This window comes from Odontesthes bonariensis, chromosome 13 (genome assembly GCF_027942865.1).
Source record: "Odontesthes bonariensis isolate fOdoBon6 chromosome 13, fOdoBon6.hap1, whole genome shotgun sequence".
Classification (NCBI taxonomy): domain Eukaryota; kingdom Metazoa; phylum Chordata; class Actinopteri; order Atheriniformes; family Atherinopsidae; genus Odontesthes; species Odontesthes bonariensis.
The window spans coordinates 14850553-14920744 of NC_134518.1; the positions used below are offsets into that span (position 1 = coordinate 14850553).

Below are 70192 nucleotides of genomic sequence, written 5' to 3' on the forward strand. Positions count from 1 at the left end.
AATCAACAGCACAGTGAAATTGTTAGTTGGCTCTAAAGTAAAAAAGTGTCATGTGTTTCTGTTGTTTGAGTCTTATCACAGTTCCTGCAGTCTCATTTCACTTTGCTTGGGCTCACTGACATTTCCCGCTGTATTCCTTTGATTAAGAGCACATCTGACTCCCATTTAAACTTCCACTTGCACATCCAGGGCTGCTTTGGAGCTCGATGGAAAAGTTTTTTTTGTTTTTTTTCCCTTTTTCTCTTTTTTCATCCAGCCAACTTAAGCGTTAGGTACAGAGAGCAGAAACCTCTTGTGAAAGTTTAAGGTACTGAAGGAAAAGTGTCTGGGAAATGGTTTCTCACGGACATATTTCAGTTTTACTGACACACAAGGCTTTTATTACTAAAAGCTCATCTTACCATCATATAAACAAGCACATGCTTCTTTTGTGGTTTAACCAACACCATACATGGTTTTGACAGATTGCTGGATAAGAGCTTTCAGCCTTTGGCCACATCATAAAGTCCAGCGCCAAATGCCATTCAAGGGCTGGGAATTATGTCAAAATTGATGACAGTTCCAATGTTCTTGAATTTCACAACTAGCTTAATGGGGATGGGTAAAGATAGGAAGTGTTCTTCACAGTAAGCGCCGACTGTGGTGCAACTAGCAATGCAAGTATCCGGGAACAAAAATAAGCTGCTCCGGCCAAGGCGGCCACTCCTGGGCAAGGACAATGGGAAGTGATATGAGTAGTTCACAGTTTCAGAGAGGAAATTACACTGTGGAAAGCCTCAATGGTCTTAAATCCCAGAGAACATCGAGTGATGTTAAGAACTCTCCTGAAGGAGAGGAAGTTCGTTCGACAATCTGGGCATAATTCTGATGCCTTTGTAATTGTCCCTGTGGTGAGACTTTAATGGCAGTGTTGTGTGCAATGTGAGATGGGATGAATTGTGATGGACTGGGGGAGATAAAGGCAACACATTATGTTGTTGACACAGCTCCTTGAGCTGCAACAATTCCAGTGTTTGCTTACATCAGAAGCAAGCGATGACTGTCAGTCAGGCCACCACTTTTGCACATTGGAGTTCATTTCTTGCTGAACACTTTGCTTCGTGAGGGCAGAGGTCTATCACTATGTTTGCAGTCCATAATCCTAAACTGGTCTTGTTAGGCATAGATGTCCAGATTAAAGTCAGACAAATGATAAAAGAAAATAATGAATTAACAAAAGATTCACAATCCACCATCATAACTTTATTCCTCGCAATCCAAGGAGGTTTTGAAATCAACATGTTCTCATTGCTATATAAATGCACAGATTCTTGATTTGACTACATTTTGACTACAACTTTAGCAATCTAATCTCGCAACAGAAAGAAATAGTTACACTGGTCCACAGAAGAAAACCTTACAGCTTCACAACAAAGAACCAAAAGTTTTGCATTTCTTTTCTCCATTCCCGACACATATGAAGCTTAAGCTTGAATTTGTCAGCATGTTAGCATTCTACATGTGTTTCTACACAATGATGTCACCTGTGGATGGTTAAGTACATGGTTAGGGTTAGTTTTAATGTTAAGTCTACATGTTACAAAAGTAAATTGTTACACAGTGAACAAAATGTTTAGAGATTTCACATTTTGCTATTCTTAGATCATGATTCCCGTCAACTGCCTAGAGATATGTCGCCATCTCACTATCTACAACCATGGATTGTGAAAGTCCCAGTGAGCACTAGACTTGATTCTAAAAGTGTCTATTTGTAGCCTTCATTTATCTGTGGATATCCCTGACCTTAGACCACCGTTTGTCCTAATTACTTGATTTATATGTGATACAAACAGCTTTAAACATGTAAGATGTACAACAAAAAATTTAAAGACCGAGAAAATGTGAACTGGGATTTCAGTTTTGAGATTATTTATGAACTAATTCACTCCCTGTCCGAATGCATTAGAAGTTTTTCACCCTTTTTTCTGCAGCGATAAATGAGTTTAGAATATCAGTGTTTTAAAAACACACAATCATTTCACCACATGAGCTGAGGGAGAGAATATAGTGGTTAATGTGGAGATTTACTGTTTAATTTCTCAGATACAATTTTGTATGCTGTATGCTGCCAAAAAAACACTCTGGGACATTGCAATGGGGGGGGGGGGGCTGAATGATTAAATGCAGCAATTATGAGTAAATATGAATGAGAAAAGTGGGCAATAGTCCCTATTACCATCATTTGGTGGGATGGGCAAATATTTCAATGCACATTGTAGTCGCATATGCTTCAGTAGAAACCTGCCTAAAATGTACTCCATGAAACCATGGCCACATGCTCTTTATTGGTAATGTCACTGTCCCAAGACGTGTCATGAACATATTTTGCAGGATGAATTGGTGTAACAGTGGGTTAACCTTGTAAAAGGATATGATAAAGCCCAAACCATGATGTTTTCCTAAATCTAGCCAAGCATGTTTGGTGTCTAAGCATAACAAAAAAGCAACTGGGAACAGAAATGAAGCATAGCAATGCAAAGCATAACGATGACAGACATCTGAAGTCTCTTATTTCACCACCCTTCACTTCCAAATATGGAGATTTAAGTGATATGTTGGTTGCAAGCGAGAATCACTACCATGCACTTTGAAAAATGGCACCAAAAGGGTACTCATTGCGTTAAAATGAGAAACCCAGGGGCTCTTGACCAAGTGTTAATTTGTGACAAGTTCTGGTGGGAATCAGTATATCCAATTTTTCAACAGCCAACTGTTTTGGGCGACTGCTTAAAACTTCCAAGGGACCAGTGTTTTGTAAAATCACGTCTAAAGACCTGGCCTCTTTATTTGTTTTGCATTCATCGCATATGCTCGGTTGAATTTGAGTTTCTTTTTTCATTTCCAATATAAACAGTTTGTTTGATAAATCCAAACAGAAGTCTTGAAACATTGTGATCCCTCTCCAGACTGATCTGGACGTTGAACATATTATGGGACATATTCCCAGTCATGCCCTGCTTCATATTGGCTTCCAGGCTTTTGATATAACAGCAGATTCATGGCACTGACAGGCCAGCTATTTCAGGTCATGCACTAGTGCCACAACCCAAGCAAGTTGTAATTTGAGCCTGTCGCCAGGAATTAATTGCCTGCGATTTTGCCAAAAGACATAAATCGGTTGTCTGCATCCTTTCAGTGTCAGCTCCCTTCTGCACAGCGAGAGGCGGATGAGCTTGTGCACTCCTGACAACGATAAGACTGGGGTGGGCCATCACCAACCAGGAAATCAGTTGCTCGGGATTCTGACAGCAGATACCAGTGGGGCTGAAGTGCAGTTCAAGACCCTCTGTCTCTTTGGAGGAAGCAAAATAAAATAGGAGGAGATGGGAAATAGCAATCTGTTGATTACATCTCTTGCCGGTGTACTCAAAATGAATACAAGATAGCTGATAACACCCGGACACATAATCAGTAGTTGCATATTCCTAATGAATGAGTTCAGGATAATAATAATAATAATGCTGGACTGGTTGCTTGTTTTCATAAGTCCCCATTTCCTGCATGTCTGGCTCTTTTCTAGAATTAGCTAAGTGTTTGCAAGGTCCAACTAAAACAAAAATGACGCTGGTAGCTCGAGAACTGCCCTAAACCACCATCCGATCTATCTGCTGATCTCAGCCCAGATCCTGTCCAGACAATACCCTGCTTCCCCCGGCTGCACCAATAAAAACACATGGCATTACATAGCAGCCGAGTGAGAGGCACGGAGATGAAAAACAAGGCGAGAGGAGAGGAAAGGTGACAGAAAGAAAAACGGTGGCGAGGGAAGGATAATGACTATCTTGACCAGTAGTCTATGTCCACCTTTGTTTAGTCTTTTGTTGGGTTTTTCATAACCATGAATGACTCTGCTGACTGTATTGACTCCACTCTCCAGTGCTCTCAAAGAAAGAGAAAAAAAAGACCTTGACTATAATGTGGTGCAGTTCTGATGAACTGAAGGGACTGGAACTGCTGGTTGGGGGGCAGAGAACTCAGTCCTCCTCTGCCGCTTTCTAACAGAGCCTCTAATCCATTTAAGTTGAGTCTTGGCACAGAATCTGAGGTCTGACAAAGCCCAACTCTGTCTCTGTGATCCAGCCCACTGAGTTTTAAGCTTTTACAGATGTGTGGAGAAAATGGGCAAGGAGCTTGTCCAGGCAGGGACGGCTGACTAACTGAATGCAGGGTGCTAAATCTGCCTTTCATTAACAGCTTTTTGTGAATCCTTCGCATCAGCTTCCCATCTCGGACTCTTACCCGGCACACAGACTCAGACAGCCTGGACCTGTTAGGTTGTTCCAAAAGTGACATGGCAATATTTGCACTTAGGAGAATATCCGAGCCATATGTGTTTTTGTTGTGCGCTGGGCAGGAAGTCAAGCTTCTTATCAGCCCCGATGTTGTCTTTTTTGGTTTCCGTCCCAATGCTCTCCAGAAGGAGAGGAGGGTCTGATGAAGAATGTAATTTCTTATGACTCAGATTTCCACCAAAGAGAATGCAGTTGCAACTGTCACGCTTTTGCCATCAAACAAAACAACCGGAGAAGTTGGAAAAATGGCTCAGATCGGACAAATCTTAGCAGTCATTGTGCCAAAACTGATATGGAGTACATCAAAGCCTTACAAGCTAAGATGGCTTTGATGATGGGCAGTACATCTAAATGATGTTATGGCAGATGAATACAAAAAGATTTATTCAGCATGTTTTTGAAACAGATGTCAGCAGTATGCCTTGCCATGTGAATGCCCCTTTGTTTCCTCTTTCTAGCCCTTGAGAATATGTTATATTGCAGTCATGGTGAATCACCCATCAAACAACAAAACAACTAACTCTACTGTACTACTGTATAATCATGCTGAACATAGAAACGTGAGCTGGAGATGAGCAAAACTATGATTGTTTTTTTTTCTTTAAAAGCTACCCCCACGAGCAAAGATAAACTCCTTCTATAATGACAGGATTCTGTGAGACAGCAGGCAAGGGGTGAGTTGAGGTGAGGCTTTAAAGTTTGGCTCACACTTGACTTGGGCAGGATGAGCAGATGACAGACAGTAGGTGGGTGTGTGTGCTTGTATAGAGTGACAACTGGCTGACTAAAAGAGGGGTGTGCTCGGTGTGACAGCGGTACCTTCCTTGTGTCATTTCCTGACCACTTGTTGGCCAGCTAGCATGAATAGGAAGGTAACATGCTTTTCTTTGCGTCTCCCAGAACACCCTCCTCCTCATCCTCTATGCTCAGAGAAGTTTAGCAAAGACTAGAATTTATTCTAGAAAAACAATAACCCACACCAGTCTTTTGGTCAAACGTTTCTTCTAAAATGGGGCAAAACTTGAGTGATTTGTGGTCTATTTATTTATGTACATATGTATTTATCTGTCTTTTCTTTCACTTTTGCCTCAGCCCAGTTTGTGTCATAGCTGAATGAGTTGAATTACATAAATGAATTTCATTTTGAGCATTAAGTTTTATAGGTTGAAAAAGAAAACGTTTTCTCTAATTCCTGCATCGCTGTATGTCACTTTTTGTCTGAAACGTTGTGTTTTAGCTCCTGTCTCTTTAAAGGGGAACTCCGGTATTTTCAACATTAACCCTCTTTTATGAGTCGTCTGCAATGTTTTAGAACCCCCCTCACCGCTTTTTTGATGTTTACTGCTGTCTCCGGTATTTGCCTAATTTTGATTCTTCTCAACCTGCTTCAGAATGGCAAGTCATGCGCATGTCTACAAAGGTCCGTAAAAGCACAATAAACGTCCGTTTTCAAAATCATCAACTCACCGGAGTGGTTACTGGTGTGCACTGGTAATCCATATCAAATTTCGTGGCGAAAAGTTGCTTCTGTCGTGTTTTATTTGGCAGCTCGTTCATGCTCGCACTATTTTCTTAGCGGTGGCGGAGTAATATCAACGAACATCCAGTACAAAATGTCAAATAAAACACGACAGAAGCAACTTTTCGCAACGAAATTTAATATGGATTACCAGTGCACACCAGTAACCACTCCGGTGAGTTGATTATTTTGAAAACGGACGTTTATGGTGCTTTTACGGACCTTTTTGTACATGCACAATACTTGCCATTCTGAAGCAGGTTGAGAAGAATCAAAATTAGGCAAATACCAGAGACAGCAGTAAACATCAAAAAAGCGGTGAGGGGGGTTCTAAAACATTGCAGACGACTCAGAAAAGAGGCTTAATGTTGAAAATACCGCAGTTATCCTTTAAGCTGATCCCTACACGCCCCAGCCTCAGTCTGCTCTGATTGGTTAGCTGATTCTTTATTTGTGGCATGCCAAGCCACTTATGGTTCAATGGAAGGGACTAAATTATGACTATAGAGGATATATACTTATAGCAAAAAACTATATCGCTGATCTGACCAAAGGGTGACCGGTGGTGGCATATGAGAAGGCAAACTCGTGTAATTCACAGTTCTTTTTTTTGTTTGTTTGTTTCAACGCCTTTTTTTTTACTAGATTAGCTAGATTACTAGATTCCACAGTAACTGGCGATAAAGTACCTCACAATCTACTGCGAAATAGAAAAGAAGATAACGAGCCAACTCGGGAGCTAATCCAATGCTCAATAGTCTTAATTTAGGTCCTTCCACTTTTGCATAGCCATTGGGCAAGTATTACAGTAGGTACAAGTGTTACATGAAGATTTGATTCAGTGAAATAAGACTTTTAAGCAGTTCAGGGCCAGTGTATCAGTGGGAGAAAATAATTCCCTCTGGTGTGAACTTTTAGTTTTGTAACTTTTTAGAGCTAACTTTCAAGTTATTTGGCTTTTACTTTATATCAATTGCAAAAAGAAAAGAACAAAAGTATTAAAAAGTCAGTAGAATCACACAAAGGGTTGGATCTCTTGTCTGCGATTAAAACCTGAACAACATTCTGCTTCCTGAGTCTCTACTAGTTTTTCCAGTGGCATCTCTTATTACTGGCTGCAGTCTGGGTTAAGGTGTGTAGGTTCTAACATAATTCTCCTCACATGTCCTCAATAGCTCCAAGCTAAAACAGCCAAAACAACTAAGGAAAATGTACTTGAAAAATAAAATCTCTTTGAGGTGAAACCTTAGATGTCCTGTGGGTATCGAACATTTCCATAAAGCAAGGAGCTCAGATCAGAGTAGCAGTCTGCTAACTAAAAATGGTATCTTTAGCAGTACAAGAATCTGCACAAAAATCTTCGTCTTTTCTTCATGGGCTCATTTGGGAGATTGATGGCAGGTAAAATGTTCATCACACCCAAAGGAAAAATCCCCCATGCTTTTTGTTTTTATGAGAAACGTTGTTGGTTTTTAACATTCCCTAAAAAGACAAAACCCAAAAATATTATTTTGTCTATCAAGGAATTCCTGTAAAGAGTAAAGCAACCTTCAAAATAAATGGGAAAATCACCTAGAAATGTCTTTTGCAATGCAGTGCTATGTGTAAACTCATCAGGTACTGATATAACATCCATGTAAGTTATGAAAGTATCCCTGGAGACCCCACCAAATATAAACAGCCTGAAATGTGCGCCTGTCAATCTATCTAGGGGCGGTCATCTGGGCCTATCCACTTACAGTGCTGAATAAGAAAATGAGAAAATAAACAGCTGGCGTCACGAAGTTCCTGTTCAGACTGACTCAAGAAAACCCCAGTCTTCTGTTCCAGCCCGTAGGTGATCAAGTCAACACAAAAAGCTTGCTAACGAATTCAGCAGCGCATTCCCAGAGGTGTCTGGGATTTGATGGTCATAATTAAGGGCATGTTTGACCTTCTAGCTGGATTTTCGGTTTGGGCCTGGAGCTCTCTGCCTCCGGAGGGCCGTTTAAACACTCATAAGCCGCACTGGGCCTCACTTCCATGACTCATCTAAAGGCTACATGCTGGCAAATGTGCCAAAAAGCTTTTTCTCAAATGACGGTCTAAATGTCACCAGCTTAATTTGGAACTGAACGGGAGGTGTCGGGGGGACATTGAGGATACAATCAGATAAAAAGTCAAAGAAAAATTTAAGCAATCGGGAAGGAGAATTGAGCAACAGTTGTAGTTGATTTTCATTCTTTGCAGAAGAAGGAATGTCTTGTTGAGCTTTTCACGGGGTCATGTTATAATAACCCTCAGCATGAAAAATATTTATGAGCTCAGCGAAGTGAGGACAAAAAAGGACTTTAATAACAGACCGTGTTGGAAGTTGCCGGCATAAGCTAACAGTATTGTGCAATCTACAACAGAAACATGAAGTCACAGGAGTCTTGATGCTAACACCCACATGTTGTTCTGCTCCTACTCTGCATTCTAAAACACTATCTGAAGAGCAACATAAAATTCTCCATGTGACTTGAATCTGTACGAAGCTACACCTCAGCGGTGGTCCCTCTTTCAACATTCAGCCAGCAGAAAGGAGTTATTCAACACTGAACAGAGTGGATCATGATCTGGTAGGGAATGTGTTGCTGTTCCTTCAGAGTGAATGAGGTCAAGCGATGAAGGGTCAAGCTCATCCATCCTCCAGAAAATGGAAAGATGTCGCCCACAGCTACAGATCCTCCCATTTCTGCAGCTGTGGATGAGCTGCTGTGTGTAGCAGTGAGCCGAGACTTTCCACTTTGTCGCCCTGCTAATGGTGACATTAATGTGCATTGAATGTTGCACTATTAGTGCTTGGTCTGAACACAAGTGACAGCTTACAGTCGAAAACACATGTGGCTGAGAGCCTTTGAGGAGACCCCGTGGCTAAGTCTCAAATATTGTCAACGTGACACAGGAAAGGAGTGACAGATGCTTCAGATTGGTCCCAGACCAAAATATTCCCCTTTACTTTGAAGGCATATTTTCTTCCCTCATGACCTCTCACTCTCCACATCGTCAGTCTCCATTATGCTTTCTCTTTGCCCTTTTTCACTCAGTTCTGCAGCACCACACACTTTACTGTGCATTGTCTGAAATGGGGAAAAAAAACGAACCTTTATGAAGTTGGTCGTTTGAAATGATAAAGTGTTATATTTAGTGTGTTTTAACACAGCATTACTACACAGTCTCACAACGATCTTTTAACACTAATTTTGATGATTGACAACAAATGTGAAAATCCAGTGAGGTCTTAACTCCAACAGTGAAGCTGCTGGTGCTGACAGCCTGTGTGATTCAGCTGGTGGAGAGTCTCAAGACGAAGTCCTTGTAGCTGAATAAAGTCAAAATCTCCCTCATAAAGTCAGGAGATCGACAAGATTATCCGTCCCACACAGGCAGGGAATCACATCCCTGAGCCTGATCAACAGGAAATTAAAGAGAACAACAAGCTTTAGACAAAAGCCAACAGACCTCCAACTTCGCAGATCCTCCCAGCAACAGCAGCAGCAGCATCAAGCAGTGACAATCCCCGGCAAATATGAGACTGGAGTCTGTAGGAAAATAAACTACAGACACCTCCAAAGTTCATACTTTAAACTCTAGGAAATGTAGCTCCCATCCTCTTATTGGGCTTATATCAGGCCTCTTTTCAATTACTCATTTGTGTTGCTTTTGAAAACACGCGAGCCAGACAGCCTCTTAGTCTACCCTGTTCACACAAACTGTATATCATCATGACCTCATGATAAATTCCTTGCTTTATTGTTTTTGAGGTGGTGGCAAAAAATATCCTGTCTCAGATTCCGTGGTCATGACTAATATTTGTAGATTACCCCTCGATGCTCTTTGGGATCACGAGGCCGTCTGTGTTTCCACAGCTGAGCTTTAATACCTATGAAACTCTTTTACAGATGACATTCTTATTCATCCAGGCTCGGGCACAGGTTCTGGGTCGTATGCAGCAGTTAGTATTCAATATTTCGGACTAAATCAAAGTTGTCCAATAAAAATATATGCAATTGGATTCATTACAAAAAGCACGACAAAAATCAGCATCAAAGAAAGGTCCATATTAAATCCCATGTAACGTTTCTAACACTATTTACTATTTAATCCAGTAAACACACCCAAACATGAGGGCCGACAGAGAATCTGCAGTGACTTCACAGTCCTCTTCACCCTTTAAATGTCTGTACCACTGATAGAGTTGCAAATCCCCATTTGCAGTTTGACATTTCATATTACTGCACTATAAATCTAGTGACGCCCTCATCGATTCCATATATTGATTTAACTTTACCTCTCATGGGTGAAATACAGCATTGCTTGCCACCAGGAGCTTGTGTGTGCACTTCTATCTGTGTGGATGTGGACACACAGTGTGTCACGTTGAGCTGGACCTCTCACCGTGGGTTTGGCTCCACGTCTTTGGGAGGCTGCACAGTTGAAACCCGGCCGCCTCAACCTCTTACATCTATCTGCACACACTCGCAGCTGCCAGCATACTTTTATCAAGACCTAATGGGGTTTAGCTGCCCAAGAAGCCGGCAGCAACACCGACCACACTGTGAGACAACAATAGGGCCTCTGCTACAAGTGTTGTCCTAATTGGATTCATCTATTCACTTTGCAATGCATCATTGCTGGCGTGTAGCTGAGCCCTCTGCAAGGCAATTCATTTAATTAGCAAACCTTGTTTGGTGGATAATAGACCCCGGATTTCTTGCGCTTGTTGTTGTTGTTGAGCTCAAAGCAAGGCAGGTGCCTAAAACTCAAGTTTTAATCTGTTTGGCCATTCAGTTAAGCAAGTTTGATATGTGTTGCAAGACATGTAATGTGACATTGCAAGCATGACCGTTTATCAGAGTGGCATATTGAGCACTGTGTTTGCTTAGTCATTTCAAATGAGTGGCCAAGAGAGTGACTCAGCAAACATTTATCCCCCCTTCATGAAGCCTTTTTTTTTTCTACCTATCGCCTAAAGTTTGCATCAAACATATGCAGATCATGGAGTGAAAAAAAAAACGCCAGTTGTTTAACTCTTCCACCAACAATGTGACTTCCTGTGCTGACAGCAGCGGCCTTCTTTCTCTGATTAGATTTTTGTTTTTTTACATCAAATTTCAGCTGAGTAGAAACAAACTGCGGAATTTGGGGCCACCCTGTGGAAGTTTTTCTGTGCCATTAGTTTGAATACGAATTTCTAATATTGAATTTTTACAGCATCAAAATCAGACTTTGAATTTGAAAAACCAACAGTGAAAAAAAATAAAAAATCAATTTCTAAAAACAAAAATCAGTGTAAAAAAATTCAACATCTATAAATTCACCTTCAAAAAATTCAGTGGAAAAAGAACCAGACTCAACATCCATTGAATTTTTTTTCCACTGATTTTTGTTTTTAGAAATTGATTTTTTTTTTTACACTGTTGGTTTTTCAAATTCAAAGTCTGATTTTGATGCTGTAAAAATTCCATATTAGAAATTCGTATTCAAACTGATGGCACAGAAAAACTTCCATACCAGCCCCTCTGTGGCGCTGGCCTCAGTTTGGGGTGCTGCTGACACACTCCTGCTGTATGCCCTTACAACAAGTTACATAGGAGTAAGTTATAAGTGAAAAGTTATAAATGAAAACCCAGACCGCAGCGGCGTCTCTGTCAGTTAGGGCGGACAGAGTTTCAGAAAGAGAGTCGGGGGGTCAGCTGCTTTCTCAGAGCGATCCTTTTCAACCGTGCGTCCAAAGTCAACATTCCAACCAACCTATAGCCATCACAATTCAGAGAGAAGGGGCGAAAGTCTGAATGACTGGATCAGTGAAGAATAGCTTAGGTTTCACAGGTTTGGATCGCCCAGCTCTGGAAGCCCAAATGCCTGCAGTTATTAATCTGGGCAGACATCATCAATTACCGCTAATTAACCAGATGATGGTCTGGTGAGCAGAAAATGAAGGAGGCGATTAATCACCCAGAGCACCTTCAAGCCCGCAACTCACCCTCAAAGAGGGGTTTGTGAATAAAAAGAGCTCCGAGGTTTCTTTTGCCATACAGAAACAGGACGTATCCAAACCACTGTGGTAGACAGGCAGGAGAAAACAGAGACTCTCTGAGGATTACATTAGCAATAATCATCCACCTGTCAGATCTAATGGAGAAAACACACCTTTATCCTTCAGCTTGCACAGTACCAGCTGTCTATGGGGGATCGTGCACGGAGAAATGATAGTCAGATCTTTTTTTTTTTTTATTAGACGTAGGGAATTTCCTGTCCCTGCTGAGGTGCTGCTTTTCTCTTTCCTTTTGCTCGCGTGTGTCACGCCTCCTCCGTGGGTGCGTTTTACTGGCGGTTTGGGGGGATGATGTAATTGCGGAAAGGTCCCGGGTGTAGTCAAACTAGTAATTCAGTGAGGAATTTCTCATCTGGTCAAGGCTGGCTGTCTTTATAAATAAAGATGTTAGTCTTCAAAAGAGGCCAAAGAAAGAAAGAAAAAAAAAAGAGGGAGAGGAGTTACCATACGCAATCATTCACTGTACGCAGCTTGAAAAGCCTGATATTAATTTCTAATCCCCATAACATGGTCGAAGATCAGATTTCTGTGCTGTTTACAATGTGGACTTCTGTCAATATGCGCATGCTGATTGCTTTGCGTGAAACACCTCAAGTCTTGATCCAGGAAAATATTATCCTGACTCTGGAGGAATCCAGGAATTTGTCATCCGGGTGGGAATTTTTTGGGGGGGATTTTTCAAGGTCTGCTCATGAGTCAGATATAAGGTTACTGCACAAATCGCCACGCGCCAAAAGCAATCCAGTTATTTCTCATCAGTCCTCTCTGTTGAGCTAAACTAAATTATGGCCATGGCTCTGAATGCAAATGTGCCAAGTAAAGCATAGCCTCTTCTTAAATAAAATATTACATTCCCAGCAGCAGAGCAGCAGAGCAGAAAGTCATGTTTAGTGCGCCACTGCTGCGCACTGTGAGTCAGCTACCGCTATCATCTGCTGCATTTGATGAGGGAGTTTGGGTTGTTTCAGTGGCATGGACTCACCCCGTGTGTGCTTTATTACCTCATATTCAGTGGTGATTTATGGCTCTCACACAGGCCGCTTTTCTGGGGCTTCTTATATCAGCCGAAGATAAAAGAAAAATCATGGCTTTATTACCCAGATGGAGTGGGTGTGTTTACACAGCAGAGAGCCTCACCGGGGAGCTGCAACATACCTGCATCTGATCTGCCTTTTCTTACAGGCACCACGCTACATGTGTGCAAAAACAGCCCTGAACAGGACTGATAATGTAGGATGAGAAATTATATCCGCTGGAACACAAATTCCGTTGCCGTCTGCTCCTAATGTTGACAAGTAGACGTTCCATCCTCATGACTCATGTAATGAAGAAAAAGCACACAGCTTTCCTGGCATTATCATGCGACGTGTGTTTAGGAAAGACATCCTTGTGCTGTCACTCATGCGTGTTATCGCTCCAGTTATCAGCTATGTTTCAGCAGGCAGGGTAATTCAGAATAATAATCAAAGGCTGGGTGTCTTCTCAAAGCTCCATTCAGTGGCACTGCCGTCTAAAATATGTTTGCCAGTGGCTCCGTCCTGTGGAGAAAATAAGTAAGAGGAAAAATATTTTTTTGACCTACTGCAGACAATAACTGAAAAGAAGCTATTCATATTTTTTATTTTTTTATCTGAACATATGGCAGTGTGAAAGAGATTCGTTTACAGAGAGTTATCCCCCCAGTCCTCTGTATTATAATGGGCTTTAGCTCTCTGTTCTTTCCATGTGTGTGCTCGGTGAAGATAACCCTCCCCGAGTGGCCAAAAAGAAAATGAACTGCCTTAAAATTCCCATCTGCTCACAACAAAATAAAGGCCAAGAGGTCTTTTACAGTACTGAATTATTTTATTAGCCAGTCCTGGAGACTAATTGTGACATACAGCTGTTCAACCTAATGAAGTGAGCCCACTGCAGAGGTGGGAGAATTGACAGCTTACAGTATACACCGACAGGTAAGTCAATGAAGTCCATAAACCAAAAATGGAACTTTTACAATCGAACAATAGTGTCTCAGTTCAAACACATGATGGGCTGTTTGTACTTGCATGTGATATACAAAGCGGTTTATACATCTCCTTCTTAGTGCCTAAAACAATTACTGTACAATGTCAGACAATAGCACAGAGTTGGCCAAAGACCGGCTGCGAAACAAGGACAGTGAATAGAGAATCTGCTCCTCTGGTTTGTGAACTGCTGCCGGATATATGCTCCACGCCCACGGATGGCAACCTGTGCGTAGGGTTAAGCGATCTGTGAGTGCAGTTTAGCAATCCTTTACAGCCCACCCTGGGCCAGCAGAGGAAAAAGAAATAAGATACAAATGTGAATCTGCCCTCTTGGTTTAAAAACCATCCTCTTCAAGTAATAATCTATGCACACAACTCGGTTTTGATCTTGGTGGTTAGCAAGCTGTTGAATGCATTATGAAATCCTTGTGCATGAGGATAAACAATAAGAACTAATTGACTTGTGACTGAATTTTTTTCCCCTTAGCACAGCAGAGCTGGGCTATCATAAAATTATAGGCACGCATCTTCTCCTAACCAAGACCAAACGTTCCTTAGAGTGGTACAAAAATCAGTAAATATGACGACACTGTCCAACAAGTGGAGTAGTTCCTATTGTATGAGCATGCAAGTTAATACTATTGTCTGCAGGAAAGAATGTTAAGGGTAAATAAACTAGAAGCACAGTGTGTGCTGCAACGAAAAGGACTTTGTCAGATTGTTCTCCGTTCTGATTTCTGATTCAGCTCACCGACAGCTTCTACAGTCAGACTGCCGTCATTTTAATCGATAACCTCCCACTCACATTCTAACATAAGCTGCTATTTTCAACAAAACAGGAAAGGCAAGTAAATCAAACAAGACTTCACATATAATGAACCGAATGAGACAAAATACGCATTAGTAGTGGGAACAGAGGCTGAGAAGAAAATAACTGCATGTACCACAGTGATAGCAACCTGGCAACAGCAAATATGAGACGTTTGTTCAATACTTCACACTTTCAATAAGTAACCATACGTGTGTGTGGGTATATATATATATATATATAAATATAAGTGGATGCATTTGCTGTAAGTAAACGCACTCTAAAACTGTGTTCTAGTGATAGTTGGCATAGTGTTTAGGCACAGACGAAGGATGCCGTTGTGAAATATGGTATGTCGTCACATATCAGTTACTTCTGCAGTCTGCAGTAAGCTGTGGTTTTACAGGTTTTTATCCACTGGAAAGCAAAACAAAGCAAGCGTGCAATCACTGCATTTTTACACAATCTGTTGATAGAGCTTTACCTAAAAAAAAAAATAAAAAAAAAAAACACATCTGAGAGCATCAATGCGCTGAATCAAAAATCAGTTTTCCTTGAAATTAAGCTCATTTAAAAAAAAAAAAAGAAAAAAAAAAAAAAGAAACTAGTTCAAAGAGCCCAACACTAGTGTTTGTTTTCAGGGGGCGAGTGGTCCCAGCCTCAGCTCCACATGGTGCGTGAGCCAAATGGCTTCGGTGGTGGTGTCAGATCCCTCCTCGTTCGGTCGGACGGGAGCTGCGAGGTTACGGAAGTCGTGTCGGATCTTAAATGAAACGGTGACATCCGCGTCCTCTTCCTTCTGAGGGATCACTTTGATGAAGAAGCCAATCTTGTTGGATTTCCTGAAGGCAACAATGCTGTGGAGAGTGAAGAGAGATGAGGTCTAAAGCTACCTTGCACTGTTACTTCTGCCTGCGAGTGCCTGCGGTTGTGCATTTACTTACTCTGGATCATCTTGGAAGTCCTGAGGTTCAGCCAGTTCATCATACTCAGCAGCAGCATCCTTTCCTGCCAACACCAGTTCCTTACTGGGCACGATAACCTAATAAACAATTTGAATATTCTGGGACTTTTGTATGACAGCAAGCAAGATTTTAAATGTGCCTTTTCCATTTCAACAAATTAGAACACTGGAAAAAGAAAAGCAGGGGGGGATTCATGTCACTCATAGCCAGCTATTGTTGTATACAATGCATTCTGGGAAGGGATGTCAACTAGCTGAAAAGGCCCATCCTCTGGACATGACTTCTCTTCGGCCGTTACAGTTTTAACCCGGAGAGTAACAAAGCGGTGACGACAACACTACGAGCGTTAGTTCTAAAGGACACCAAAGAAGACGATTGCTGAGGGTGAAAGTGGAGCAAAGTCGCTGGTGTCTATGTGGCGGCTGGGGACGGCTGATGCAATTGCAATGGTGGCTGAGAGTTCTGTGGAAAATCTTTCCAGGTTTTCTGCCCTTCGTCTATACGCAAACACAAATCTCCGCCCATTAAAAATGAATACTCTTGAAAACTTCCGCCAGGGTGAATTTTTATTTTTTTTAAACTCTGGCTACATTGTTGTCATGTGGACAGGGTGACGGGAGTTTTTTGCTTTCCACAGTAGATTGTGCACCGCTCTCTTCTTTCCTTTTGTCATCATGGCAACAGGGTGCCAACCTTAAGAAAAGGCCTTTTTACACGTTTCTACATAAATGTGCGATTACTCACCAACTACGTTTAGGAAAGGATGCAATCGGAAAGCGCTATAATGGTCACCGCCAGTGTCGTTGGTTTTGGATGAGACTGACTTCTTGTTATGCGACTGTTTCTATAGAATGACAACATAACTTTCTCTGTAGTCTTTGAATTAGCCGCTTCGCCCACACCTTGAAAGGAAGATAACTCAACTATAAGGAGATGACCTGTCACAAAAGTTGCTGAACAAAGAACTACTGAGGGACAGTATTGGGCCAACACATTCGGATTGTCAGGATGAGCGATTTGGACGATGGCAAGGCAAGCATGTACCACTTCTACTCTTCGTGCAATTAGCCGTCAATGAGGAACATGTGTCCTGTTTGGGTTTCTTCATGGAGAGCGTATCTTTTCTTTTTTTTCCGCAAATGGGAGCTGTTTGAGAAACGAGCGAGGGACTGGTAAACACTCGTGCTTGTGTGCACGTCCAAAGTCAGTGTTTGTAATTCCGGGTGTATCTAAAGGACAGAAGACTTACTTACGCTTCTGAATTTAGATGTAGGCGAGTGCTCGGCAATGCCATTATTGATAGCTTCTTGTTTGGATGCCTTACTTTGTTGATACTTATGTGCTCTTGTTATTTTTTTATTCATTTTTAAATGTAGACTCAACTTACTATCTGGCAATTAGAAATAATGCGGGAGAAAATAGTTGGAACGGAATCAGATTTTAGTAACGAACAGCACCCACAAGTTGTTTAAGTTGACTAAATGTATGAAACGCACAGGGGATAAGTCTCCTTGTCAAAATGTTGACATGTCATGCCTGCCGACATGTCAACAGAAAACTGCAACCAAAAGCAGCACAATATGGCACCGGATCAAAGTTTTGTTTAGTGCTGGACTGAAAAAGTTCCAACATAGATTTAAAGTTTTTCAAACAGATTGTGGCTGCTTATCAAGCCCAATAAGTCTTATTCGTCAGGCTTCCTTTTAAGGCATCTTAAGGCCGGCGCACACCTTTACGATGTCATCGTTGCATCGTTTGTCGGGTGATCGGCATAACAATTCGGACCGTATTTGACACGCTCGCATGTCCACCGCACACACTTGCGAAGCTACAATTTTTTTCACCGAATGTTATCACATGACCGAAATAGGAAGCCACAAATCACGTGACTTTCAAACTGGAGGCAGCCATGTTTGTGTCGTAGTCGTCCAACGTGACTAAGTGCGCTATTCCCATTGGCTGTTTAAATAATCCTGCGCGATGACATCGGAACAGAGACCGCACACACATACGATTGTATTCGGCACAAGGAAAATCCGCACGGAACATGTTTGATTTGATCCGATGAAACGACAAAATCTTTTGTCGGCTGCTACCGCACACCTTTACGATTGATTCCCATGCGAAGTCATCGGGCCGACAAAATCGTACACGAATCGTAAAGGTGTGCGCCGGCCTTTAACGAATCAAAAATCCAAATATAAATTGAATAGTTAGAAATAAACATTTGCGTTGGAAAGTCTGGCTGTGTAGCTTATTCATCGCCCCATATATAAATGCTCTAACTTGTGTGCTTGCACCGACTGCAGAAAGGGGCGTTTTAAAAAGAAATCACTGTCATGCTGGTTAAATGAATGAGCTGCCAACAGAACTTACAGATGTAATATATTATATATATGTAACAGGTATGTGTGGCCAGCCGCGAGTGATGGCTGCTAAAATCATCCGAGCACGCTTTCATGTGGCGCACGACCCCCTCCAGGTGTTTCAATATCCCATCAAGAGGGGGTCGGGTTCTGTGCGCTTGGTTTGGGCATTATGCGAATGGAAATGGGTAGTGAAGATGCTCCGTTTTGCCCTGGAGCTCTTTTTTACCCAGACTTACCAGTGACTTCATCATTTAAGAAGCTAAGACAGATAGCCTGTCCATACTGAGAGCCACAAAGTGGCTGCTTTCACAGGAAGCTCAGGCCATTCCTCCGCGTGAACGTGTGATGAGATGCGAAGGCTGCTCATTTCTTCGGTAAATGGTCCGTGAAGGAGGTGACAATCCGGCACAGAGGTGCACATTAACAGTCCAGACACGGCACTGACATACAGACTTACTTTCAGCCGGAATTAATATAGTCTGATGTTTACTGCAGTGGGTTTATCTGCGATTGGTTTCTGAAAAAGCTCATCAGTCTGACGCAGCTTATTAAAACAACCTAGAGACAGTGTCTTTAGTCCTGGGACGGTATTAGTAGAAACTAAAGAAAAATACCTTGGCGGTGCTGTTGATGTCATCAGGATCTTCCTCCTCACAAGCAGCCAAAGTAACGTGGGTGATGTTCTCCACTGGGTTGGTCAGGGTCAGCAGCACCTGACTTTCCTATATACACAGGATGAGGGGAAAAAAAAGAGCAGAAAAAGTTCATGTAATGTTTTTATTTATTGACCAATCGTAGTCTTATCTTTCTGTCAGTTCGGCCTTTTAATCCGTTTAGTTTTTTTTCTAATATCTTAAGAAATATTGAGATTAAGCGTATGAACAGAAAAACCGACGCACTCACTGACCTTGGTGTATCGGAGATTAGGAATAGACATGATTCTCACTTCAGGGATATAACTCCTGTGGGAGGAATAGGCAGAGGAGCAATCAATACACCAACACTAAAACATCCTGACAGTGTTCAGCACAGCATTCAGCTGCATTCATTAAAGAGTGAGAGCTGAGCACCAGACTCCTAAAAACATCACTATCAATGACAAAGTTCAATTTGATGGACTAAAACAACAGGATAACCACTTCCTCATCCAAGTTAAAAACTGGTTTCATTTCCAGAACACAGTTTTAGGATATTCTTTTGGGTCTTAAAATAAAAACACATTCAATACAAATCGTTTTCTGAACGTATGCTTCTGGCTTCAAAATAAACTTTTTGACTTTCTAATGGAAACTAAATTGGTGCTTCAGGTAGATTAATAAACGACACCCATTCTGACGCCCACTACTCACACAGCCACCAGCTGGATTTTAAACTTGATTGAAGTTGGATTGAACTCCGGCTTGCTCAGGTTGTGCTCACATTTCTGATGGGAGAAAAAAATTAGAGGAGATGGGGGGGCTGTTATATTAACACAAAAAACAAGAGCCTTTGATTAAAGCAGACCAATGAAAGCGTTTCTGACCCTGCAGCGCAGCGAGCGCTTCATCAGAAGGTGTTTGTGTCTGGGGTGGAGCTGAGACGCCCCTGCAGGCTGGAAGTCTGGCTGCAGGAGCCTCTGGCGCAGCGTGGTCACTGGGAAGACACAACAAAAGTAAGCATTTCCCTCCTCCGCCATTAAAGGGGTAATTAGCACAGTTCCTGGACAAAATGTTACCTTCTGGTAAACTGATAGGTCTGGTGTAACAGTCCTCAGGCAGGGGCTCCACTTCATCAAGGGCCTGGGCAGGCTCGATGCTGATTTCCTTCTGGTCCTCACCCTCTTTAAGGCTAATAACACGACACAAACACAGCTTGATACTTCTTAACGATGCTAGTTGAAAGTACTGGAATTAAACCACACAGTGCAAACACAGCTGTATACGACTATCGACGGCCCACAGACCCCGTGTTCACAGGACGCCCAGAAACTCTTGCTTATTAGGACACGAGTCCTAACAAAGTTACAAAAACGACTGTCCATTTAATAATTCCATTCTTGGCCACAGCACCACAACCTTTTGAAGAAAGAAATCTCCTGCATCTGACAACATCCAGCCTTCTGTCAGCCAACTGCTAAGTTCAAGACACCCTCGAGGGCTTTTTGATTAAGACACTTAGAAATGATCCCTGCTCACAGCTGTTGCAACAAGGTAGATAACTGTAACTTGAGAAAAAGAATAAGGGCGATGCACTGTTGTCGGTGATGGATTGCCAATTTATCAAAAGTACATTTTCAAGGCCCTGCTAATTGATTTTAATAAAACACCCTAAAATTAATCAAAGCGACGGCTGCTGGAAGGTGGAACATCAATTCATCTTAGTCATGTGCACGCAGTGTGTAGTTACTGAACAGAGACACACAAATCCAGCAAACTCTTTCAAATCCCTTAAAAAGAAGAGAAGGTTTGATGTGAGGAGTCAAAAGCAGCAGCATCTCAAGTTTATGGGAAAAGATGACTCACGAAAGGCCAGCCAGGCTTGATATGGGAGCTCCAGTCCTCTGCCTCTGCAGTCTTGTTCCAAGGCCATATTTTTCCTGAGTGAATTCAGGGAAACACACACACGGTCAGACAGGCCGCCAAATGAGAACCAAGCGGGGAATTTATGAATATTCCATAGCTATTCATCTACAAGACAATTCTTATTCTTGGTCTAATAAAAAAAAAATGCATCTACAACAGCTTTTGAGAACAAGAAGCAGAAATAAATTTGTATTTGACTTGCAAATAAACACTAAATAAGCAAGAAAGGGTTTTAATATGTCTTGTGGTAAGAAACAAAAAAGAGAAGTCTTTCTTCCAGAGTAGTGTGAGAAAATAAACTAGACAGGGGACTGAACTTAATTGGGAAAAATCTAGTTACGCAGACTTCAGGCTGTGTTCTATTGCTTGTCTTCATCTAACCAACATAAAAGCTCCTTTTGTGTGGATCTCAGCCTCATTTATCCAAGCAGAAATTCATGTGATCTCTGAGGTCTCTCGGTGACACATTAGACAGGAACAGACATACAGAGAAGACAGTGCTACTATGAAGAAGAAACTACCCAAGTTGTGAAAAATGCAACTCACCACCACATGAATAGTGTGTTGCTGGGGGGGTAAAAACCAAAATGTCAGAGTGCATAAGCAAAGAAAAAAAGAGAGAATACAGAACAAGGTGAAAACAAAGCGATTTAGCAAAACATTAGTGGCATTTGATGGCATGCAACAGCAACGGAAACGCATCAGTGATGGGAAAATAACTGCAGGACATCACATCTTAACTGGTCCCAACACACAACAGGAAGGACCGATTTTGCATTAACGGGCGTTAATTATTGGAAAAGCTGAATGCGGGAGATGTGAACAACGTGCCAACGAGCTAAAGAGGCATGAAGACACATTTAAAACAAGCCTATTTTCTGCTGCGATTTGGCCTTGAAGACATCGCAAGCTGGCTGTCGCTTGGACATTTTTATGGAGATGGATGATCAATTGAAAATAGCATGAAATTATAGTCAGTCACTTGCACTCAAAAGAAAAAAAAAAGAAACAGAGCAGCAGATAAATTGAAACATTCTTAGAGGTTTCTATGATGTTAGACAAAAAAAATATATATACATATTGAATTCCTGTGTCAGTCCAACTAAAACCGGATGGTTTGGAATACATGTTCATCTGACTTATATCATACAATATGGATTTTTTCTAGGTCAGACTAACACAACCTGCACAACCTTCGGGGCTCAAACTAGTCCTGAATGTCGCTCTCATTTGTAAAGTAAGGGCACAGCACGTCAATCTGTCCAATTCTCCGTCTGACATGCCAACAGTTTGCCAGCCATAAGACTGTTTGTTGTTTTTCTCTGCAACCCAAAAAGCCCGGAACAATCAAGATGAAAAGGGGCACGTCGCCTCCTTCTCACAGTGGAGTCAGACATAAGTCAACATTCAATTTCCCTCTTATGCTTGTATCCTAGAGGCTGATCTCATTTGCGTAATTTCAGCATCCTTGTCTTCTCCTGCCTGTGACCTGGAGCAAAATCTTTTCCAAGGACAACTCTAATCCTGATGTGGAACCTTAATAGAGGGGACCGAGGCAAGTGTGCCGCTGTGAACGCTGCTCAGCTCAACTCCGAGTGGAAATGTGTCACACTTTAAATTACATAACTAAGAAGGAGGTTAAAGATGTTCTGAATCTTATAACTGCACATGAACGGTGATGATCGGATATAAGAAAATGACATTTGACATGACATTAGTTTGACATTTGAAAAGGGTAAAGAGGAAAAGTGTGGTGTTTTTAGGAAGAGTGAATGAAACTATGCAGGTCAGAGAGCTCGAGGGTACCGAGAACGCCAGCGGCATGCACTGTCGTCTCCTGGCCAGCTTCTTCCTGTCCCTCTCCTGCTTCTCTCGGTGGGCCAGCTGCTGATAATACTCAATCAGCTTGTTGATCTGTTGAAAACAAAAATGGATCCACACATAAGTCAGAGGAGCTCTGTGCAAATCTGAACACAAGAATGAGTGTTTAAGATCACAACATTACTTGGTTATTTTGCACCTGTAAATGCACTTTTAAGGAAACTATGACATGATCCTTCAAAGCGGCTGGTTGACAGACCTGGTGTGAAATTATGATCACCTCCAAATGTATTTGTGGTCACTTTGTGTATAGACATGAGCATTTTGTTCGAGTTGATCATGTGAAATCCAGAAAATTAAAAATCCTGATCTTCTGCAAATATGTAATCTTTAAAACAAATAACTAACCAACCACAGGAAAATAACACAACATTACTTTAGCTCTGTTTGGCTCGGTATTACAGGATCTCTGTGATACTAAGGAAACAGTACCACTGCTCTGAGAAATACTGACCATCACTTTGATTTTACATTCAAAAGCACCACCTTGAACAGATGTAAAGTACATAGAAATACTGATAATGCTGATAATACTTCTCTGCCTGTTCACTTTCAAGTTAAAAACTAATTGTGGAGCCTCTTCTTTGACTGTATTTTATTTTTTTGCTGTGAGCAGAAGAGGTAGTTTTGGTAAAGAAAAGAACTTTGAGCCTCTCTTCTATTTAGAAAACTGCAGAACAGAAAGCAAGGCAGACCTCGTCTGCAACCTCCAAATGACTCAGACCTCCCTACTCCCTACTGTTGAGGAGCTCTAAAGCTGATCTCCTCAACAACGGTTTAGATGAGGCTTTAAACTTTTCAGATGGAGTTTGTGAAGCCGTCGTTCGTAGAATTTAGTTTACGAGAGAGGAACAAGGACCAAGGCAGTTAGAAACCCTCACCTTGTATGCAGGCGCCAAGCGTGACACAACATATAATGATAAAACTGCAACACTGTGTTGACTGAACAGTGACCATTTGTTTGTACCAAACTTGTTGCTCGAGCAACCGTGTATCTGCTTGGATTGCTTTAGCCTCGGGCCGTGAGAGTGTGGATGCAACTTATTCAGACACAACTATTCAAAAGAAAGAGCGTGATCGGGAAACATGTGAGCAACTCAAGAGTTTTTCAAATGGCCACAGGGGAAAACATACCCACTGAGCATGAGGGTTCTCTGGTTCCTGCCATCCACCACTGGCTGCAGAAAACATAGCAAAACCATAGCAAAACATCAGACTCAGGAAAGTCACATAAACTAATACAACTCATCGCATATTTATTCAGAAGATGAAATAATGAGCAGTTTTAGAGCTACTACAAAACTCTGACTAGTGTATCCAAGTAGCCCCGGTGCTGCTTATTATGCCAAATGACCTTAAAGTGTACAAATAAGTATGACGGCACTAATCCATCTACTTTATTTCAACACCTACCGACGGATTTGTCAGCCATTCCCACATCCCTGGAGGTCCAACGACAGAAGCCGCAGGCCAAATAGTAGGCTTTCTTCATGGCTGTCTTGGTTGGATCATCAGGCAAAGGAGCTGGGATGTTAGTGGCCCGAGTGGAAAGCGTGTGCATGCAACATGGGCAGTCAAAACAATTTGCACACCTACAGTAGAGCAAAAAGAAAATATTGTGAATCGATGGCAAAAATGAACACGATCAAATTGAGAGGCCAGACTGCCTACATGGGTGAAAAACTGACTAGATGTGTGACGTTACAACAACAGTCTCACCTATTCTTTTTAAGCTTAGCCTCTGCAGACGGCATATTCTCCAGACAGCTTGGACAGTAATGGGAGTCCACCTGCTCAGAGACAGAGGTACAACGGGCAGTCAGTTATCTGTGCAGGTCTATCTTCAGTGAGACTAATTTATCTAAGCAATATGGTGCGATGATGAAGAGTTGAATATTACTCTTCCAGGAGGTAAGGTTGGCGTTTTTTAATGAACTACTGGTAACACATTTTAAAAGAAAAGCAAAGACTCGCACTGTTATGTTGCTACATGAGAATATAGCTGATTCGCTCTGGGTGTGGTGGCCCTAATTGTGAACCTATTCACTCGTGCAGATTTACCAAGTTGGAGGACGTTAGCTGAATAACCCAAGTTAAAACAAGTGGGGTTTTTTTGACAACTGAACGTGCCATTCATATCTTTATTTTTGCTATCCAGATAGCTTAACAACATGCTTCAAGTATAGCTAAAGCTATCTAGCTTCATCGTTATTTCTGCTGCGTTCAACATAATGCTAACCCCAGCGGAAGTTTAACTGGATGACCAATGAGATGAGGGGAACGCTGGAAACCCCGCTGAATGACAAGGGGCTCTGCCATACAATGTGTGACATTATCAGACAAGTCCCGCCTATCTGTCAAAGCGGCTAGCACGTCTGCTAACAACAAGGAAGCTAAGTGCTATACTGTCATGACCGGGGGAGTAAAAATGGGGAGAAAAAATAAACGTACCTCGTGAGACACACATTCCAGAGATCGTAGCTCGCTACAGTAGCGACAGAAATAGAGTTGAGATAAAGAAGCTCTAATCCTTTTCTCCCCACGAACCAGATAGACAACTCTATCTGGCTGCAAAAGGGACGCCATCTCTCACCAGCGAAGCTGAGTCCGAGGGCTCAGTGCCTGCACAGCCAGTGTTGATGTCACCGGCGCCGCTGCCCACAGACATAAAGGCGCTCTTTATCGACCCCTTGTGGTCAATACTGTAACAACAGGTGGTAGGCACAAATTCATGATAGCGTCGATAACATTTTCAGTTATGTTCACGGTCTTTGTCAGGGAAGGCTACACTACTACACATCTTTCTGAAAATCTCAAACAAAACTTTGACTGTGATACAAGTGTGAAAGAACTTAAGTACAAAACTGGCCTTCCAGCTGAAACATGCGATTATGAAACAAAAATAATAATGTAAAATAACATATCAGGACGCCCTGAACTGATAAGCAGCATGTCCCAATACTATCTAATTTGGAATCAAATCAAATCCAATGGAAAATACTTTATTTATCCCAAAGGGAAATTGAATAACATGCCGGTGACATAAAATTAAAAACGAGGATACTTGATGGGAGGATAATGAGGATCAAATGATTTGAGGGTCATTGTTTTCTCGTTAGGGCCCACTTTATTTTGGACATGGGGTCATATTTCAAGCATTGTGTGTTTGTGTGACATATTTTCCGTTTGAGAATAGCCTCCCCGTCCTCGTGTCTGTGGCACTGCAGATTTGAACTGAACACCGTGTAGCCTATGATTAAGTCGTTGAAGTGCTCTGACAGGCATGCAGAGAGGCATGCCAGCCACCCACAGGGCATATAGCCAAGTACCAGCTCACCATGGCAACAACTACCGATCCCATAAAAGGGGAAATTATCCATAAATAAATGACCTGACAGCGTTCAGGAGAAAGGCACCGTCTTGCTTCAGTAAAACTGAATTGAGTTCCATTTTCCAGGCAATTTTTTTTTTCTATTCATTCATGTATTCAAGTCACTTTTCATTCCTAGTCTCACTTGGCCACTTGTCTATCGCATCTCCTGCTGCGGTAGACTCCTCATTCATTCATGAATTCATCCATTGGCCACTCTATGCTTTACGTCAGCAGATGTCGACGTCTCAGCCAGCTGTGTGCCCCTCCGCCCCCGGCGGGTACACTGGGAGAGGCTGACAGTCGCCCACAGAGAGCGGGAGAGGACGGCATGATGTGGTCCTTCTTACCGCTGATGCTGCTCGCTTTGCTGCGACCCTGCACCGCCGACGCCACGTTCACTCAGGTAGGCTACCTGTTGATAAAACACACACCCACAGAGAGCTTTCAGACATCTTTCTGTCTAATAACGCCACGTTGACACCTGCGCTGCGTAATTAGACGTAATTAAACTGTAGCAGAAGGTCGTGGAGCGGTTTACACGAGAAAAAAATTTTTTTTTGAGAATAGCTAAGAAAAAAAAAAAAAACAAGCCTTTGAATCCATGTCAAATGTTATAAACAATAGGACACATGAATAATGTCAACATTTCGCTGAAATCAATTTTTCCTGAAGGGCCTAGTTGGCGTTTTCAGAAGCCATCTGTTAACCTCTTATGGACAGTTCTATCTCATGTCTGATGTTTGGTTGTTGTTTACTTTGCACTCTGCAGTTCGCCCTTGTTTTGAAGGTGGCCATGATTTTCCTGGTGATAAATGTTCCTGGTGAACAAATAATGAGCTTTTTTGTTCTTTGGCAAAAGAAAGAAAAAAAAAAAAAAAACCTGGAAATGTAGAGCACCTTTTTAAAAGTACAGACTATGAAAAAGAAGGAGTCAAAACCCTACAGCTCTCGTTAGTCATTTCTCAGCTGCAAGATATCGGGGATATTGTCTCTCAGTGGATAGTTTGAGACCTCTGGTTGCGGTCACGAGTGTCACTTTGTTCAAGTGTCTGTGGTGCACCGAGAGGCAGGTTTTCCTGTTGACACAGGCCTTGTTTTTGTCGTGGGGCACATGGAGACCTCCAGCCCACATAACAACAGAGGTATGAGGGGAAGGCCGGTGAGACTTTTGTTGCTACCTGTTTGGTCAAATTTGGATTCATTGCTTTAAAGGTCTTGATATTGATATTAGAGACGGTACAGAAACTTCCATTTGCGATCATGTTAGGTGATTTTCCTGTTCTTGGTAAAGGTTGGACAGCCCCAAATGTTGTATTTGGACCGCTAGTCTATTCAAGCTGTTGTGCCCTCTTGTAAACTTGGCACTTGTCATTTGTTGAGGTGTGCACATTTCTATCATAACAGACCAAGCTGGCACAAGCTATCACTCTGTAAACAATTATCTGTAAAACGGTTAATCACTCATTGCTTTGGCCTTATGGACTGCGTTGGTTTTAAGCCAGTCACAACACAGATAACCTGCTCTAACCCTGTGTGTTTGTGTGTCCCCGCAGCAGTGTGACTCATCCACAGATGGCACCATCTACAAATACCACGCAAAGACTCTGAACGGTAGTCGCACAGTAAATTTCACTGCTTTCACAGGCAAGGCTGTCCTCTTCGTCAACGTTGCTACATACTGAGGATTGACCTTTCAGTATAAGGGTAAGAAACAGCACCGCGGGCCTCCTTATGTCAAGCAGCAGTATGGCAAATGCGGGCCTCACCATCTCGACCCAACTTTGTCTTTTGTCAGAACTGAATGCACTGCACGAGGAGATGAAGCATCTTGGTCTCACTGTTCTTGGCTTTCCCTGCAACCAGTTTGGGAAACAGGAACCGGGGCAAAGGCATGAAATCCTGCCGGGTTTAAAGTGAGCAATATGTGCCTTTCAATGCAAGTCAGTCACAATGAAAACACTGTTAAAAAAAAAAAAAACAAGGATTAACAGATGACATTGAACTCAAAGCTACACACCCAGGCTATCAGCTGTCTCGGCTTTTAGGGAATTCGATAGGATTTTGCTCGGGAAGCCTATAGAAAATGTGAAAACATGAGAGTTCCCTACATATGAGCCCCGAGCTTCTAATAAGCAGATATGGATCAGTTGCTGTTTCATAAGGACCTTCAAAGCTGGATGTACAGAGGACTTAGCAACATTTGATTAATCCTCTCTGTCAATATTACTCTATTTAACCAGCAACATGAGCTTCTTATAGTGGCCGCTTTAACACAAACAGAGCTAATGTTTCCAGTTCCATCAGTCATCGCAGATCCATAGCCAAGCTTTCTCAATAATGTTATGTTGTTTTACTCTGCTTGTGTTGAATCTGGGGCAGCTGCCAAACAGCAAAGTGCTAAGTGGCTGGTCCACTGATAACATGCTCTGTTTCGGGATTGTAGGCACGTGAGACCAGGCTATGGATTTGTTCCAAACTTCCTGTTGTTCGAGAAAGGTGATGTGAATGGAAAGGAGGAGCAAGAGGTTTTCACTTTCCTGAAAGTAAGTCACGACCACCTCTTAAAAAGAATGCCGTATCCCACCTGTGCACGTAGACTCCTAAATGTTTGCATATTGAACCCTGAACAATTCCTCCGGTGCCACCTTTTTCTGCTCATGGAAATGATTCACCTAAGTTCACTTACCTGTGCTCTCTGCCACGCAGAGCGCCTGCCCTCCAGTTGGGGACGACTTCGGTAACCCCGCCGGCCGATTGTTCTGGGAACCTGTAAAAGTCAGCGACGTCAAGTGGAACTTTGAGAAGTTTCTGGTGGGACCGGACGGGAAGCCAGTGATGAGGTGGCACCCGAGCGTCAGCGTATCCGCAGTCCGAGCTGATATTCGCCGTTATCTGCTCAAACTGTACACACAGGATGTTTTTAATTAGATGCGATAGACTGTAGAACATTGTCCATCAAATGAAAGCGACTGTAATCATTGGCAAAGTTTATTTTGGCTAGCATGTAAGATAGTGATAGATAGCAACAGTTTCTGTGAAATGAAGATGGCATGTAGAATGAAGGGGAGGCTTGAAAACAGGAAGTCTGTTGGGCCTTCTCGGAGTCTGGGGCTCAGGCCAGCTTTTCAGTGCATTCGGGCTGCCCTGCGATCTCACAGCACCATGCTATCTTCCCATCCCAGGACCTGTTCGCCATTACAGCATCAACATTCATTTCAATAAATGAAGGAGAAAAATGCACTATTTTGACTGTTTTCTTTTCCTAATGTGGGATTTCCATCATGTTAAGGTGAAAATGGAGTCGTGAAAGTTTGTGCCCCCCCCAAAAAAAAAAAGAAAAAAAAAGAAAATATTAATAATGAAGGTAGCGAAGTATTAAGACATTTAGAATAGATTTATTAAGCCAGTCAAATACAAAAAGTCTCACATGTGCTTTCTGCCTATAGCAAAAAAAGGAAAAAGAAGGCTACAAACCAGGAAAATACAACTTCCGATAATTACAGCATACCCTTCAAAGTGCAAGTCTACTTGTCTCTCGTGTCAGCTCTCACCCACCAGGACATTTTTCCATGTTACTTTTTAACTTGTTAAAAAAAAAAACAGGAGCATTTTCCCAAAGTCACGTCCACACATTTTGAAGCCCTTCGTCTGTCCACATGAAACACCCTTTTTCTAAAGAAACCATAACAAAGTGTTTGGGGAAAAACAGGCAAATCTGGATTTTTGGAGATCGGATCAACCCTTTTTAAAACAGTGGCGCGCAATCCGAAATGATGCTTCCTGTGTACGTTAATCGGGGCTCTTCGCTTTGCAGATTCATTTTGCATGGCGTGTGCTGCTGCTGGTTGTCGATGGAGACGGAAAGCAAAGCCAGACATCCTGGGAGAAGTTTTCTTCTGCGGGGGGCAGATGCACTGCTGTAGCATGGGGGTATATGTTCAGAAACCGTGGCAACGGTTTAACTCAGCAGGTCTGTGACATAACGGGTATGAAGAAAAAGCGTAGCCACCACCGCGGCCTCGGGATTTGGCTGCTGGAACCTCCGGTTGCTTTATGGTGGAGTTAAACTGGACGTAATGAAGTGGGAGGAGCATAAATATCAGAGAGAATGGTCAAAACCAAGTAGAAGTGTTGTTTAATGAGATTAGGTCCATTATCATGGAAGAAAAGAAAAGGTTTTGTATGTACTGTGCATTGTGTATTGTGTCTGATACAAACATACAATGTCAATAGCTACAATATATTGGGATTACACTAACAACATAGAAAGAACAGCATTACTAAAGACAATGATTTACACTTAGTCAATGCAACTATCAAAACAGCAGGATATAAATAAATTATCAGTAATCACAATCATGTTTTTGGTATGATACCATCAAAATTCATTTTCCCAAATTTTTTTTTGTATTTCAACAATCACTTTTGAACAGTTACACATATCGGACAGCTCTATAACATCGATGGCACTGTAGAAATCCTCTCAAATCAATTAACATTCACATTGTAAATTCTATGTTTCAGTGTACCTATATAATCATTCACCGTTCGAATGAGCGCGTGTCGTCTTAGTCATATCGGGGAATGGCTTCCTGTAACCCGACAAGTAGGAAACTTAAGTTTGTTACGTACTTGTGGAGAGACAATCAAATAGGTAAGATTGGAAGAAAAAAGACGAAAAAAAAAAAGAAAATTAAAATAAAGAGAGCAGTGTTAATTATTCCAACCTATTTAACAAATGACTTAAGTTCCAGATAAAAAAAAAATAATCTAAATAATATTTCATGTGTGTGTGTATATATATATATATATATATATATATATATATATATATACAGAAGAGCGAAGTGTTTCACAAATAGCCTTATAAAACGCAAGTATAAACAACATTACAATAGGATATCTACAGTTCAGTAGGAAAATTATAGATCAATCACACCTTGTCAACTCAAATTACAAATCATTTTTCATGCTACTACCCAGACTCCAGTAAGTGGGTACGGTGATGCTTTAGTGCTTTCCAGGGTCTATGTTCTGTCTCTCCCTTTTTCCAAACCCTGTCGCTGCTGCGGCTGCCGCTGCTGCTGCTGCTGCTGCTGCTGATGACTGATCTGAACACACACGTAAACAAACAATTAATCTATCTATTGATTAAAGATAAAGAAATAAAAATAAAGCAAAGAGAAAAATGACAACTGCAGTAGCGCTTTATGATTTCAGCTCTGTAAGCTCGACTCTGTTTAAATTTGCACACAAATTGTAACTTCCGAGTCATTTTTGTGAACCATGATATCTTATACGAGTATTTTTATTTGTTTAATTGTCGTTTAGTACCCAATGTTTGGGCTGCACGATATTTGCAAAAACACGATATCGCAGTATCTTTGAGATGAACGGCAGGGGTTACTCTTCGAGAAGTCTAAACTTCTCAATTTAAACTCTGCTTGAAGTCTCTATGAGTGAGGGAACAGAGAGGAAATGACGTGTATGCATTTTAAGGATAAAAAGAAAAAGAAAAACAGTTGCTGTTTAAAAAAAAAAAAAAAAAAAAAAAAACAGCCCCAGGCCATTTATGAATAGATGTGTAATTTTATGAGTCGTCCTCGTTTGTGTGAAGTCTCTCTGGCTTCTATAAAGCAATGGAGATTTCAGAATTAACAAGGTGTTTTTTTAGTACTTAAAAGTTCATCTGACAATTGAGGCTTTTCAAAAAGATGTAGATCCGTAAACAGTCCTTCGACTCTGTCCAACACTTGGTACCAACAACGATCAGCCCGTTGTGCCGTCTGTCTCGGTCGTGGTGCGCAACACAGCACCTACCGGCCACAAGCAGTCTGTGGCCCCAGGGAGCAAGTAGCACACGGCATTCCCGATGCACAGAAGAGCCTAAACTTAGCGTGCAGCTCTGGGCGGTCAGGGCCAACAACGCCCGAGTTTATACCAGTCAAACCTGTCTCAATGTGGCTTTAGTTACCAAGAAATGCAGTGAGAGTTCACTGCCTTCTGAAGAGGGGGAGAGCACACACCAAGTGTGTTCAGCACGAAGGAAATCACAGAATTTCGGGGCCTGATTTGAAATTTGCGTTTAACACAGGATGCATTTTGTAATGGTCTCGTTTTTTTTTCTCATTGAAGCAGGGTTTTGTGGACAAACTTGCTCTTCGAGAAATATAACTGCACAAAAATGTGACGCATAATAATATGTAAGGGCACAGTACTCGACTGGGTTGGCTGCTCCTTACCTGCATTCTCTGGTGGTGGTCTTGAACTCTCTCCTACTGCTCTGGCCCCCCTCGGCTGAGGGAATGACATTTGCCAAGGAAAAGCCTGACCAAAGAAAAAGCCCCATTTAAGTTATATTTCTATTATTGTATATTATCACAACCAGCATGACATTAGCATAATACTTATATTCTTGCTGTCACCTAACAATGAATATTGAATAGTGGAAACCCAACCCCAGAGGATAAAGGGGAGTGAGTACAAGTAAGAGAAAGGAGAATAAAAAGAGCTCCGTTTGCTTTATGAAGCAGAGACAGATTGGCCTTAGAGCACCCTTACCGGGGTCACAGGCTGGAAGTCTCGAGGAGGGGGTGCTGCTGCTGCTGCTGCTGCGGCGGCGGCGGCTGAGGCGGCCGTGGTGGCGCCTGCTGCATTGGGTATCCGGGGAGGAAAGTGTATGGGCCAGCCCTCAAGGCCCTGCGTTCCCACCTGCACAAAGGGACCACAGTAGGGAGGGCTCAGCGGGCCGTTCACTGAGCCTGACGTGGGGTCTGAGGTACGCCTTTCCTGCTGCTGCCCCTACGAGGGATTCACAAGTACACATGTGATCCCCAATCAGTGCACGGCTGCTTCTCTCAGCGAACTGCAGCGGCCACGTCGTAGAGTGGGCCACCGCAGACCCACAACCCTGCTGCAGCTGCCTCCCACCGAGTGTGAATGCTCCACCTGCTGATCCCCAAAGCACCGTGAGGTAGCCAGCTGGAGTGAGGCTCTTGTGCCGCTTTGTTTACCAACTTGGAAATCTCCAGATGTAAAACTGTGTGTTGTCACAAGGGGGCACTAGTCTGCCAGGCTTCCACTGCTCACATGTCTCAGCATGATACATCCCAGAGGTTTAACACAGTGAAGGCCTTGTTCCTGGTTAAATATACTGGAACCAATGGCCAAAATGACCAAAGGCTTCGCCTTACCCAGTCTGATGGCACAGTTTTATTCAGCATTTTAATGCAAGCAGAATACAATCAGCCAGTACCTGTTTGTGATGCTGCATCTGAAGTCTCTCCAGCTTGCACCTCTCTGTACGTTCTCTCTGACACTCATTCTGTGCCTGATGAAGCTGAGGAACACAAACATAATGAGAAAGCTTATATCAAAAAACAACAGTAATTAGTGCGGTTTAGATACAGGTAACCTGTGGTAGCCAAAGCTGGCCAGATCATGTCATGTACAAAAACTTCATATGCACTAAGTTTACCTGATTGGTCAAATTAGTAATCTGACCCTGGTGTCTCTCAACTTGCCGCCTCAAATCTTCTTTTTCCTCATTCATTCGCTCCCTGTCGCTCCTTTCTTTTCTAAAGTCCTCCTCAAAGATTTTCACCTGTAAAAAAAATGCATTCGACGAAAAAGCATGTAAAACCAAAGCATAACCAGGCAGGGTTTTTTTTTCCTTTTCCTTTCTTCGCATGTCTTACCTGTTCTTTTAGTACAGCAATTTGAGTGAGAAGTTCTTGTTTTTTAAAGTTATTTGCTGCATCTGCAAAGTTACCCTGGCCAGGAGGTTGTTGGGAAGCTGAAGGGGAGTGCAGGTTTAAGGCTTCCTCTAAGGCCTGAAGGAACACGAAGTAAACATTATACTGACAGAAATGTATCTCAGCCTGATGGGTTCCTTTTGCATCTCCTCCACACTCACCCTGTTGAGGCGTTGGATCTCCTTCTCCTGGTACTCTCTCTGTTTGCTGAGAGGCAGCAGCTGATCTTGAAGGTAGCGAACCTTCTGCTTCAGTTCAGCAGTCTCAGAGTTCAAACACTCTTTCTCCCCCTGAAACATACACACCCAAAACGTTGAAAGAACTCGCCGTAGACATTTTTAAAACCACGTTTCTTTCCACAATGATTTCAGAATTGTATTTATTTAGAATTTATCTGTTATTTTATTTCCTTGTGGGCTCACCTGTACATTTTCAATCTTGGACTTGGCCAGAAGTAGCTTTTTGTCATAGTCGCGCTGCCTCTGCTCTCGCTCAGCCTCCAGTTCCAGCACAGTTTTCTGGGACTCAGCCAGCCGTTGTCTGAGGTCTGTGATCTAAGGGACAAAAGTAAACCATCTGGCTGAGTTCATCGATCACAGGCGTAAAAAGGTATTATTTTCACAAACACACGCCGGAAAGAAAAAAAAAAAAAAGAAAGACAGAAAGAGCTATTCAGAGATAAACATCAGCTGGTGCGTGTGTTGAAATACAACATTAGAGATGTATGTTGTCGAATTGCAAATTGATGTCACAGAAACGAGGACGCGAACACGCAGTTGTGTTTTTGTGTAAAATATGAACAAATCTAGTGACGCAAATGGATATATCTAGGGTTCTGCGGTCAAAACCCAAGGCTGCATGGTGTCCCCGTCTCTACAAAGTGTGAATGTAGGTGCGTTCAGAATTGTGGGTGTGCATAAAAGCAGGTGTGTAAGTACGAGTACGAGAGTGTGTATATTTGTGTGTCTTTGCTGCCCTCTGACTGCACCACAGCAGGAAGTCAGCGGGTACCAGAGAGGTGAGGGGAATTCTTGCTTAAGTGTGAGAGGCCTTGTGGTAAGTATGCTCAGATAGCAAGCTATTGCAAGATTGCACCTTTTCCACTGGACAAGCACAATGAAAAAAAAAAAAAAAAAAAAGAAAGAAAAAGAGAAAAAGGACAGGCTCACAGCTGCTTCGCTGCCAACTGATGCACACAAACTCCTCAGTCCTGTGTTCCTCATCCATTTATTTTATAGCAATTACTCTGATCGTTCCAAAACTGTTTCATTACTGCATTGTTCAGTTGTGTTCCCCTTATTTTAAGCCCCAGTTTGAAAAAAAAAAAAAAGAATGCAGAAGCATCAGACTAACTCCAGCTTTTATTTCTTTAAATATTGTTGCCACTGATAACAGTAGCTTCACCAATTTGAGACAAACAAAAGTGACGAGCAAGTATGTTCAGTAATAAACAAACTCTTTAAGTTCAGGAGTTACAAAACCTCTCCAGAGGCTGACATGAGCACAGTGGAAGTCAGCTGAATTTAGCCAATTTTGAACCTGCCGAGAAATGAAGACTTTCTATTCTCAGCACATACTTTATTTCTGCTGATTAAGGATAGTTTTGGGAACAAATAATGCATGATCCGTATTAGACATGTAGCTCCATTCACATACAATCTACAGTTGTGTTTACAAGCACTGTCCTTAAATTGAAGCGCAAGAAGTCGCTGAAATTCAATACAAGAAAAAAATTCAAGAAAACTTGGCAGATTTGACTGATCGGACCCCCAATCATGACATTGAGCAACCATTTAAAAAAAAAAAAAAAAAAAAAAGAGAGAAATGAGCATTCAATTTCAGCAGATTCTGGAGTCAGCTGGTCTAAAGTCAATCAACGCACAGAGATGTCTTCCCACACCGCTCGTTATAGCCACAAAGTCATTACTGTACCTTCTGCTCAAACTGTGACTTCATGGAGTTCCACTGAATGTCCCACTGTTTGTTCACCTCCAGAACCTGCGAGCAGCGCCAGAAAGTGAAACAACAATGAACATATAGGAAACAAAATGCACAGAGACTTTCCCCTATGGCAAAAGAGGATGAGCAGCGACTAAAAAAAGTAGCCAAGTTAAGACTCACATCCTTTCTCTGCTTCTCTAAAAGCTTGATCTTCTTTTCATACACCTCTATATCACATGGTTTGGTTGGAGTTTTCTCTGCAGCTTTTCCACTCTGGTGAGGGGGGGACACACAGAAAATATTCCTTAATCCAGTTTCCAAGTTGGAAAGTCACAAATCAACTAAGAAACATTTATACGACCACATTTTTTAAAGGGGGATTTTAAAGTTAATGTAACAATGTAACATTAAACTGAGTCAGTGAGAAATTAATTTTAAAATAACAATATCTATACTGTAATTCCGTTTTAAGCTACCTTCTGCGGCGTGGTGGCCTCCATTTTAGGTCGGACAGCAGCAGATTCCTCCTTAACTGGCTCGTCTTTGGCCTCAGGAGTCTCGGTATCAGATGGCGCTGCAGTTGATGCGACTGCTGCTCCTCCCGTGACCAGCTCCTTGAGTTTCTGGTTCTCCTGCCTAAAATCGGTAAGAAAGTGAAAATGATAACATCTGTGAACAGGGCCCCTTTCCCAAAGTTGTTGACGTTTTGCTACCGCGTCAGGATGTCCTTTGGGAAGACCCTACAACACCCCGTAGCTGCACCAACAGAAAGAAAGCACTGGAATAATCCCCCATCAGAAGTGAAAGCATGGTCAACTGTCATATTCCAACTCAAAGTACAGAAAGTATTTGGTAATAAAACAGTAACACATGCTTAACTCTCACAACTTTCATAGGGTTTTAAGAAACAAAATCACAAGAATGAGACTGAGATATGTCACGGTCGGTCAACTGGACTGAAGTAATGTACAACAAATAAATTATAAGTTCTTTTTTAACCTCCCTAACAACATAAAAAGCCCTGCCAAGCAAACAGAAAGAAAAACATTACCTCAGCTGTTCCAAGTCTTGATTCCTGATATGATGGTCTTCTTCCATTTTCTTTCGAAGCTCATTGTTCTCCTGTCTGAGCTGCTCACAGAGCGTCTACAAAAACCAGAGAGAAATATAAAAAAAAACACGCCTATAATTAATCACAATATTTACCGCCAATCTGTACGAACGCACTGGCCTTTTTTCTGGCTTGAGGTAACTGCCTTTAACTGGGCAGAGCAGTGGAAAAGTCCTTCTGCAGATAAGATTATGCTGGAATTCAAAATAGAACTCATAAGGAAACGCTGGCTTTTTTTATTTTTATGGCTTTTGACTCTCTGACACACGATCACCCAGTTCACATTTTCATCTGACAAATTAACAAACTGAAATCACATTAGTACACGTGACAGGGAACATTTTAAATCATTGGAAACTACAAATTCACCCCCCTCCCAAACTCTTGAGCAGCCAAATTAACACATTGATTACAATTAAACGGCCAATAACCTTTCATTGTAAACCACTTTTGAGTTTTTTGAGAATTTAAAAACGCGCTAAAAAGTTAAAGTTAAAGTTAAATCCTTAAGGTCTCTGTACGGATATCAAGCACTGAGTAAGCAGATGACAATCTGACCAGTCAGCACCTGCAAACGCTTCCCTGGAACTCCAGTTATTTTTGTTAATGGAACAAAGTGACAACTGCTATCAACACTCACATTTTTGTTACAGTGCCCAAGCAGAATTTCTTCTTCTGACACATGTTGTGCTACCAACAAAATCTGCTGTAGAGCAATTTAGCATTTAACCCTGAACCATGCAATCACATAACATGGACAAATCTGACACTCTGGGAAACTCGTATAGCAGCATTTAATGTAAAACAGCATCTAATTGGTATCCAGTTAGTATGTTAAAAGTAAAAATGACATTAATTTAACAAATATAAATACGCATTTTTGCCTTCTGTGTGATGCTTCTTAAAATATGAAAAAAAAAGTATCTTTAAGCATCAATAAGCCATCTCAGAGACATAACTTAGATCTAAGGATTTGTCATCTTTTCCTTCTGTCACGTGTGTCCTACCTGTAGGAGGGAGGTCCTTTGCTCATTCTTTTGGACCTTAGAGGAGAGATGGTGAAACTCTACAGCCATGCGGCCGAGATGGGCTAAGAGCTGGTTTGGGTTGGACTCCTCTGCAAATATGCTGAAAGAGCTCTCTAGTCTCTTCAGCTGGCTCGCTAGCTCGTTGTTCTCCTGAGGAAGGAGGGGTATCGCTCCTGCCACTGACCCAGCCTGGAGATACCCACACAGGTAAAAAAAAAAAAAAAAAAAGGTCAGTCATCCTCTCGCACGGAGCGAGTAGGTGTGTTCACAATCATACGTGCACTCAAACCAACACAAAAGACGCTGCAAGAGCCAACATGCTGGTACCTCTATGGAAAGCAACAGCCGGCTGGATTTAAATCTAGTTATCACCGTGTAGAGTCAGCTGTGGTAACACATTTCCATAAATATTCTTTTTATGGTGTGGAAAGCGTGCCAAAAAACATTAGTTTGTCAACATGCTGTCCTGAAATTAAGGCAAGTGTCCTATTAACACATCTCCTGGGCCTGGGATGTAGTGTGCGAATGAATCAGCAGAGTAATTCTAGGCAGTAATAATCCTGGACTTTCCCCTTAGTGACTCAGGCTGGAGCTACCATTATTAAGTTTGCTTGTGAGTCAACGCACCAGCTTTGTATTCCCAAATTTGAGGAAACCTCTATAAAACAGGAAAGTTTGAGTTTGTTTTATTTTAAATAACACAAAATAATAATGTATAAAGGCCCCAAATCAAGGGCACAAAGCAACAGGCTTTATGTAACAAACAGCACACTTCATAAGAAGTTTGAACTTCTGTGGTAGTTTATTCCAAGTATTAATTTGGTACGTACAGTTAAGGCATCTGAGCTCTTTCCCTCCATATTCATCCCCTCAAACTCTGATAAGGCCTCCTATAAAGATCAAAAAGGTAAGAAGCACTGTGGCAGTAAACATTCTCAAACTACCAGATGTAGTCCCCTATAGTGTCTACATGTACAGCTACATACAATTCCACAAGAGTCCCTTCACTTACATTGGGCTTCTCAGACTGAAGTGTCTTCCCTAAACAGCTTGTTTGCTCCTCCTTCTCTACAGTGGGGTTTAAACAGGGTTTTCCTGAAACAAACAGCAAAATCAAGATTTATGCAAGTCTCAGTCAAGTAGCATAATGTGCAAAATAGTACCGAGTCTCTACATAATTCAACTCTTTGTTGCTATCCGAGTCTGTGGGACTTACCTTGCGTATCAGCCTGAATGGGCCCTCCCATACACAGACTGGCGGCAAAGTTGGAGGACTTTAAGGCTTCATTGTCTCTCACGAGTTCCTCTACTCGCTGCCGAAGCCTTGATGCCTCCGACTGAGACTCTTCCAGCAAATCACCTGCAAGTTTCAGAAAGATCTTGTCTCTGTCTAGCAGCACTTCAGTTGCAACTTAATCAACCCCCACCCCACCCCACCACCCTCCTTTCACTCCACACACACACACCAAACTATACAATCATAAGAACTATCAGCTTGAGCAGTCAATAAATAGGATATGATGTTCAGTGAGAACTGTCTTCAGTGAGTCACTAAGGAAGAGTTTAGTCCAAACACATCACTGGTATGCAAGATGATCAATGAAGATAATCAGGTTTTACTACATAAGATCCAACTTGCTGCAGGATAGTTTCATTTCTACATCTCTAAACTGATTAAAATGTCAGTTAGGTAACCCGCAATGGAAGACGTCATATAACACCTCTGAGGAATGAATGAAAGTCCTTGACACGAAGAGCCACAATGCCAAAGAGCAAGTTGCTTTATCCCCAATTCACAGCCGTCAAATAACCACACGCTCTTTTGGAACCTACCTAAGCTCTTAAGTCCCTTCATCCGCTCCCTCAGTATGCTGTTCTCCTCCAGCAGCTGTCGATAGCTGCTTCCCCCAGTGGCCTCCTCTCTGGCCTTGACTTCACTCCCACCTGGATCATAGATGCGGTACGGACCTTTCCCTTCCATTCCGCTGCTCACTTCCTACTCATGATCCTCTCAACTGTGTTAAAAGAGGGCAAAGAATATCATTTTCAACTAGATAAAAATAACAAATTCAACCTACAGGAAGCTACTCAGCAGAAAACAAAAAAGCCAGATAAAGAAGAAGTTAGGAGTAAAAGACCTTTATAAAAAAAAAAAGAAACCTGTTACTTCAATATTGAAACAGAAAAAAGTTTCTAAAAAAAATCATCATTGCTTTACAAACAGTGACATCTGAATCCTGACTAAATTGCCCTTACACCCTAGTCTTTTTGAGCTGCTGTAACGGGGAACTTTCGCCACTGTGGGATCAATAAAATGTATTTTATCTTATCTTTAAGTATACTACTGACGGAGGCAGCTCAAACGTAGAGTGTGGTAGATGTGCAACAACAAAGATCAGATGTCCAAGCAACTACTCTGAAAAGCGAGGAGAAAATACTGGATGTACGGGAATGAGCAACTTTCACGTTATCACTTGGGTTCTTGTTTTGCACCAGAAATAATTCTAAGCACATTATGAAGCCATATACCACAGTCGCTCAAATGGACAGCAAATGTCCCCGAGAGCAGATAAAACAAGTATCTCTTTCACGTATCCTGTATATTCAATACCCGGGGACGACACTCCGCTTTTTAGCTTTCGATTTCCAGCAGGTCGACTTAAAAGCTATTGATGAATCCCGGTAAAGAAAATAGGGACCATGAGGTAAAAGCTGCAACATCTCCATGATGCTCCCCTGCTTGGTTGACACATATGGTAAGAGTGTGTTAGCGTTGGAGATGGCTCAAAATGACAACTACAACGCTCAAAACCGACGAAAAAAAAAAGACTAAAGCACAGAAAACAATATTAAACGTTACGTGAATTCCACTAACACATATCTGTCCAGCAGACGAGTGTCAAATACAGCACAATCGAGCTGATGATATCAGTCTTGATTGGCTGCAGAAGGCTAATATTAGTTTTCGCTGTTGTCATGCAAATTGCTAGCAACATCTTCGTTAGCTATCGGCTAGCTGACGCTAGATGACAGTGCGAGACGGAAAGCCACTAGCGCCTCTAGATTCCCCTCAACAAAACTTCTGTCAACGCAGTAAGTAAGCCGGAATCTGCCGTTAAACGACGAAAGAAAAAACAAAGACGTCTTTTAGCTGGGTACCTTTCAGCTAGCGGTGGCCTCTCGTCTCTCTTCCCAGACAGACATCTATTGCGGAAGTGGTCTACTGAGTCTATGCCGTAACCTGGGAAATTCCACCTCACAACGTTTGATGTAAACAGCGATGATTGACACACCGGTTGAGCCAATCAGGGAGCAGCTCTATATCTGAGGGGCACGAACAGGAGCGGGCGACCGTAATGTAAACACTAGTGCAAAATGCCCCACATAATCCATTTCTAATCGAAGGAATACTTATGGCTTCTTGGAACTGCCTTTTGAATACATAATGAAATATTTAAGCATTGCAAAATTGTCTGACACGATCCATTGAAATCGGAAATGAAATAGCCTTAATGATCTTTTGAATCTAAATAATGTTAATGAAACTAAATCTCATTCTTACTCTTACGTCTTGAAAGCCACCCCTCTGAGTCCATGGATAAACCACGCGATTTTCACTGAATGACTTTTTCCCCCCTCATTGATAAATTCAGAGAAGGGGCTGGTGGGGGTTTCTGTTGTTGCATCACACATTTCCTCTTAACAAAGAAGGTAACAGAGCATATATCAAGTTGCGCTCAGTCCTCACTACAGATTAACACGAACTATTTCGCAAGAGGGCTGGGATATTCATTATAATGTAATAAAGGTTGAACAAATATATTTTTCTCTAAAAATTACCCTATGATGTATTTGATCAATCATTTCTTTTCTTCTGTATCAACATTGGAAAATCTGAAAGTAATTGAAAAAAGGCCAAACTTACATATTCAAGCCTCTTGCCAAACCTAATCACTCTAACTAATTATACAATTTACTTGATATTATACAGACAGAGGAGTAAAATGATTTACTGATGGATTGGCTGTCTCATTGGTTTTTAGCACAAACTAGTACTTTTGTATCACCTAGGATTTTGGTAATGTCAAATGATGTTATGCAGTTCATTTATCTGTGTAACTGACATTTAAGTAATGTACATACGCATAGGTTACATGTCATTTTTTTTAGTTTATTAGGGAATTCTATCTATGAATGGTGAACATAAAACCTTGCTAATCTTCTTGATGGATCTACTTGATCAGTTTTTTTCTTCTTCTCAGAACAACTAAAGATCCTAATTCTCATCTGAAGAAGAAAAACAAAAATCTCAGAAACAGACACATCATGGTCATTCCAAATTGTGTGTTCTGTTAGTTTCTCCCCAAAGACATTACATTTACATAACTGCACCTCATATGTAGCTGTGCAATATAAAGAATATGGAGATTAACACATCCATACATTGATAGAAGTACAGCATGTGCAATATCAAATTTACAGACTCAACATTTCTTGGATGTAATCATGAATGTCTGATACAGCGTGACACTGATTGTTTGTCACTTAGGCAATGGAAAGCAGTCAAAAAAAAAAGTAAAGCTCCTTTTCCTCATGACTATCTACAGACTAATATAGTTTTAGTTCTTCCAAGTCAAAACAGTAAATTAGACATGGCCTGTTCTAAAAATCATGTACTCTGTTCTGTACCTCTACAAATATATATATAGCAGAAATTGATCACAGCATCCATTTTAACTACAGTGGTTTTAAGCGGTTTCTCCTTGACTGTGAATGTGTTATGCTTGACAAGCCTTAGAAACTGAGCCGTGTTTTTGCCGGTTCAGGGACTTCAAAAAGTGAAAGGGGTTAATTGTGTAAGCTAGAGCTAAAACAGTACAATGTATGAGTTGTGTTTGACCGGAGTTTCAGAACTTTGTTGAAAGCCCCACTAACAAAGCAAAACAAAACATGAGATAAGCACTCAAAGAAATAGTAATAATCTGTGGGAATTTACAAACAGATCATCTGCGGTCAAATTTCAGTTGCATTGGCCATTTTTCTCTTAACTGGAAGCATGACGTTTATACAGTTCCTAAGGCTATAACCTGACACAATCAGACATAATTGCTCAAGTGTATAGTCCCGACTAAGTACTGTGTGTTTCCAAGGCTGCGTACTGAGTACTTCTGATCAGTGCGAACATGCCTTGCATCAATCGCAAGTAAAAAGCGGTTTGTCGTTGGAGGCCTTATCAGGAAAAATGTTGTGTCAAGTCACCCAGTTTCCAAACACCCAGTTTGCAAGTACTTCAAACTATACTTGAAATGGTTCACAATAAGCTTGTCATAATCAAACCTTTTGTTTATCTTTTCAGCAGCCACAGGTAGTGCTTCCTGTCCACCACTAATATCAGGGTAGAACTGCAGAACTGGTAGAAAAAAATATATATAAAGAAAGTCATAAAGAAACCAGTTTAGTAACAAATTTCATAAAAACGTCTCCCTCTTCAAGAATTAAATAGTTGATATTTTCACAGTGGATTTCACTACTTTAAAGACAAAGAATGACAAAACAAAAGACGGTTGTCAGACTCTAAAATGCCTTCATCAGCCACGAATCTTAAATGAAAATCCTTCATAATAGCTACAAAAATTCTTAAACTTTTCAACACAGTCACACACTTCTCACACGTCAGTCACGTACTGCACAGCAACACACACAGCTGTGTGTCCCATTGGTGAAAAAATTTGTAAATGTGTCCCCCAGAGAGCCATTCAATGGCTACAGGAAAAAGCAAACGCACAACTCATGTGGCTCACATACAAAAGATGTTTTTTCCTCTGTCCTAGGCCTGCCTCTAAACACCCTGTCAGTATTTACTAGTGCACAGCACTTCCTCAGGCTCCTGTGATGTGCTAAAACAATAAACAGGGTGATGACTCTGAGCTTGCCAGCACAGAACAAGAAACAAAAGCCTGGGGATACAGGAAATATCACCCATCATTTAATCCTGCAGGATAGCAGACTGCTCACTTTGTTTTCTCCTCATGCCAATTATATATCAAAACACATTTAAATTATGGATAAGAAGACATAAGAACATAAGATCCAGTTTAGGAGTATATCATAATTGTGGTAATTAGCTTGTCAATTGCACATAACTTAAGAGCTAACTATTATAAGATGCAAAAAAGTAAAAATATCAATCTTTTCACTGTTACTTTTTACAAACCAAGATCAACAGCACTTTTTTAAATGAACACAAGAACCACCCCTAAACATTAACATTAAAGAAATGATACAATGCCACAGATAATAAGACTAAAATATTCTGTATCCACAACTCAAATGTTAAAACAAATAAACAACAACTCACCCACACATTCAGCTTATGTCGGAGAGGCACTTTTTAAGGAAACTGGTGAATAGGGGGGAAGCAATTTCAATGCGAGACTTGGGGAATTCCCGTAACCCAAAGAAATAGCCTGATACTGCAGGCTCTGCCTGAACAGAACCTGGTGTGTGTCCAGCTGTGTAGCCTCCCCTTACTGAATAACCCAGCACATGAAAAGAGAACTACCGTATGTGCATTTGAATAATTTTCACACAGTAGCTTGCAGGCTACTGTATGTGCATGTTTAATCCATGTGTGCTACTTTCGCTGCACACATGCATGCTTGTCGAGACACCTGAATGATACAAAAGAGCCACAAGCATGCAACACATGATATTGTGAGAGCACTGCAAAAAGCACACAGATTACATGTAATAAACGTGCATATGCACAGTATGGCGGGCCTAGATGAAGTGCACGATCACATTGTGATGCCAGCACAAAAAAAAACTGTAGATGATAAAAGTAAAAGGCTAAAAGAACACCCATGACTCTCCCTGAGGACACAACAGCTTTGAAATAATTAAACTGAAATTAGTAAGAAAGTTCCCCCTGCTATCAGAAGGGAAATTCAAGAACAGAGTGCTTATTGATATATTGATTGTGCTATTAAAGTTATCTCGTAATCTCGTGTAATTATCATCAAATAGAACAATTTCAGGTTGGGTGTGCCATTAAAACCAAAGTGACTGACTGCTGCAGACTTCTATTTGTTGCCTTGGATTTTGGCGCACTGCAGGGGATTTCCTCACCACATACGTCTTTTTTCTTCTTTCCTCTTTTAACTCGAAATGGCCTCACAACAGCTGCACTCACACATACGCAACCAACTGAGACTAACAAGAGCACAGACAGCTCAATTGCACCTTCCTCTGGCATTGCCAAGCGCACAAGTGCAAATGAGAAGCATGAAGTCGAGTTGTGTGTAAATGCATAAAAGAGCACAGATTTTGTTTTGTCTCACTTACGTGTTGGTGTACTGATTCTGCTCAGTCATGCTGTACCACTGCAAGGTTGATATATATGACAAACCCAAGGGACAGAGCTACATTTATTTAAATTCATTATATTTAGCTACTTTTAGTTGCTACATAGTATTAGCTTGACTGCATAATTACTCTGTTATTATCAGCCCGTATTCATGGAGGCTAAAATAAGTGTGCAGCAATAACTTTTGAGTATTTTTGAGTACTTTAAGCAGAAGAGGCTTAGAGTGGGAGTTTCCTGATAGTTCATTTTGCTCACATCAGTGCAACTGCCAGCATCGATACATGTAAACGCTGCACTACCCTGCCAAATACAATACACCCTCAAGATATAATGTAAAGAACAAAGACATTTTTCAAAAACATAGTATAAAAAAAGAACATGGGGTTTGTTGATCTTATTCTTCATTATCAAAATGTAAGAGGAAAGAAAAAAGAGGATTTTTTTTGTCATTATATTTGTTTAATTCAGGTTTATTTGATATCTTAAAAATTATAGTACTCAATGGGAGGGCACCAAGCTGAAGGCACTGCTGGAGCGCCTACTAGGCAACGCTGTACGTGTGGAGCCACTTGGACACACAGCTTCACGTCACATTTGACACTGTAAAAAAGACAGACATCATCCTGCCGGACAAGGTGAGTAGGTGTGAGAGCAGAAAACTGGCTTGCAGGGCTGAGAGGTCATCATACAGCGGGTCACTTGGTTTGGCTGGAGAGTGGCAGCATATATAAGGACACTGGCAACACATACTGACATTAACCACCACTGTTTTGACTTTGTGAACAGGCTTGTTTGTATCGTGGTCGCTGAAGTTTGTGAACAAAGCTGAAGAGGAGCCGTTTAGCAGGTTTAATCTTCTCCTCCACAGAGCATCAGCAGGGTTTTACGGTAGTCTCCTGAGGTATCCCCCTGAATGTGGATGGAAAACACACACAGCACGAGTTGGAATTTACGGAAAATACTGTTAATGTCTGCTGACGTTTGGTCATCACCAAGCTGAGACAGGAAAGCAGGCTTTACATCCAGCTTACACAACAGCAAAACCGTAGAACAAAAGCACTACAACTTAACAAAGAAGCTGCGGAGAGTGGAAATACCCTTCATATCAGTTGACACTTGTAGATAATGATTTCTATTTTGTAGTTATAAATATGATTATGTAACATGTCAAACAATGGGAAAAAAGAGGAATAGGTTCTCATTTTGGGAATTAAGCTTATTTACTTGCTCTTTTACATGTATAGAGTAAATATTCACACGGGGCAGTAAATGTGCCTCTATTTAATGTTGCCCTTTGTTCCTTCCTTAATGTGACCGGTCGCCTAAGGACTCTCACTTTAATCTGGCCTCATTTAGAAAAACAATTACAAGAATTTCTTTGAAAATGAAAAAAATATATATAAAAATATCCTTGATAAACAAGACATCAGCTTTAGCAAGCATTTAGAAAACAGAGTTAGTATAAAGAATGAAGAGCAGAATTACCGATGGATCAAGATAAAGAAAACGTATAGCTGTTAGCCGCAGGTTGAGGGTCTTTGCTCGTGGCAGCTGTCCTTGCACGCATGCAGCACTGCTTTAAGAGCTCGTTCTACATTTACATAAAATTTATGCCTTACAATATAGACTTACAACTGTTCACATTACAATATCCTGGAAATTCCTTGATTTAACACAGCTGATATCATTCCAAATTCCAATATTTGACTTTTTTTGGTGATATGGCTTTGGAGAAGAACCTCTACCTCTATGCCCCTCTCTTGATTTCCACAGACAAGCAGTTCTCCCTAAATCTGCCACTGGAATCTTTACAGTATTAGATATTTACACTGAACCTGCTCGTAGATGAGTTGGAGTTCATTTTCGCGTGCAGCACTCGGCGGTAGTAGTTATTATGTTTTTGTTTTTTATGTAAAGCACTTTGAGCTGCATTTTATTGCAGAAGAGGTGCTATGTAAATAAATACTTACTTACTAACTATAGTTATTCCTTTAAATTTTCTTTTTTTATATTTACCAGTATGCTACATGTCTGAATATTGATTTCAATTGTCAGTTTATTAGATAAACACACAAAATTTGGCGTTTGATCCAGTGCGCAACTCGGTACCTGTTTTGCAAATGAAACTACCTAAAAGTGTTCCTTTAAACGCACGGTCTTGCTCAATGAAACGACACAATTCTGAAATTTTATTTATACAAATTATTTGATTATTTACAATCTTGAGAATTAACAGCTTATAGCAGTATATAGCTGTTGCAACAAATCCAGGGCATCCTGCCTGCTAGTCTGTATTGGTGTCACGGTGATTTAATCTGTAAGTTATAATAGAACTGCTTTCAGGAACTTCCTGTCTCAGCCAATCACACAGCAGATATAATGAGGAAGTTAGGTTAGGGAAATTCCTAAACAGATGTGCAGTAGCCACAGACCCGTAGTTCACCGCAGGAAGCTGTAGATTACCGTACCCCACCACCCCACCACAGCAGATGAAGGATGTGCAAAGGCACGCTCACACAGGGTGTGAAAAAAAAAGAAAAGAAAGAGACGTGAGACAAAAACTCCACAGACATGCATCAGACGAGAGCAAAACAAGCCAAACAAGAGTGTTAATAAGCAGAGACTCTGACTTACAATCATAGTCTCTACCTGGATGAATTCATGGAGGGTGACATCGTGCGTTTCCTTGAACTCTTTCCGAATGTTGAAAAGGTCGACCTCGCTACGGGACACCATGATGCGGATCAGCGCTCTGTCATCTGTACCAAGACCCTGCAGAGGAAATCAGATTAATTTGTTCAGTTTGACTTTGTAACAGTAGCTGCTACTGCAGGAAAGCGCCTAACGCGTCGTCACTCGATTTGTTTGGTATACAGTGTCTCAAACATATGCTGCAATACGATAGAGAAAGCACTATGAGTCAGTCAGTACCTTCATTGCTTTGTACAAACGGTCTGCAAAGTAAGAGGGCTGGTTCTTCACACTGCAAACTGAAAAGGAAAGAGAGAGAGAAAGAAAGGTCTTCGAGGGAGCCAGCAAACAACAAATTCTGCCGTCAGCAGAATCAACTAAGAAAGGTCAAAAGGTATAAAGCTTAAACACAAAGGAACCAGTACCTATTGCATAAAATGCATTTTTCACATCTCCTGACATTTCCTTCTTGATAATCTGTTCAATGTCCTTGTTGGTGTATCTGACAAACTCCTGGAACACTGTGAAAAGTACAAAACAGTGATCAGCTACTGGAAGCGAAGCCGAATCTATTTTGTTGTTGACATCAGGCAGAGATTCGCATAGATTTATACTTTAATGATCATTGTGATGGATATGTTTTTTACTTTTACCTCTCCTCAGATGGGGGAAGCTCCTGGTGCAAAGGATACTCATAAATTTCATCTCCATGTCGTCAGATTCTGCGTTGCAAGCGTCAGCAAGTTCCTGAAACGCCAGAGAAGAACAACAGGAACAAACATTTAATTCCACTCTTCCATTTTGTGTTTTTAGCACATTTAAATCTTACACTTCTGATGTCAATACTATGCTGTACACAAGCTCACCTGAGCATCAGCATTGGCTCTTTCCACATCTGCAGGGCCTTCCTCTCTTGCACCCTGATCATGGCAAAGAAAGTTGAATGTAAATATCGAGATGCACAACTCTGATCTAGTGTATCAGTGCTTAAACCCCAAACATGTGCTCTTCCATTAAAAAGTAATGTCAAGACATTCTGAGAATAAAACGTGGAGGTGATTAAATAGATATTTGTGTCTGTTCGAGTCAGCTGCAGCTGAGAACACACACCAAAGTGTAACCAGTGAGTGGGCGTGGAAATTAAACACAGTCTAAGTTCTCACGAAGATGACGGTGGTTACCTGCACCAGAGAAACAAGGATGCGACAGAAGTGGCCTGATGTCTCTGACTGAATGGCTTCCTCCAGAGACTTCTTATAGGCTGTAAAAGGACAGAATACTGGATGTGCTGGAAAAGGTCTCCATGAAAAGAAAGTGACTTCAAATCCTAATTTTTGGGTAAGAAACTCACCATCCTGATAAGCAGCGTTCATGGCTAGTATTTCCTCGTTGCTCCTGGTGACCAGGATCTCGATCAGAGAATGTTCATCTGTCCCAGCCCCCTGTTAATATAAAGAGATTTACACACAAAAAGGGGGAGATTCAAAGAAGCAGCATCAAAGTAATATATTCAGCTGAAAGAAACCAACAGCACACACTTGGGATGAGGAGTACACGTTACCTAGTCTTGCACATAAGTTCTGACAATATCCGTGTTTTGCTAATTTGATGGCCAATGGTCATCACCGTCCCAGTTCAGTGGAGTCTTTATATCTACATAACAGATTACACCTATACTTTGACAAGTTTCCTTCAAATTATTATCAAATCAGCTGCTTAAAAACATAGAAAATAGGGACATACAGTTGTCAAACATTTTCCACTTAACAACTGTCCGTTCAGAATTAAGAATGATCCCTGTGTGCAGCAAAGGGGAAAACACTAAAAATAGAGCAATTTGATTATCAAATATTTCCTGAGAAAATGTGATGGCATTCACACACCAGCTCTGTTTCATACTACAGTTCAGGCTCGGAAAAAAAATTGAGATGTCATATTATACCGTTGGCAGTCGGGGGCAGTGCCTCTGGACTGGCAGATCGGGGTGGTGGTCCCCCTCTTTAAAAAGGGGGACCGGAGGGTGTGTTCCAACTATAGGGGGATCACACTCCTCAGCCTCCCTGGTAAGGTCTTTTCGGGGGTACTGGAGAGGAGGATCCGCCGGATAGTTGAATCTCGGATTCAGGAGGTGCAGTGTGGTTTTCGTCCTGGCCGTGGAACGGTGGACCAGCTCTATACCCTCGGCAGGATCCTGGAGGGTGCATGGGAGTTCGCCCAACCGGTCTACATGTGTTTTGTGGACTTGGAGAAGGCGTTCGACCGTGTCCCTCGGGGACTCTTGTGGGGGGTGCTCCGGGAGTATGGAGTGCCGGACCCCTTGATATGGGCTGTTTGGTCTCTGTATGACCGGTGTCAGAGTTTGGTCCGCATTGCCGGCAGTAAGTCGGACATGTTTCCTGTGAGGGTTGGACTCCGTCAGGGCTGCCCTTTGTCACCGATTCTGTTCATAATTTTTATGGACAGAATTTCTAGGCGCAGCCAGGGCGTTGAGGGGGTCCAGTTTGGCGACCTCAGAATCGGGTCTCTGCTTTTTGCGGACGATGTGGTTCTATTGGCGTCGTCGGGCCGTGACCTTCAGCTCTCACTGGAGCGGTTCGCAGCCGAGTGTGAAGCGGCTGGGATGAGAATCAGCACCTCCAAATCCAAGACCATGGTCCTCAGCCGGAAAAGGGTGGAATGCTCTCTCCGGGTCGGGAATGAGATCCTTCCCCAAGTGGAGGAGTTCAAGTATCTCGGGGTCTTGTTCACGAGTGAGGGACGAATGGAGCAGGAGATTGACAGGCGGATCGGTGCGGCGTCTGCAGTGATGCGGGCTCTGCACCGGCCCGTCGTGGTGAAGGAGCTGAGCCAGAAGGTGAAGCTCTCGATTTACCGGTCAATCTATGTTCCTACCCTCACCTATGGTCACGAGCTGTGGGTAGTGACCGAAAGAACGAGATCGCGAATACAAGCGGCCGAAATGAGTTTCCTCCGCAGGGTGTCTGGGCTCTCCCTTAGATATACGGTGAGAAGCTCGGTCATCCGGTAGGGGCTCGGAGTAGAACCGCTGCTCCTCCACATCGAGAGGAGTCAGATGAGGTGGCTCGGGCATCTGGTTAGGATGCCTCCTGGACGCCTCCCCGGTGAGGTGTTCCGGGCCCGTCCCACTGGGAAGAGGCCCCGGGGAAGACCCAGGACACGTTGGAGAGACTATGTCTCTCGGCTGGCCTGGGAACGCCTCGGGGTCCCCCCAGAAGAGCTGGAGGAAGTGGCCGGGGACAGGGACGTCTGGGTCTCTTTGCTCAAGCTGCTGCCCCCGCGACCCGATCCCCGGACCAGCGGAAGATAATGGATGGATGGATGGATTATACCGTTGGCCCTCTCCTTCGGTGTATTTGGGAGCTCTTACAGGACTGAATGGCGCACAGACTGGTGTATCCAAATAACTTTGGTTATCCTTTTTCCGTTCTATCAAGCGTTAGAAGACACTACTTCTGCAATGTGTGACACACTTTCTTCGTAGTCCAGGTTTTTCTCCTGTTAGTCAAGTCAAGTCAAGTCTTTTATTGTCAGATACACAGAACAACAGAGTCGGACTGGGCACTGAAATTCTTAGGACAGGACACCGTACAGCAGCTGCCATAACAAGAAATAACATGCCGTAACATGTCATGTCATAAGTACTCTAACAAAGACAGTAACAATAAATAGGCAATGTGGATACTACAATATACATTTTTACGATAATTACAAGAGCTGTACTGAAGATATAATACACATAATAGCCTATGCTAATCTAAGACCTATACTAACCTATAACATAAGGTAAAATAAAAAATGCAATATTGTGCAATATTGCAAGTTGCAGTGCAAACAGCAGTGTTACTTCGTGATATTGGAGTGGAAATCATTAGATGTCATCTACAGGTACATTACCTCCATTGCCTTTCTCATCATTTTGGCATCAAACGCAGCAGGAGTCAGCATAAGGCCAATGATCAGCCTCTCTAAGTTCTTTGACAGTTCAGACTTCAGGTCCTTCATCAGATCCTGGCAGGTGATCAAACATAGTCAGGTATTAGGACGTTAAACTACGAAGTTCTTTATAACTTATGAGATTTCAAAATAAGTCCAGTGGAGGTTACGTATCAATTTAGCAAACAAAGCTAAGAAAATATATTCCAACTCGTATATTTGTATATGTTCATTCATCATCAAGCATTCGCTTCCCTCACCCTTCCCAGCAGGGATTTGAAGGCCTGTCTGATCTCTTGCCTCTGGGAGTTGGTTCTTTGAGCAACAATGTCAATGATTGCATCTTCGTCTGTTCCTATGGTCAAGACAGAGGAAGTAAAATTTGTAGAAATAAATTTGTAAACTTGCTAAAGCGCGGTCAATGTAGTTTAGAGGATTGCATACCGAATCCCTTCATAGCTTTCCTCAGTGCTTGTGCATCAGCAGCAGCGTCCAAATTAGGCGCAGGGCGGACCGTAGGCCTTAGCTGAGGTGGTGGAAATAACAATAATAAAGGAATGACAATCAGCACTTACACTCACATCCAAACATGACGTTAATAAGTAAAGTAAGACAATTCTTTATACACACCCAATTATTGTTGAATCAAAAACACCAAATTTGTAAGCTTAAGAGCAGAAAACACAGAGGTGTGCAGAGCATGCAAAATGGAAATTTTCCACATAACAGTTTCTTGTTCAAAGATTATTGAACTGATTTCAACTGAAACAGCACACTAAGCTTTATGATAATTATCTGTTGACATTTGAGGGGGCGGGTGCCCTCATGAAGTTAGAATTCATGACACCACCAACAATGAATAGGTTGGTAGGCTGGGAAAGTGCTCAGTTTTTTTGAAGCGTTAGTGAGAAAGCCTTTTGTTAACAACAATGCTGAGACCTTTCTGACATTCACCCTCCATCTTACAACGCTCCAAAAATGGAGGTTTGGAGAGAACATTACAACAAAAACGATTTGTATTTCGGTGAACGGCATTCTGATCGTATCCAAAGTTAACAAAGCCCTCACTGTGCAGACATGGAAACGTTATCAGCGCAAGCTTGTTGCACTGCCAGTAGCAAATCATTGTGGGGCCAAGCAGGTAACAAGGCACTGCCAAGCCAAACATGCAATGACAGATCTAAAGCGGGAGCGGATGAGATTCAAACCTGCACTTTGGTCATGGAACTTAATTCCCACATCTTGTAGGCTATCTGAGCAGCTTCAGGGAAGAACTCTCCAGCTAAGCTGTAATGATCAGTTTGACACAACACAGCACACTCAGCAAAGCATACAACCTCAAGCCTGGGTACACTTCTAGGAGGAGGAATGAGTTTTAAAACCCTCTAAACTAGTTTGCTGAGGCAATACTCAGATATCAGCTTAATTAACTAGTTTTAGTCTCTGCGACACTATCATGAAAACAAGCTTCACCTATCACAACAACAAAGTGCTGAAGCTGAAGTTCTATGACCTCAGAAAACATGTACTGCTGAGAGGTGGCGCTCTGTCGCCCCCAACTGGTTGTTAATACTGTCTGCAGCCTCACTCGAACTTACTCATCATCCCCTCCACACAACTTAAGCAGAGTCCTCTTGTAATCTCCTGATGTATCATCCTGAAATACACATAAAATATACAAATATCATATTGTAATTCATATCATTCATTTCAAAGTTGTAATGCATTTAGATCCTGGTGGTGTGTAAAGCCTGACAGCTTTTTTCCTAACCTTGATCATATTATAAAGCGACATCTCGTATCTGAGACGGAAGCACTCTCGAATGTCCAACATGTCAATTTCAGAGCGAGAAATCATGATCCGGATCAAAGTGTTGTCAGCTGTACCGAGACCCTGGAAAGGCAACAATCTTGAATAATCTTAAACAACTGCAACACAATCTGCCAAAATAACAAAAATATTAGCCACACTGTTTGTGCTGACGAGGTCTACAGATAGCATGACTACTGATGTTTACCTTCATTGACTTGTAAAGGCGCCTGGCATAGAACATAGGAACACTCCTTATGCACTGGACTGCAAGAAGACACCAGAAAGTAATGAAAGTAATGAACTACTTCGCAGATCCTATGTGGATGTAAATTGGTACTTTTGGTGTGTTTCTTACCGACAGCCAGCATCAGCCTCTCAAAGTCTCCAGACAGCTCATTCTTAATGCTGTCCTCGATAGACATCTCTGCAACCTTCTCATATGCATCAAAAACTAAAATAACACAAGACAACATGGCGTTAAATCCTGACAAATTTTCAGTTTCTCTGATACTTCTGATAATCTTTACCACGTTATGTTAAGGTGGTTTCCATCTGAACTGTGTCGTTGTACAGCCTCAGACTAAACAGCTTCTCGAATCAATGCAACTTTCTCAGAAGTCAAGTTTTTTGACATCTTATTGCCAACTGTGGCAGGTATTTACTAAGTCAATTTATGAACAGGAGACTATCCAAACATACATTAGCAGAAAACTGTTACTGTTTAAAAGGATTTCCACAGTTCCGCATTAATGACTGCCTTGAAGGCATCATTAACTGCTGAGATCTGACGTCACCGTGGGGATGCCTTAGATGCCTCACTGTCATGCTGATCTCCCTGTGAGCTGTGCTTACCCATGCGGAGGTGGGTCACACTGCGGTTTCCCAGGATCATGATGAACTTGGCCTCGTCGGTTCCCCACTGTGCTTCTCCAGCGTCGTAAAGGTCCTACACAGAGGTGACAAAATATGGATAACATAAGGCATAAACAACAAAAGGCTACTTGTAGCAAAGTTTAAGAACGATCACTGAATCGGACACGCTTCGGGCGGAGGAAACTTCACATGAGAAAAAGTGCAAACACCACATTGTAAAATATCTTTATCATAAAATCTGCATTTAAATGCTACTTAAAGTATTTTAAGTATGAATAAATCATTGAAAGTAAAATGACTCCGGTGACTGTTATACCATGTTATATCATGCTACTTTTATCTTTACCAGCTGCATGCAATCATGTCAAAACTTTTCTGTATTCAACTGCAAGTAACTATTACTTTCTTTAATGATTAACCTGATGATAATTATATTTTGGAGTGAATGTGATAAGATGTCACGCATCATGTTGTCTGATTTACAAAAGAAGACTAGTTTTCATTTGCTCCCATTGTCTAAATATTTAAAAAAAGTTTTGTGAATCTTCATGTCTTGAGTTTGCTTGACAAACCTGTTTATATGGGTCACTGAATAAATAAGTGAAAAGAGCAGTCAGAGGTTTAATCTGCATATGAGGAGTATCCTTGTATCACTAGCCATATAGATATGATCTCCGCTTTAGTGTCAAAGCCACTCTGTAGCTTCCCAGTAGCCTGACATGTACGTCCCCAATAAAACTGCAGACATATTGATTGTTTTCCTTTTTTTACCAGTTCAACAATAAAAGCCAAATGCACTGAATGACACCGCTCTACACCGTCAGCAGCTGTTTTTTTTAACAAATTAAAGAAGTCATACTACATACAAAATATTCAATAATCTATTCAGTGCAGGTTGAATGAAGTTGCAAAGTGCAGACATGCAGCTTCCAATTCATAATTAAAGTTCAAATTCTCACCTGTGCGTCCTGCTCCACCAGGTCTGCATCCACCACTCCCGACTCATCTCTGGTCCCCTGGAAGCATCAAATCAAAACAACATACTCAGTCCGTGTTTAAAGGCACTGTAGCAAAAGCAATCACTGTGTGGGTGACTGGATGCTTCCCTGATGATGGCATCAACTCCTCGGTAAACTGACCTGAAGTAGAACAACCAGCATCTTCTTAAAGTGACCTGAAGTATCTGCGATTATATCCTCCTCGATGTCCCTATCATAGGCTGGAGACACAGACATCAGTGTAAAATGCTGCCAAATGCTAACACATAATCTGTCTAGTTTAATATGCTATCTTCTTTGACAAGTCTTACCATCCTTGTAAGCTGCAACCATGTCACACATCTGTCTGTTGTTTCTAGACGCCATGACTTCAATCAAACATCTCTCGTTTGTTCCGGCTCCCTTAAAAGAGTAGTACAAGGTTTAATCTGAAGCAACTGCAGCTTCAATGAATCTGACTAAAGGGAAAACAAATCAGTGTTGGAGGAAAGTGTCTTACTTTGACCGCATCATGGATTTCCTTGGCATCGTGGTAGGCTGGGGTTCTCATCAGACTGACAATGAGGCGCTCAAATTTCCCCGTGAGCTCATATTTGAGATCTTCAATCAGGTCCTGATAAGACAGCATCATGTTGTAAATTCACAAAAACATTCTTGGGTCAAAGTAAGTTACTGCGTGACATATAATTCAAACTATGTCACAAAAATGCATTTGTGTACCTTTCCGAAACTGCATTTATATGCTGTAATGATTTCCTGCCTTTGTGCATTGCTTCGAGAGGTCACCAGGTCCAAGATGGCCTCTTTGTCGCTACCTGAGGAACAAAAGGCAACATTTTTAACTGTTTTTGACATCTGAGTCACACATCGAAGACTGAACTATGGCTGCATCACTATCACCACTGGTTGGTGGGGGGATACTCTGCCCCTCAAGTAAGCTGACAAGAGAGAAGGATAAAAGATGACCTTTGCACCTCCATTGCTCAGAGTCACAGAGAAGTGAGGCACTCACCGATGCCTTTCATAGAATTGTAAAGGGCTTCAGCATCAGTGCTGGGATCAAAGTCTGGGTCATCTGATATTGTGCCTCTGAACACCTAAAAGAAGAATAAATAATGTAACAAAATGTCATACAAAATATATTTTTTGAACATTTAACTGTGCCGTAGCATAGAGGATGTTCAGAAATCTGACAAAATACATACATGAGCAACTTTTCACACTTTAATTACATGGTAACATTATCTCGCAGTCTTCTGTGTTGACATCCTTGTGATGTATTTTTCAAAGCATGAAAAGGTTTAACTTAGGCATTAGCCGTCAAATTAGGGGTATGTCATGGCCATATAGAAGACTGTCTGCTGTAGCGTCGGGGAGTCTGGTCAGTATGACACTAAAAAGTCTAATCTGAAAAGGAGACAGACATGTTTATAAATTCCAAGAGAGTAAGTCTGTTAACACAGAGACAGTATTCATGCAAGGACAGAGGAGGCTGCTGATATCTCAATATCAGGGCAAAAGAGTGATGGTAGAGTCTATAGATTTACCTCATATTGCTCCACTGCTGGCCAAGCAACTGCTTTCTGCAATTTTTTGTAAATCTTTTGTGGTGTAAGATATCAACATTTACACGAGAAAGAATGATCTCATGCTTCTAGTTGCAGCTTGCATGTTAACAGTGTCAAACCCTCACTTTTGGCAGCTCATAAAACCAAAATGTAACAAGAATCTACTCATGCAGCTGCAAATATAATAACCCAAACGGTTGTTAGCGGAAATGAGAAACACTTTCTTTACAGCTTTGAATTATGACCTAATTTTAGCTGGCAGGGATTTGGTTCCTGTAATCAACATGACTGACAACTTTTAAATAATTGGCTGCACTTTTAAGGACATTACACGTGTTATTTCAACATAATTTCAGGTTTTTGCGCTCCAATCAATGTTGTCATGTCCTCATTGTAAATAGATGGCATTTAACAACCACCATTGAAAAGATTAAGATAGCATCTGTGGCCTCTTCAGAACTACTACAAAGCAGCCACTTATCCACTTGTACAGAACATGTAATTCAACTGTTGGCTGCCAGGGTTAGGGTTAAGGTACAGACTAGTTTCTTCTTGACAACAACACCGAGGTGTTCTGACAGCCACCATTCTACCACTGTATTTCATCAAAATAATATTATATTATATAATATTTCTGCAGGTTCAAACAACTTTGTTACATTAACCAGAACAACTGTAACTCTTTCAAGGCCAAGTCATGTTTGATCTTTCAAAAGATCTTGCCCACTGCAATCACTGGCTGCTTGTTTATCATCTCAGATAATTCATAAAAGCAAGATGGAAACTACATGTAAACCTTCCCAACTGAGAGTCTGCATGTTAGAAAAAAACTTTTGCCTTTTCTGCACTACCAGTTTGTACCATATTCCCCACTTATTGACAGTGCTTTAGCTAGACCCAGCTTTCTCTCCACGGGTTGAGCAATGGCCGGCATGAAAGGAGGAGTGGCTGGACAGTGGGACAGGAGGAGTAGCCAAGTCTGATGTAACAGCAGTTGACCACTTGCACCTGTCTCACCCCTGAACACATTCTAGTAAAAACCTGCTCTGTGTGTATGTGTGTGTGCGTGTGGCCCATTCATGTGGATAGAGTTGGGAAAGGGTGTGTAAATGTTGCAGGAGTCAGGTTGCACACAGACCACCTGTCTTTACAAGGGTCTGACATACAATAGCTCATATACAGTGAAATAATGTTATAGAGCATAAACATAGCTCTGCTCCCACTCACTGCATTAAAAAAAAGGACTCTGGGTCCTTCATTGAGTACAAAGCACATTGAGTTGTCTGTGGTATGAAATGCACTATATAAATAAAGATGCCTTGCCTTGCCTTCATTTTGGGCCAATTATATGAACCCATTTGTAGTGGGAAATTAAAAAATGTGGCCAAAATTTATTCATAACTCACACTGCTGCTGCAGCCATGTGAATTACTGCTGCAATAAGGCTCTAAGCCAGAATGTGCTCTCCTCTCTGCTGAGGGGCCACTGAACGCTCTGAGCCTCTGCGAAACTACAGCAACCATCACTCTGCACGACAGCTGCATTGCATGTATGCATAGCATAGCAACAGGGACACAAATGCAAGACCCCAGCAACCAACGTTTGACTAAATTAATCACATATCTCATGGTTATGTTGAGCATTAAAGTGGACTTAGAATTATTAACTTAATTTCAGCTACTTCCTTCCTTCTTTAATTGAGGCTTGTTTGTTTGTTGCCATGGCCACAGCTTTTGGACACATATTTTTAGGATTTTATGTGTGTTTCAGGACTCAGACATGTTCCCCAGACAAGAAAGTTGGATGCCTGCCACAACCTTAAATGATTCTAAAGTTACTGACTTTGGAAAAATGCTGTCAGGTGTGTCCATCAGATGTGCAGGCACAGGTAGAAGTGACACCCTACACTGCTGGCTTTATGATGTGGAGGGGTCACATGGTGCCAGGTGGCAGCAGATGACCCATTCTATCCACACCTCATTCAATGGCACACAAATCTTCCTATGTTAAACAGACACAAGATCTATTCTCCATTCTAATGTGACCCAGGTTATACTTACGTAATGCAATAGGAGAGATGACTTGTCCACTTACCATATTTATATTTGGTCTTCTGTGTCAACACTACCCAGAAATCAATAGTTTCAGGCCTAAAGAGAGAAAGAGAAATGCTGACTTGGTGGCGGTATAGCAAAACATCCCCTCTCTGCTGAGGGTGTCATTCCCCTTCAATGTGCAAGAGATTTTGCAGCAAATAAACATCAGGATGATCCCTTCTTTCCTGAGTAAATTGAGTTAGCTGGCCTGTTCAGTGTGCTGCCTGTCAGCCAGTTAAAACTGTTTTCTATCTCCTATAATCATGAGCCAAGCAGCCAAGGACCAAAAACCCAAAGACCCGGGAGACCATTTTGTGCAAGACCCACACTCAAATTCAGCTAAAATGGCTTAATGGTGGATGGGATTTACATTAAATCAGCCTGCAGAGAAACTACCTGGTCAGATTTTCCACTTGGTCATACAAACATATAAGGCAGCCATTCAGGCATGTTAAACATGTGAGGGCCTCATTACAAGCTTTCTTTGACTTTAATTCGAGATTTAGAAATAAAACAGCTCAATTCCAATAAGTTTATTCATATTAATCAAAAGATTAATGCTTGACATGTGTAAATCTTAGTCCCACTCAATGTTTCTACAGAGAAAATAAACAAAAAGCTCCCCTCTGGTTGTAAGTGCTGCACTGTTTATTTGAAGCCGCAGAGAAGCTCTCCAAAAATAGCATGCAGTTTAAGTTAACGTCACAATCTTGATCTGTGAGTGAGTGGGCATCTATATATAATGAGCCACACCCCACACTGCAGAGACCTTGAATCTAACGGTTCAGGTTTTTTTTCCGAATCAAACTTTTCTCTGAAACCAACAAGAGCATAAGTTTTAAACATATCAGTTCAAAATCAGTACTATGTCTTTTATTATTGTCTTTTATCAACTAAGTCACTTGTATTAAACTACATCTGTTTGCCGGGGGCCGTCTGCCCCTCTGCAGCAAATCCCCATGCTCGTGAAATGACGTTATCATCAAACTTCTGTGAATTTATGACGCAGTATTCACACTCTGAAGACTGCGCGTTAAATGCGGCAGCTCAGACAGAGGAATCCCCTACCCAGGCAACGGGTAGTGGCTTACCTTGTTTGTGCAGAAAGTGTCGGTGCTGGGTGACGGTGGTCGTGTTGTCTCCTACAGCATAAACCGCTATGTCTGTCTCAGCCCTGGTCAGATTCAGGATGCCTCGTTACGTGTCCTCTGACGCAGCGACTGCAGCGCGCTCAGCCACGCAGTTTCTCAAAAGTGTGTGTGCTTGCGTGTGAGAGGTAGATGGGGCACTGTGTAGGAGAGTAGCGTCATAAGTGAAATAAATAACTACAAATGCGTACTACTTGCATGAGTAACAAAAGGATGGTGCATATATGGGGTGTTTTGCGCACGTACTCATCTGGGGAAACTCAGAGTCTGCAACCTCCATTATGGCATTTCTTGTTCTACAAGTCAAAGTAAACGCGTAGACGCTTAAAGAACGTGAAATATTTTGAGCTGCAAAAGTATTACATGGAAACTTCGAGTTTGTTCACTTTGAGGTGGAACTGAAGTTTGATTTTTGAGCAGCTGCTCATTGGCACTTATGTGAAAACCCGGCTGCTCTATTTCTGTCCCGTCAGGAGTCCATTCCAGTAAGAGGGGGAGAGACACGCCAGCAAAACTATGGGGGGATGGGGGAGACAGACCAACTGAAACAATGTCAGCTACAGAAGTCAAGTGCCCAAAATGTGAAAAAAAAATGACAAAGACTGGGTATAACACATACAAACCAGTTTCATGTACCTGTGATGACTTTATTCTTGGAATTTATTTTGAGCCCACTTGTACATTTACTGTATGTTTAACTACTGTGATTTATGCAGGGAGATTTCCTAGCACTGCATGGGGAGTGGGGCAGAAGAGAAGATGAGAAACAGGAGGTGACTTACAGGAAGCACACAGTATCACTGTCCAGAGCACAAGCATGACTCAGTACCTTTCATCCTGACTAAAGGCTGTAGAGGGAAACTTTAATCTTCATACTATCGTTGTCTCTACATCTGATTTGTATCCAATAAAACATAGCATGTGAAGTCATGAAATTATACTTACAATCATGCATGTAAAGAAGATCAGCTTGACGTGCTGTTTCTTAAAGGCCTTATCTTCCATGGTTAGCCAGAAAGCTAACAGAGGCAGACACACCCCGATTTGATGAATCAGGTGTTTTCCTATCAATAGCTGTGGTAACACTGAAGCAAAGTTTGACAACTAGACAAATCTTTTATGTCTGTCAACATTTAATCAGTCTAAATATTACATCTGGTAAATGAGCAGGAAGTAAGATGTTTTTCAAAAATGTGCTGAGGAAGATAATTTTTGTCCTTCAGTACTTTGTACTTTGTCTTATTCACAGAATAAAGGTTGAGTGATTCACATGCAAAGCATCTATCTATCTGTGTAGGTGCAATCATTAAGTAATGAGTAACTCCATATCAAGTATTATAATTTAGCTACGGATTAGTGACAGCTTAGTTAAATCAGAAACAAATGTGAAATGAATCAGGATCCATTTAACGATCGCTGAATTATCAGTTAATACTTCTCTAATAAGTCCCAGTTGAGGACTACATCACAGATAACAATGTGTTGCTAAATAATAAACTAAATAAAAAAATCTTAATGGATCAGGTAAGGTTTTGTAACAGGAGAACAAACTATGCACAATTCATTCACTGGTAATGAATTAGTTGTTTCTGTTTCTGAGGGTGCCAAAGACAAAGCACAAGCTCAGAGGGGAGCGTGCTTTTTTTGAGCAGCTCCCAAGCTATGGAATGACCTTCCCTTGGGCATAAGACAGGCCTCTTCACCTTCTGTTTTTAAATCCCTTCTTAAGACCAATCTCTTTTCTTTGGCTTTTGACACAATCTGAGATGTTTGACTTTCTTTTATTGGGTTTATATTTTATTATTTTATTACTGCTTTTATATTTGACCTTTTCTATTTTATGATTGTATTGTATTTTATGATTGTGTATAGCAATCACAACAGGACATCACCTGCTTTGTCCTAGTTCCTTACGCACTTATTTGTTTCCTAAATTGTCTTTGTTTTCTAAATTGTCTTCCCATCTGTCTAGGTACCTGACTTATCGCACTTACTCTAGCACTAGTTATGCTCTTAGCTGTTTGGTTTTGGAAGGAAATGCCCTTATGATTTCTTGTGACCTGAAGTTCTTTTGCCTACCGATGTTGAACCCACTTATTGTAAGTCGCTTTGGATAAAAGCGTCTGCAAAATGACCGTAATGTAATGTAATGTAATAGCACTTTGGTGCTGTGGGTGTTTAAAGTGCTATATAAATAAAGTTGGTATGGTATGTTAACTACTTTTAACATCAGCTACAAGTTTTTTGCACCTTAAACAGTGATATTGAGTTGTAACTGATTGCCAAGTAGTTTCTGATTGCTCATTGCTCACTTGCTCATTGATTTATGGCTACTAGCCTTCTGTGAGTCCCTTCAGATAAAGCCATGCCCTCTCCCTGGTGAGTGAATGCTGAGCCATTACTTTGTAAGTTGCCGGTCATTAGTTACCAAAGTCTCCCATCCCTCACCATAAGCAGTTCTTACGGATAAATAGCTGCTTCCTTTTTGCAGAAAGACATTTATTTTTAAGATTACTCTACCCTTACTGGCCCCGTTTTTAATCACTAATCCATCATTACCTCACGAATGGATCCAAATCAGAAAGTCATATAACTTGTGATACATCAAATCTGTATGACTTAAACAATTTGATCAATACGAATAGAAAAAGAAATAAACCTAGGCAATTATTGGTAAATAAGAGTGGCTTGGCGCAGCTATCTAAAAATCCATGTAATATAAATATAAATCAAAGAAAAACATTAACTGATAGCATCTACATGCTGGATAGGTAAAGATAATAATGATGATAATGATTCAGTACCAAGCAGTGAGTTGAGCCACAATAGTTAAAGACTCATAAGAATGTTAAGTAGTCATATCATAAAAATTTTTTAATAATCAACATATATTTCTGTTTACACAGTACATGTTGCACTGAGTCCTTTTTAAAGATTTTGTTGTTCTGGTCATTTTTTTTTTCTAACCTTATTTCTTGAACTGATTTAGAGAACAGTTGCATTGTAGAAGTTTCTGCAATCAACAGATTAATTGGTGTCAGGTGAGGGTGTCAGGACTGGGCATAAAAGGAGCTTAGACCAATAGCTTAGTCTTTACATTTAAAGCAAGGATTGTTTGACTCCCTGAGGAAGGCAAGTAGGCTAAAACATGTTGGTGTTTTAAAAATCTATGCCATAAGAATAAAGTTGTTTTTTTAAAGTACATCTCTGACATGTTAGAGCCATATGAACCAACTCGGGCTCTGAGAACCTCAGGGAGGGGTCTCCTGCTGGTGCCCAGAGTCAGGACTAAACAAGGTGAGGCTGCGTTTCAGTTTTATGCTTCTAAAATCTGGAACAGTCTTCCAGAAGATGTGAGACAGGCCTCAACTCTGACAATGTTTAAATCCAGGCTGAAAACAGTTCTATTTAGCTGTGCATATGACACCTGAAAGTATTTTATCTGCACTCTTCACTTTTTAATTAATTAATGATTATTTTAATGGGTTTTAAATTTCTTTCTTTTTTAATTTCTTTCTTTTATTTTTTTTATTCCTTTTTAATGGTTTTATTGCCTTCTTGTGATTTTATGTAGCTGTAAAGCACTTTGAATTGCCCTGTGTATGAATTGTGCTCTATAAATAAAATTGCCTTGCCTTGCCTTAAAGGGGAGTGCCTTGGAGTTTTTTGTTATTCTAGTTTTCTCAACCCTATCCAAAGAGCACCTCAGATACATATTGATCAAGCCAGGAATCGCACCTATACAAACATTTTTAAAGCAAGGACGAGTTGCACTTTGCTCCAAACCTGGTTAGAAAATGAAATATCTCAGTGCAAAACATTGGTCTCTCAATATCTACATTGAATAACATTGTGGCATAAAAACATGAGTGCTTAAAGGCAAATGGATGGAAACCACTTGAAGTACACGACCTACGAGCACTAAGGTGGCGCTGCATGAGAAAATGCCAGCATGACTGACGTAACCACATGAGTACTCATACAGAAGCACTTTGGATTTTCACTGAACATAGTCCACACTGCATCCAGAAATGTAACCAAAACCTTTATTCCGCAGAGATGAAGCCAAATATGAACCCTGAGCAAAAACACTGCTAAGTGTTTTGAACACGGGCCCATCTCAAATTAACAGAAATACAGAGGACATGTGCTCTTTGATCAGATGACTTCTTGTTTAAACTGCTTTTGGAAAAGAAAAAAATTGACATCTGGTTTTAGGTGAAAAACCATCCAGACTACTATCAGAGAAAGTAACAAAAGTCAGCTCCTGTGATGGTATAGTGGCGTATCAGTGCCTATGGAATGGATGATTTGCTTTAGATTGAAGGTATAGTTGATGTAGAGGCTTATGTTGCTTTACAAACAAATGCAGTTATTAAGGTTTTTCAGTGAAGTCTGTGGTTATTTTGGCAGGACAACGCCGGGCGTCCCTCTCCACAACTAAAAACACCTGGTTTCTTAGACACAGAGTGTGTGTGTATGATTAGCCTGCCTGCTGTCCAGATCTGTCTCCAATTGAAAAGGTGGGATGTACCAGGAAAAGGTGAATCAGACAATGGTGATGGACAGTTGTACAGCTGAGATCTTGTATTCAGCGAGAATGTATTCAAATTCTTCTTACAATTAATATTGTTGGTTCCCAAATGATTAAATACCGTCACTGAAAGAAAGGTTTATGCAATACACAAGTGAACATGCCTTTATCCAAGCTTTTTAAAAATATTTTTATGTGTTGCAAGCATTTTGATATGGTTATATTTTCAAAATAAAAAGTATAAAAATGAATTTGTCAATTAAAACATTGAAAATAATTCAATCCGTACTTTTAGCTATTAGATAAGGCCCAAAGATGAAGAAATTACTCATTCAAATGCTGTTGCAATTCAAATAACTCCGCCCAGCTATCTGGAAGTAGGATTTGCACAATATTCCAGTTTACCCTCTTCTGTTTACCCTCTACTTCATAAGACAAACACTGATATAGGTGGAAAAGCAAAAGTGGTTAAAAGTCATTGTTGTATACTGACCCCTTCTGCTCTCGAATTGCACTGCACACTGATCATGAGGAAATGAGTGCAATTCAGGAAGAAACGGGAAAAATACACAATGTTATCTGTTACAAACAAACTACAACAGGTTTTTCAATGTTAAGGTCAGAAGCATTTTCACAATGGCTTGTTTTATTTTGCAAAATTTCTGAAACATTTTTTGAGGCTCTTTAAAGTTTTGACTGCACTCTTGACTTTAAAATTCACCTGTTTTAATTTTAATCTGTATTCTTACAGAAAACAACCACTTACGGTTTTATGTAATCAATTATAGAGGCATCTGGTCTCTTCATGTGTGCAGTCACGTAGGACAATTTTTTTTGTGTTTTCTCATGTATTTCCTAAACCTTCTCTCCAGTAAAACAGGTTATACTCCTGGAAATCTCCTCATCTGTCCAACAACGTGCCAGTATTCCATTACGGAATCAGAATTTGCAAAAACAAAACAATAAATGATGTGAAAACAAAAGAATTTTTCACATTCTGAATGGGATTTGCAGTTCACAGCTCTCACCCTGTGGCTTCCATGCAATAATGAACACATTATGGTCCAAACTGGTCGGGAGTGAGAAAGGCTACTTTGTAAGTAATTCCATTGAGTGGGAGGGTCTCACAGGCCAGTCTTGTATATATTGCTGTAAAAATCATGTTTCCATCATCCAAGTCAACAGCCCGGATATTTTTGCCTCATTGCACATTGTTACAGTCACCAGTTTCTCCTCGTGGGACCAAAGATAAAGGTAAAGAGCTTGTGTATCTACTGTGAAAAATTACCATCATCAAGACAGATTTAAAACATTGACTTGTATTTGAATGTTAGGCAGTTTGTGATTAGTGTTGCATCTGATGTGTCTTTAATGCACCGTAGAAGGCCATAAACATCACATTTATGAACATTAGCCAAGGGTTACCTGTGATCACCATCAACCCGAGGCCCATAAAGTAGCACATCACATGTGTATATGCCGTTATTTAGTTAAGCATTACCCATTGTCCCTTTGGAAACGGTATCTCAGCTGGAAAGATCTTCAGATAGGAAGCCAGACCTTAAGTTTGGTCAAAGGTACTTTGACTGTCCACACGGTCTTCCGTTCTGCTCCCCTCCCGTCTGCTGAGGTAGATGCCAGGAGGGATTAGGTGATCTGAAATCCCATGATGGGAGATGAGAAGGTAAATGCTACCTCCAAAAGAGCAAGGCTGCAGCATGAATAAGCCATAAAAGCTTCTTTGTCCTCCTCTGTTTCATAAACTCTCAGGGATGACAGTCTGGCACACCTTTCGGTAGAGATGGAAGCACGGCTCCTAAAAGACAAGAAGTAAACCCGACCTGCAAGCACATTCTGAGAAGATATTTGCAACTGTAACTAATGGATGGGATACGTTAGGAATGTGAAGTTAAGCATTTCTCAGCTCTTGCTGTCGGGAACTTGAAATCTTGGATAAAGTGGAAGGCGTTATTATGAAAAGATTATCAAAAGCACAGATCTCACCACAAGTAGCCCACATATGTAATGTAAAAAATGTCAAAACAGTATAACCGTCATTAAAAAAAAAAGAATAAACAAATAGATAACAAAAACTGCCTCTGTTCATTTTAATTTGATTGACTCCATATTATGTTAAATTCCATGTTCAGTCACTGTAAATGGGGACTTAAATGACCAAATTACTACTAATTTGAAGGCAAAACAATACACTAAAGACTGTGAAGCACCGGTGCAGTTATTTACAACAGGTAATGAATGCTTAACTTAGGTCCCGGCATAAATTACATAAATTAATTCATTCAACACTGACACAGACCAAAGGAAGAGTGATGTAAAAGTCATATCTTTATTTCCGTGTGCCTCTAATGTACTGTTTTCACTTGCTTTTGGCAGTGACTGATCTGGGGAATCCATGTACAGAGGCATTATCTCTGCCATGAAACTCTACAGAGGCATTATCTCTGCCATGAAACTGTACCGGTGAGGTGAGCACACTTTTCAAATGACAAAATATTTTCCAGAAAGCTATTCAAGGAAGTAATTGTGCTTGCAGCTGAAGGCTGAGTAAAGTGCAGTCCGTGAGCGGGGCGTTGTGTTCTGTGCTGTGGGCGTCAAAGAAAAGTCCAGGCATCAGCATTATTATATCAGGGAAGTGATAAAGAAGGGGGTGTATAAAAGAAATATATGTTTTAGGGTTATGACGGATCTTATTGTCTAAGAACACCTGTGAGGAAGGAAAGTACATACAAGAGGTGAGTGGAATGTTTGTTTTAATTAATTCTGTGAAATATTATTTGATGAAGACTATTATCTTTTGACAAAATTCACAGGTGATGTTTAATACCTCAGTTATAAATTGCTTGTTCAACTGTGCTTTTTAAACAAATACAACCTTTTTAGTAAATAAAGGGGCATCTATTGAATTAAAATCAGACTTTGATGAATATGTTTTTTTTTAAAGAAGAAGATGTTAATCTTTAGGGCTGACCTGATAATTATTCACTGGCACATTCTCTGATCTGCCCCTTCCTTCCCTTACTCCTGTCTTTTCTCCTCACTGTCTCTTCCACTTGCTCTCTCCGTCTCAACAACATCAACCTGCACTCCCACCTGTCGCTTCTTATATAATTCCCTCATCTTTCCGCCCCGATTCAAACCCATAGAAGCATGCCGTGCAGCGTGGTGAAGTCCTTCCTGGTGAGCTTGTCTCGGAGGAAGCCCATCGAACCCGACGGTGAGGAGTCCACCTTTAACCGATGCCTGACCACTCTGGACCTGGTGGCCCTGGGTGTGGGCAGCACTTTGGGGGCTGGAGTCTATGTCCTCTCTGGAGAGGTGGCTAGAGACACTGCTGGACCCAGCATCATCGTTTCATTCTTCATCGCAGCCTTGGCGTCTATATTTGCTGGGCTGTGCTATGCCGAGTTTGGAGCAAGGGTTCCCAAAACAGGCTCAGCTTACCTTTACAGCTATGTGACCATTGGAGAGCTACTGGCTTTCATCACCGGCTGGAACCTGCTTCTCTCCTATGTCATAGGCAAGGATGATTTACTTGATACACTCATCATTTTCAATAAATCACTATTTCTATCACTGTTAATTTAGCTTAAGATGCTTCATGAGATCAATGCTTCATTTAATGTTGTTTTGTTGTAACAATGTTCATTTAGCTCTTGCCTTTATATGCCAAAAGATAAACAAGTTAACAGGTCTGGATTCTAATGTCTGGATGCCAAACTTTTTTCTTTTTTCCCCATCAGCATTTCCATTATTATTCAGCTTTAAAAACACATGATTGTTCTTTTTTATGAAACGTGATGGGCTCACTCAAGGCACTGAATCCCATAAATGATCAACCATCAACGGCAGGCTCTGTGAACTTTCAACTGCTGTGGAAGCACATTCTTAATGACCTTTTTTTTTCTGAAAGCAAAAGCTTTAAATAGAAAGTAAAGTACCATTGCTTTGTCATTACACCGCTTATACATTTTTTTTTTATCAACCTGATAAGACAGGACTGTTTGAAAAATTATGATTCAATGGCGTAATGGGAAGGAAATGTTCCTATCAGTATTTTCTGTTTATGACTTCAGGTAAATGGTGACTCAGGCTGATTAGTTTATTGCATCTCTCTTCTCAGGAACATCCAGTGTTGCACTGGCGTGGAGTGGAACCTTTGATGACCTTATTGGGGGTGTCATATCAAAATATTTGCAAGAAAATGCAGCCATTAACGTCACTGGCCTGGCGCCTTACCCAGATGTCTTTGCTGCTGTTCTCATCTTGCTGCTCTCAAGTAAATGCTAGTGTTGTTAACTTAAGATAATGCAAGAAAAGTACAGATAGATTAGAAATACATATTAACTATGTTTTACGCAAAGGTGTGCTGGCATTCGGAGTGCAAGAATCCACCATTATCAACAAGATCTTCACAGCAATCAACATCCTGGTGCTGGTGTTTGTGATCATCTCTGGATTCATCAAAGGAGACATCTCCAACTGGAGAATCAGTGAAGAAGCGTTGATAAATGCCACAGCTGAAATCAAGTAATGTCAAAGAGCGGTGTGATCCTTTCTTTTTTAGTGTGTCTGCAGAATCATGTCCAACATAATACAGCAGTATTACTCTCCTGGCTATCTCAATGTAAGGTAATGCTCTCCCCTCCTCGCAGAAACTTGACCTCAACTGTCAATGTAACAAGTATATATGGATCAGGTGGATTTTTCCCTTATGGCTTCGATGGAACGCTGGCTGGAGCTGCAACATGCTTCTATGCTTTTGTTGGATTTGACTGCATTGCTACAACAGGTAAGGAGACCTTCTGCTTCCTATGAGTATATATCAACAGAAAGTCATATAATCTAGATACTGATAAAAAGCAGATTATCATTTTTCTTATCACAAGACTTTTTTCTAATGTTTTGCTTCCAATAAGCCAAACGTTCTTGTATTCTTTTAAAGTGGTCTGAAGCAATGATTATCCAACTTTCTGAAGGTTTCACTCAGTTCAGTCCACTCTGTACCTGACCAGTTTAAGAGGAATGCTTTTATCTTTGTAATCCATGCATAATCATTCCAAGATTAAAAAGGCATCTAACACTGGATGAACCAGTGCTGTGTCTTAAAAATCACCAACAACGTAGCCAAGAATCCATTTTAAATTGTATCTTCATGCACTTCCTTCAACCATCCTGTGACCAAGCTACACAGTGACAAAGATAACACAGGTGGACATACACGAAATAGTGTTTTCCCACCAACAAGGGGATTTCCTATTAAGCTATTAGCTTAAAACATCATTCATTCATTCAGTTTTACTTTTCAAAGCCTCCAAGAGCACATGCATATCTCTGTAGTCCTCAAGCTAGGTATCTCTCTATTACAGGTTTCATTACACATGTTTGATAGAGTGCTTTTTCTTTC

At 41.3% G+C, this 70192-nt stretch overlaps 5 protein-coding genes across 9 annotated transcripts in view; 2 read left to right on the plus strand and 3 right to left on the minus strand.

The window, feature by feature from the left end:
• Positions 1 to 13754: 13754 nt before the first annotated feature.
• Positions 13755 to 25173, minus strand: dctn4 (dynactin 4). 2 transcript variants are annotated; one of them, XM_075481082.1, is made up of 14 exons: positions 24971 to 25173; positions 24239 to 24309; positions 23933 to 24111; positions 23654 to 23697; positions 22445 to 22552; positions 21185 to 21205; positions 20579 to 20652; positions 19792 to 19904; positions 19600 to 19709; positions 19427 to 19500; positions 18985 to 19039; positions 18692 to 18799; positions 15688 to 15785; positions 13755 to 15600 (listed from the first exon to the last, which is right to left on the minus strand). In XM_075481082.1, the coding sequence occupies exons 1-14, from the start codon at positions 25103 to 25105 to the stop codon at positions 15381 to 15383; spliced, it is 1410 nt and encodes a 469-aa protein (XP_075337197.1). In that variant the 5' UTR covers positions 25106 to 25173; the 3' UTR covers positions 13755 to 15380. The 2 variants fall into 2 exon arrangements, with proteins under 2 accessions (XP_075337197.1, XP_075337198.1); XM_075481083.1 differs by lacking the exon at positions 21185 to 21205.
• A 921-nt stretch (positions 25174 to 26094) lies between these two features.
• gpx3 (glutathione peroxidase 3) lies at positions 26095 to 29132 on the plus strand. The gene is made up of 5 exons (XM_075481084.1): positions 26095 to 26295; positions 27446 to 27596; positions 27688 to 27805; positions 28336 to 28435; positions 28599 to 29132. The coding sequence occupies exons 1-5, from the start codon at positions 26110 to 26112 to the stop codon at positions 28818 to 28820; spliced, it is 777 nt and encodes a 258-aa protein (XP_075337199.1). The 5' UTR covers positions 26095 to 26109; the 3' UTR covers positions 28821 to 29132.
• A 135-nt stretch (positions 29133 to 29267) lies between these two features.
• On the minus strand, positions 29268 to 40976 carry tnip1 (TNFAIP3 interacting protein 1). 3 transcript variants are annotated; one of them, XM_075481088.1, is made up of 18 exons: positions 40886 to 40976; positions 39560 to 39741; positions 38943 to 39086; positions 38739 to 38821; positions 38557 to 38616; positions 37706 to 37915; positions 36639 to 36733; positions 36064 to 36223; positions 35768 to 35860; positions 35579 to 35644; positions 34069 to 34200; positions 33808 to 33936; positions 33590 to 33724; positions 33370 to 33495; positions 33148 to 33231; positions 32454 to 32603; positions 32135 to 32219; positions 29268 to 31003 (listed from the first exon to the last, which is right to left on the minus strand). In XM_075481088.1, the coding sequence occupies exons 2-18, from the start codon at positions 39705 to 39707 to the stop codon at positions 30903 to 30905; spliced, it is 2001 nt and encodes a 666-aa protein (XP_075337203.1). In that variant the 5' UTR covers positions 39708 to 39741; positions 40886 to 40976; the 3' UTR covers positions 29268 to 30902. The 3 variants fall into 3 exon arrangements, with proteins under 3 accessions (XP_075337203.1, XP_075337201.1, XP_075337202.1); XM_075481086.1 differs by having other exon boundaries at positions 32454 to 32693; XM_075481087.1 differs by lacking the exon at positions 38557 to 38616 and having other exon boundaries at positions 32454 to 32693.
• A 3484-nt stretch (positions 40977 to 44460) lies between these two features.
• Positions 44461 to 60336, minus strand: anxa6 (annexin A6). 2 transcript variants are annotated; one of them, XM_075481090.1, is made up of 25 exons: positions 60177 to 60336; positions 59084 to 59139; positions 56434 to 56518; positions 56142 to 56236; positions 55921 to 56034; positions 55733 to 55823; positions 55563 to 55642; positions 55383 to 55439; positions 54403 to 54496; positions 53906 to 54001; positions 53756 to 53814; positions 53509 to 53631; positions 53336 to 53394; positions 52946 to 53024; positions 52182 to 52263; positions 51998 to 52092; positions 51699 to 51812; positions 49135 to 49225; positions 48965 to 49044; positions 48650 to 48703; positions 48437 to 48530; positions 48209 to 48304; positions 48024 to 48082; positions 47742 to 47864; positions 44461 to 46001 (listed from the first exon to the last, which is right to left on the minus strand). In XM_075481090.1, exons 2-25 carry the CDS (start codon positions 59084 to 59086, stop codon positions 45942 to 45944), a joined length of 1983 nt encoding a protein of 660 aa, XP_075337205.1. In that variant the 5' UTR covers positions 59087 to 59139; positions 60177 to 60336; the 3' UTR covers positions 44461 to 45941. The 2 variants fall into 2 exon arrangements, with proteins under 2 accessions (XP_075337205.1, XP_075337204.1); XM_075481089.1 differs by having other exon boundaries at positions 44462 to 46001; positions 47727 to 47864.
• Positions 60337 to 67935: 7599 nt separating this feature from the next.
• The window catches only part of LOC142397604 (cationic amino acid transporter 2), a 5384-nt gene continuing 3127 nt past the window's right edge, over positions 67936 to 70192 (plus strand). The window contains exons 1-4 of the mRNA XM_075481091.1: positions 67936 to 68305; positions 68909 to 69064; positions 69150 to 69315; positions 69441 to 69577. Coding sequence (XP_075337206.1) covers positions 67936 to 68305; positions 68909 to 69064; positions 69150 to 69315; positions 69441 to 69577 — 829 coding nt within the window. The remainder of the gene's footprint in view (positions 68306 to 68908; positions 69065 to 69149; positions 69316 to 69440; positions 69578 to 70192) is intronic.

Excerpts from the sequence above, each read along its gene's own strand:
- dctn4 (XM_075481082.1), bottom strand. The coding sequence starts at position 25,105 with ATGGCGTCCCTTTTGCAGCCAGATAGAGTTGTCTATCTGGTTCGTGGG. Across the intron at positions 20,653-21,184 it reads AACACACTATTCATGTGGTG|GAAAAATATGGCCTTGGAAC; the intron begins GTGAGTTGCATT and ends GAATTCACTCAG. Across the intron at positions 19,501-19,599 it reads AGCGCTCGCTGCGCTGCAGG|AAATGTGAGCACAACCTGAG; the intron begins GTCAGAAACGCT and ends TTCTCCCATCAG.
- tnip1 (XM_075481086.1), bottom strand. The coding sequence starts at position 39,707 with ATGGAAGGGAAAGGTCCGTACCGCATCTATGATCCAGGTGGGAGTGAA. Across the intron at positions 33,937-34,068 it reads CCAAGATTGAAAATGTACAG|GGGGAGAAAGAGTGTTTGAA; the intron begins GTGAGCCCACAA and ends TGTATGTTTCAG. Across the intron at positions 32,694-33,147 it reads AGATGCAGCATCACAAACAG|GGGCAGCAGCAGGAAAGGCG; the intron begins GTACTGGCTGAT and ends AATCCCTCGTAG.
- anxa6 (XM_075481089.1), bottom strand. Across the intron at positions 49,045-49,134 it reads GAACGCTGCTTATCAGGATG|CCTATAAGAAGTCTCTGGAG; the intron begins GTGAGTTTCTTA and ends GTCCTTTTACAG. Across the intron at positions 47,865-48,023 it reads GTTTGTACAAAGCAATGAAG|GGTCTTGGTACAGATGACAG; the intron begins GTACTGACTGAC and ends TTTCCTCTGCAG.